The sequence below is a fragment of the Bolinopsis microptera genome, chromosome 10, assembly GCF_026151205.1.
Source record: "Bolinopsis microptera isolate Bmic1 chromosome 10, MBARI_Bmic_1.0, whole genome shotgun sequence".
NCBI classification, from domain to species: Eukaryota; Metazoa; Ctenophora; class Tentaculata; order Lobata; family Bolinopsidae; genus Bolinopsis; species Bolinopsis microptera.
Window position 1 is genome coordinate 197667 of NC_087081.1, and position 72089 is coordinate 269755.

General features: G+C 38.6%; 5 protein-coding genes and 1 long non-coding RNA gene across 9 annotated transcripts in view; 2 read left to right on the plus strand and 4 right to left on the minus strand.

Annotated features, from left to right (window-relative positions):
• The window catches only part of LOC134822110 (transcription factor ETV6-like), an 8997-nt gene extending 8223 nt beyond the window's left edge, over nt 1–774 (plus strand). For all 3 annotated transcript variants that reach the window (XM_063833007.1, XM_063833005.1, XM_063833006.1), the window contains exons 5-6: nt 1–151; nt 506–774. The exon at nt 1–151 is cut by the window's left edge and continues 31 nt beyond it. In XM_063833007.1, coding sequence (XP_063689077.1) covers nt 1–151; nt 506–619 — 265 coding nt within the window. In that variant the 3' untranslated portion in view covers nt 620–774. The remainder of the gene's footprint in view (nt 152–505) is intronic.
• Nucleotides 775–4905: 4131 nt separating this feature from the next.
• Nucleotides 4906–6911, minus strand: LOC134822120 (uncharacterized). Its single transcript, XR_010161130.1, has 3 exons — nt 6842–6911; nt 5861–6077; nt 4906–5753 (listed from the first exon to the last, which is right to left on the minus strand). It is a non-coding gene; the product is annotated as an uncharacterized LOC134822120 (long non-coding RNA).
• Nucleotides 6912–18371: 11460 nt separating this feature from the next.
• On the minus strand, nt 18372–45123 carry LOC134821925 (heterogeneous nuclear ribonucleoprotein U-like protein 1). 2 transcript variants are annotated; one of them, XM_063832753.1, is made up of 20 exons: nt 45104–45123; nt 30666–30739; nt 30288–30400; nt 26932–27077; nt 26585–26688; nt 26402–26475; nt 26172–26291; nt 25888–26048; nt 25568–25762; nt 24751–24864; nt 24248–24442; nt 23074–23172; nt 22773–22935; nt 22232–22343; nt 21946–22051; nt 21649–21791; nt 21335–21418; nt 20996–21063; nt 20693–20825; nt 18372–20105 (listed from the first exon to the last, which is right to left on the minus strand). In XM_063832753.1, the coding sequence occupies exons 2-20, from the start codon at nt 30733–30735 to the stop codon at nt 20041–20043; spliced, it is 2265 nt and encodes a 754-aa protein (XP_063688823.1). In that variant the 5' UTR covers nt 30736–30739; nt 45104–45123; the 3' UTR covers nt 18372–20040. The 2 variants fall into 2 exon arrangements, with proteins under 2 accessions (XP_063688823.1, XP_063688822.1); XM_063832752.1 differs by having other exon boundaries at nt 19953–20105; nt 21326–21418.
• LOC134822192 (DNA polymerase epsilon subunit 3-like) lies at nt 31397–32461 on the minus strand. The gene is made up of 3 exons (XM_063833104.1): nt 32337–32461; nt 31913–32057; nt 31397–31621 (listed from the first exon to the last, which is right to left on the minus strand). Exons 1-3 carry the CDS (start codon nt 32459–32461, stop codon nt 31397–31399), a joined length of 495 nt encoding a protein of 164 aa, XP_063689174.1.
• Nucleotides 32620–33721, minus strand: LOC134821926 (uncharacterized). The gene has a single exon (XM_063832754.1). The coding sequence runs from the start codon at nt 33713–33715 to the stop codon at nt 32858–32860; it is 858 nt and encodes a 285-aa protein (XP_063688824.1). The 5' UTR covers nt 33716–33721; the 3' UTR covers nt 32620–32857.
• A 23278-nt stretch (nt 45124–68401) lies between the features above and the next one.
• Nucleotides 68402–69385, plus strand: LOC134822193 (uncharacterized). Its single transcript, XM_063833105.1, has one exon. It carries the CDS (start codon nt 68402–68404, stop codon nt 69383–69385), a length of 984 nt encoding a protein of 327 aa, XP_063689175.1.
• Nucleotides 69386–72089: the final 2704 nt, after the last annotated feature.

Genomic DNA, 72089 nt, shown 5'->3' on the forward strand with positions numbered 1-72089 from the left:
GCTTTGGCTACGATGGTGCTCCAGGAAGTACGAGATACCAAACATAGATCCGCACATGTTTGGGTTCAACGGCAAGGCTATCTGCGTGATGACCAAGGCAATGTTCGAGTACAGAGTGCCGCAGGGGAGAGGGGCCCTAATCTTATACACGGTAACTAGGTGGTAACTAGGTGGTAACTAGGTGGTAACTAGGTGGTAACTAGGTGGTAACTAGGTGGTAACTATCTGCTTGATGACCAAGGCAATGTTCGAGTAGAGTACCGCAGGGAAGAGGGGCCCTAATCTTATACACGGTACCTTGCAATATTAGCTTTAAATATTGATATAAAACCCAGATATTATAAATCTTAGCGTGTTTAGAATAATGCCACATCAGTGTAATTGTATGGTCATGATTACATTTAAGATCGTATCCACGAATTTACTCTATAAAATTTAGATTGAAAATAGTCAGAAGTATTATTGTCATACTAATAGTCATAAGTAATGTTCAATGTTGTCTCAGGAGATAAAGAACAGGAAGAAGCACGCAGCAGTACAGAAGCAGGCAAACGAGCTCAGGCACCGGAGACGAGAGGAACGACAGAGACATCATGAGGAGCACCAGCCGTCCGGGTAGTGAGGAGGACATATTACGTGACATGAACAGTTCATTCGTTAGTTATGTCGAAAATGAGACACCGTTCTCTCAGAAACAGAACTTCATAAGATTTATATTCAACAGAAAACAACCGAATATATCCAGATGTAAATCCAAACTCCGAAACCATCTTCAAAATGTTGTTAATTTTTGGTTTGCTTTTCTTCAGTATTCACTATCATCAGCGCACCAAAAGTCAACCTTAGACAGGACCCTATGGGTCCTGTCTAAGGTTGACTTTTGGTGCGCTTTTATGACTATGCTTTTCGATCAACATGAAACGTTCGCGTCAACTCATAAAACAAAATCAAGTTTTTGGCTTGGCTTGAACTTGAGGTCCAGTAAAATTTAATTTCCGATCGTTTCCTATACTTAGTGTTATCCCGGCCAAATGCCCAGGTTAAAAAACATTGCTGATTACGTATTAATACAAAATGAGATGTGAACACATCTTCCAATTGTAAAATGGTGCCCCATTAGTTAAGGTTTTCCTGGTACAATCATGCTTCATTAAAATTTTCAAAAGTTCATTTTGATGGAATGAAACTCGTTCAAAGAATGGCTATATTTATTATTATTTTTGCTTGCTTAAGAATTATGTTAAAATTATGTTATTTTATATTGCTACTGCCATGTACTTTGATGTCTTTTAACAAAACATGTATTCACTTTTATATATATTTCAAATACTTAATCGAATCCACTACAGACCAAAACAGACCAACCAGTAACCGGACAGCTGATCAATTATACAGACTGTAAGTATCGTGATTCACTCCCTAGTGATCAGCTAACATATCTGCATTGGCTTCATGGCGGGTGGCGTTATGTTGTTATAAACCCCTCCGGGATAGAATAAGATTCTGATAATCCCGGCTCCCGCTAAATAGATTTTGATAATCCCGGCTCCCGCTGTTAGTTTTTTCCCGCTGAATGAATAACCCCGGCATAGTTTCTATAATCCCGCCCCGCTAATTTGGCTCAACAAGATTTGTTTTGTTTTGATATTCCATGAGAATTTCAACCGCGCACTGTCACGTGTTTTGATGACGTGTATCACGTGACTAACTACTACGACGCGCATTGGTAAAAAATGTCACGTGACCTATGGCTTAACGTAAGAACTATAAATACACTTGATCTACGTATCGGTCTAATTGCAGGCGCTGGCAAAACTCCAGCACACTGCTTACATTACTTAAACTCTTACATTAATTGGACCAGTTCCAGAACTTGTCTCGACGGTTACATTTGATTTTGTCCGGTTAATTTTGTCGTGTTTGATATAAGCCATGTATTATAGTCGTCTACTTTGATGAACTTCATGACACGATATCATTATTAGCTCCACCTTTTATCGCTTGCCAGGCTTAACTCGACGCCCCTTATCGATATTCATTCAACGTTCTGACTGAGGAATAATGTTTAGATATAACGCCAATTTCAAATGTCATAGTACCTTAGTTGTACTTGTATTACTATTTATTTGGTAGTCCCCAATTCCATTTCATATTTTCCATACTGATCTCATATAGCTAGAATTAAGAGTAAAATGTCAAATTTGTTGGTCCTAGCACTAACCCGGAGGGGTTTATAACACATAACACCGGCACGCTTAAGTTATATTAAAATAACCCCTCGTGCTAAAGCACGTCGGGGTTATTTTCATAATAATCCCTCGTGCTTCGCACTCGAAATTATTATAAATTTTTCCCGCGCGTCGCGGGAAAAATTGAAATATAATCCCTGCGCATGCCGGGGTTATGTGTGTTATGATCTTTTGCAGCAGTAACAGTTTTAATTCACCCAGCTGTCAGCGTAGCACGGTGAATTCTATAATTTGCTTCTTATTATAAATAAAACTGCTCTAGCAACGATGGCCAGTGGACTATAAGCAACAGTTGCGCCCCTTTGGATCCAGTTCCTACACATTAACAATCACTAATCCTTGACGTGATTTTAATTCATGTTCTAGATTCTGAAACCGACAGATTGCGCCCCAGGATCACTTAATATCATCTGACCTTGTTGAGGGATGTGATATCGAGTGCAGATAAGGTGCATACAACCTTCCACTAAGACGCTTGTTATCTGGCCGCAAAAATTATAAATGTGAGCAGTGAAAGGAAATTATTATTTGTTATCAGCAAGCTCCTGACCGTCACACGTGGTTCCCTCCTCGACACAGACGGATTTACTTACACCTTCATTTTGACTGTTTTGAAGAATTCATTGAGTGATACATATGAATGTGGTATTACTATTACAATGTTAGATTTGAGCGTGCTTCCATAAAAGCTTTTACGCTGGTGTTTGATCAGTTCTCACTCATGAACTAGAACCGTTTCCCCGGCCATCTGTGCCAAAGTGTTCAGCGTCGTACTCGTATAACTTGTAACTTTATATGTCATATGACTCTAAATCTATATGATTTGAAGCTCGCAAAATACAGGATAGTGACGTAATTACGACGTCACAAAATCTAACATCATGTAAGGACCTGTCTAGGGTGACTGCAGCTGACAAGTGCCTACTTTTAGACTTTATATGTAGCTTATGCTACTGAAGTTGTCCTTATTAGCATACTACACGTCACATTAGCTAGCACCCTATAAAGTGTGTTGCTATAATACCAGTTTCTAAATCAAAATATACTAAACATACTAAACTCCTATTTAAGATATTCCTTATTTTAGAAAAAAAAAAACGTTTTTGGGGAAGCAATTATAAACAGCTGTCAATCAAATAAAACCCGCGACACACGTCAAAAATCTGTAATTAATATTGAAAGATAGCAGACGCGACAAGCGTCAGTCATCATGATTACATAAGCATGCGTATGGGGCATTTTTAAATTAAAAATTTAGCGGGGCAACCATATAATGTGTCATCTTACGTGAAATTCTGATTAAACTCGCTGGTTGTGAAATTGCACTGCACTGTATACTAAATTTAATCGACTGCATCAAACAAAATAACCAACAAAAGAAAATTACAGACCCACAAACCTTTTCTTTCTTTCAAAACCATGTAAAATGTTGTATTTCATTGCTAGTGCTACTCTGCCGTTCCCTGAGAAAACGCATTAAGTCCATTTTTTCGAAATTTTGAGATATTGGTACCAGAATTTTCAAGATAAGATTATCTATAACTGCTAATGACAATGCTATGTTATTTGATTTCTTCAAACAAAATGTTTTAGAATTTGGTTTCATTTTGTTCTCTAATCTAAGTAATCTTGCTCCTTATACTTGTATACATGTTATAATGTACCGTAAAGTCACTGTATGTATAATTTGTGTGTCCGCATACAACTTTAAGTTTAACAGGTAGCGAAATAAATGAAGGGTTCATACAACTCTATGGCATACGGAGGGCGCGAAATGGAGTCTTCAGCTTCAAGGCCCAGCCGGGTGGTTTGAATTATTATTTTTATGACGGATATACGGTTAGTAATTGTAATGATAATATTACTGTTATGTGTTATATTGACTAGGAGGTTATAACTTCGCGGGTGGTGGACTTCAAGAGCACTATAACAGTGCAGTTCTAATTGCTTACTTAACTTTGTCAGCGTAGCACGGTAGACAACTATTGAATAAATGGTGCAATGTGTGAAAGTGGTGCCGAATATTTATTCTCGCCATAATCGATACTCCTTATATGGGCATCACGTGGGGAATGATCTAACCAGCCCAGTCTACGAGTCGAGCCTTACTTATTATATTGTCAGTAAATTTTGAATACACAATTATGGGATGTCTTCTTTGTCGGTGTTTGCTTTGTTGTGGCATCAAAATCGTTGCAAAGTACTAATAGTAGAGGCTGTTACGGGCAAATATCACGCTTTTTTGCTCGAGACCTGGGACTTCTTTCTTATATGATAGAATGGAGTGTACTGAACACTCTGACGGTATCGGGAACCTTCTAGAGCCTCCAGAAGCTGTGTTGTGAGCACTTTACTGCCAAAACTTCGGACATCTACAGACACCGGAATATCGACTAAAAATTTTTTCTGAGTTGTTCCCCTAATTTCTCTTAGGTTGCTTAAGCCCTAGAAAGTGTCAGATCGTCTAAATATTGCTCCATTCCGGTGTTAGAGACCTCGAAAATTTCGACCTCGTAGAACGTGTTGCGCGTCGTATATAGTGTTTACAATGGAAAAAGTGCACTTAAATCTGATTCGGTTGCGGCGCGTGACGTATCTAGCACGATATTTGCTTGAAAGCGCATCACTGCGCCAGAAACCTCGTGGTACCGTAACACTGTAGAAATAGATAATCACAAGAGACACAATAAACGTATCATCACTATGCAAAGTTAATGTTAAAATGATACAATAGCCCTGCTTTAACAGATTAATCCACATAAACACTATATTTCTACAGTCCGATCAGTAAATCGAACATGTTTTTGAAGATAAATCTTCTGATAGAATTCGTTTCTACATTGAAAGATTTCTTTTCTAATCTCCTTTAAGAGTGCTGCCTTTGTTAAAGTGTTATCATCTCTATCCGCATCTATTGTTGCGGCAAGATTAGATACGATCCTGCTGTCGAAACAAACTCGTCTTACCGATATTGTCTTTCTGAAAACTGATGTGATCAGATTAAACATTGCTGGAGTTTGCAGCGTTCTCAGATAAATTAGACGTCACATAGTCATTGTACTTAAGCTTCAGGTCAGACACGAGGTACAGTTCTGGTAAAACATTCTCCTGCTCCAGTTAAAAGGTCCGTATCAATACCTGCACTCATTAATGCAGCATTGGTGTTGGCGTGCGTGGACACGTGTCTTTCCATTTTAAAACCTGCCTTAGAGACAGGTTTTAAACTTACAGCTTCAGATAATTTACCCTTCAATTGTTTCACCCTCGAGTTGCTGTACCTCAAACGACATGTTTTGTGATATCTACCTAGCTTGCTATAGAGATATTTTCCGAGACTCTCAGGGTTAAGAACAGGGCACTTGTTCATGTGCGAATCAGGATTAACATCGATGTTGCACAGATCCTGACGATTTCTGTAGATGTCCACAGATAGTATGTTGCGAAATCGACGAAGAAACTATTATCTTTTCCTTGAATCAGACTATCCTTTTTCGTTTCTAACGTCTAGGGAAATTCGTATTGTTAAAGAAGAATAACCTCTCATACTCTTAAAATTAAATCGAGATAATATGTATAATAATTATATTTGCGAGCAAAAGTTTCACACAAACCTGTTCAACCTGGCATATGAAACACAAGTCTCAGTCCATTTCAAACAAATCAACATCTGGTCCACTTGATTTGGAACTAAATGAAGAAAGTCTCCACATTTTCTTAGTTCTATTCGAGGAGGGTGACAAAGGCGGGACTTTTTCCACTTGGATGGCAATAGCTTCTTCAATCTTCATCACAAGAGGATTCGTCAATTTCAGAAACAGCACTGTACACCTGCAAATACTTTATTACTTCCCACATTTATATCAACAGTATCATATCACATAAGTTTGAGATCGTACAAGTGTTATATCATTTTAAAAGTTTGCAAATCCGATAGAAATGGATTAAAAATTACTACTCGCTGTCTATTTACCTTTGAATAATAATGTTTTTCAGGAGGTGACCGGGACATGATTTCAGGCCTGACCGGGACCGGGATACAAAATGTGACTTGACCGGGACCGGGACCGGGATAGCTCAAAATTGAGATTATCAATTTACCGGGACCGGGACCGGGATGAAAAATGTGACTTGACCAGGACCGGGACCGGGATAGCTCAAAATTGCCAATCCCGGTACCGGGATTCCCGGTACCGGGAATTTCGGTCGATTACTGGTTAATTCATGATCATAATTTATTACTCAAACTTGTTAAGCAATTTTAAACATTGTTGTATTTGGCTCAGAGGATGTTTAAAGATGAAATTCACAATGAATGAAAGGAAAAACTTAAAATCACAGTGAATGAAATTATGTAAAAGATCCCGGTCAAAATCCCGGCAAATTTGAGTGATTGACCGGGACCAGGACCGGGACCGGGACCAAGAATCCCGAATTAACCGGGACCGGGACTGGGACCGGGATCATAAATAAATAAATCAGCATTTGACCGGGACCGGGACCGGGATAGCTCAAAATTGCCAATCCCGGTACCGGGAATCCCGGTCACCTCCTGATGTTTTTAAATGTTAGTAAAACAGGAGGAAACCACTCACCCTGTTATAGTTGTCTTTTACATAGTTAAGACACTGAATACACACAAAAAGAGGTTTGCTTTGGTGAGCACAACCCAGGATTGATCTTCTGCAGCAGGGCGAGGAATTCTCTAGACTGTTTTGTAATTCGTTCACTTTCAGAGCGGAAGAAAACTGTGTCATTAAAATCCTTTATGTCTATTCGGGTACAGATACAGCACTCTGAAAATTGATGAATGGTCACATTTTTGTATACCCTACGGCAAAGTCTTATGTATGTGGTAAAAGAATGATATTCTTTAAATATATAATAACATCTATAAACAAAAGAGCACCCAAAGAGGCTCAGCAAAGTGCTGGCCTATTTACGCTTACGAAGACTCATTCGTTCAATATGTCTCAAAGTAAATAAACTCCTCCATCCTACTCTATCTCTTGCTATGTTCACTAAGTTGGTAAAATCATCTTCATTTTTCAAATTAATTTGTCTCTTAAATAGGTCATTTTTCACAATAATATCATAGAAATTAGTCCTGTGTCTACCCACTCGTCCCTTTAGTGTTTGACATCCTAGTGAAGCAAATAACAGAGACTGGTAGGCAGGCGTGTCGTTGTCACTGCGTAGAACATGACCTAGCATTGTCCACCGTGCCTTTTCCACTCTCTCGGAAAGGGGCCTGGTCTGGGTACGAGCGTAGAGGGCCTTGTTAGATATTGAGCTAGGCCAATAGATGTGTAGGATGCGCTTGAGGTGCTTCCTCTGAACAACATCTACAGACTCTAGAACATGCTGAGGTACGGCCCAGCAGCAGCAGTTGTACAGGAGCACTGATACTACTAGTGAGTCGTAGAGTTTGATCTTTCTCTTCTCAGTTATCTGACTCCTCTCTGATCCCTGGCACCACAGCTTGTCAAATGACCAGAGGGCGGTGTTAGCTTTATTCATTCTATTAGTAACATCCTGCTCTGATCCAAGCTTAGTACCAAGAAGCGTCTCGTTTCTCACTCCTCTTTTCCTCTTAGTTCATTATCCCACTCGTCACATGCGCCAACTTCTTCTAAATACACTCTGGTAAACTTTGTCTGGGTTGTCTTTGTGTCGTCTCTGGAGCATCCTGCAGCTTCTAGTAGTCTGATTGTTGTACCTCTGCGGATGGTATTGAAGGCAGCTGACATGTCAATACTCACTTTGTTCCATTCAAACTCCTTCTTCATTACTACAGATATGAGCATGCTCTGTGCCCAAACTAGGTCGGCACAGCTCCTGCCAGCTTTGTAGGCAGCTTGGAACGGTCCGGTGAAGTTTTTTATTAAAGCCTAAACTTAACTTCTACCAATTCAAAATTGTTTACGTCGGTCTCCCCTCCTTGAGCCACTTTTCACATAGCTATTGAATATAAATCACTCTAGCACAAGCGATTTCAAACCCCCTCCCCTAGGCTGGATTAGGTTATTATATGTGAACTGTGCTCTAGTGCATGACTGACTTTACATAATGCAGAGCATGCAAAGTTTTGATGTTTCATAAACTTATGAATAAAGTTTTAAAATCGTGACATAAAAAGCAGTGGTCGCCCGGTGCCCCCTGGCCAAAATCACAACCCCCAGCCAAAAATTGGCAATTCTCCGGGGGTAAACACTGGCCCCGGCCAATTCTCAGTGGTCAGCCCCGGCCCCGGCTATATTGGGGCTCCCTGGCCCCGGTCAGAATCCTGCCCCCGGTCGACCACTGATACAAAAGCGAGAGATTTGTCCAAAAGCGAGAGAAAGTACTGAGAAAGCACTTATACGTCACCACCAGAGGGCCTAGAGAGGTTATCTTTGTCTGTTTAATTGAATATTGAGTATATAATATTAGATTTAAGATGAACATGATAGATATAACGTCCAAATTCTAAAGTTCCACCAAAATTGAGTCACATTAAACTTGGTTATACAACAATTTTAGTTCTTCATTATGGTAGGTGATTTGACATAATGAAGTGTAGACTAAATTATTATTCATAATAATTACCTGTCGGAGGGATTTAAGTGTTCCTTTGAACAGTCCTTTTCTGGAAGGTTGAGAGCTTTCCATACATCCAGAGAGCCAAATTGGATTTGTCCTTCTTTCGGGCATATGCAATCTTTGATATGATGCCTTGTACATTGTGAAATCCTGCAGTTATCATTATTCAATCTTACTATATATAAAGCGAGACGATATATATATATTTATTTATCCGTGCCATTTTACTGACACCACGGCATCAACTTTAACGCGAATTTCCGCAAAAACCGTAAAAGATATACAACTGAAACTTTTTTGACTGGGTCAAATGCTTTAATGGCCTTCAAATCAGCATGAAAAAATTAAAAATTGGCCAAGGAATAAGAATTTTAGTGCCCAAAATTTGGACTCCCAAGTGGTGTCAAAAACGCGAATTAAATAGGTAATAATTATTTTATTCTCTCGAGCCTTGACACCACTTTAGGGTAGACGGGTTCCTGCTAGTACTTATAGAGCCTTAGATAAGGGGTTAGGGGTCGTTCACATAATATTGTGTAATTGCAATATAGTAAGGTTACTGTACATTTCCAACCCTTTGTCATGTATATCACAACAGATGATGTTAAAAGCATAATAATATTATGATACAGTTTTACAGTTTTTTTTTACGTGTTGATAATCTAGCTCATATCTCTATTTTATCGCTACATTACAACTGCCATTTTGCTGGTACTGTGTTTTTACTTTATACAAGTACAAGTAATCGATGGAGGAAATGGATACTCTTCAAAGATTGTCAGTTTATTCTACCTAGCTACATTACTGAAGAGTATGAGGTCTATAACGGTTGCTACGAACTGTGACAATAAATCTGAGTTTTCAGTTGAAACGTTCAAAAAGCCAGTGAAGTCAGTTTCAGTAAAACATTTATAATTTGTATTCTGCGTATCAGACTACCGATAATCATGTAAGTACGTTTCTGGATAACAAGAAAGATATGGAGGAGTTGAAGAGCGATCTTATCCGATCGCAAAGTACTGTTATCAAGCTGCAGGCTGAACTTCTGGAAACTAAATCGAAGCAGTTGGAATCCATGCACTCCACCGTCAAGACCGCCGTTCAAGACACTGTCCAAGCTGAGATGAAGTCATACAGTCAAGCTGTGACTAAAAATGCACCTGTGCTTGCAGAAGAGAATTTAAAAAAGGTTGTACAGAATGGTGTATCGGAAGAGGATCGCAGTAGGAATGTGCTCATCTTTGGTTTGAAGGAGACTGATGAAGAGGAACTGTGCAATAAAGTTACCGTGATTTTTCAGCAGATTGAAGAAAAACCACGTTTTGAAGCTATCTGGGTTGGGAGAAAATCAGCCAACAAGACTAGACCAGTCAAAGTTTCGCTAGATAATACTAACTTACCGTTCATCAGATATTAGTAAATGCCAAAAAGCTGAGACTGTGTGAAGATCATAAGACTGTTTTCATCTTTCCAGATCGATCACCTGAAGATCGAGTTATCCATCAGCGGTTGGTCTTGGAAATGAAACAGATAGCCAAAGCAGGCATGGCTCCACCGTGTAGGTTCGGGTGGGTGCGCACCCACCCAAAGGGTGTTGCACCCACCCAAACGATTTGAAAATGTTCACACAAAAATTGTCAAATTTTGTATAAACTAAGGGTCAATTGACTTCTGTAATCAATTGAGACTGTTTTGGAGATATTAAAATATGTTTAGGAGAGTAAAATTCCAAAATTTTTCAGGGGGCTTCACCCCCCCCCCCCCCCCCCCCCCCCACCGTGCGCCAAGCTGCACCCACCCAAATATTTTGAGCTGGAGCCATGCCTGAGCCAAAGAAGACACAAAAAAACATAATTATATCAGAAGTGGTAATATTTGTAGTGAGGACAAGATGTTAGAGAGTGATACATAATAATGAGTGATATACGTCCATAAGTTCTTAATTTTGATTGTTGATATAAGCGTGATAAAAATAATTTATTTCATTTGTATTGGACGGGACATACACAAAGATGCTACGTATGGTGCTGGGTATCTCATGGAAGGACAAGGTGAGCAATATAACTTTGTATGGTAGTCTACCAAGGCTGTCAAACAAGTTACGAAGCAGGAGACTAAAAATGGAAGGACACTGCATCAGACATCCTGAGCTACTTGCCAGTGATTTAGTCTTATGGAAACCTATGCATGGTAAAGCACAGCAAGGCCGACCAAGACAAAGCTACTTGTCTGTGTTACTGAAGGAAATTGGGACAAACTCAAAAGAGGAACTGTGAACTCTGATGAGGGACAGGGATATATGGAGGGGGTTATCTGGCGTAGATCAGACTTAGTTCCGACAAAGTAGTAGTATTTCATTTCATTCCATTAATAACCTGCATAGTTGAAAAGTTGATTGATGTAGTTTCGATAAACAGGGCGTCGTTCAACTCCACTCATTTCGTTTCAAGCTGGAATGTAGTATTGTTTAGTGTATGTTTGTTCATGTACCTCTCATCATCAAAAGGTTTCAACTTATACAGCATCGATAACATCATCTAACAAAGCTTTTTGAACAGCTTAAGATTCAGTTAAAATTACATAATTCAGATACATTTTGTGAAATGATACATTGTCAGCCTGTATTTAATTAATTATAATAATTATGGTAATTTAGCTAAAAATCAAACCATTTTAGTTTTCATTGTTATCAAAATAATGCCGATCTAAATTCGTCTTAATCTGCAAGCTTCTTTCATCAAGAAGATTCTTGAAGTGATTTGCATGTACACAGAGTCTTAGCTGTCTTAGCTAGTTCTGGGTCCATAAACATGTCACCTTCTTTCTAATGGTGATTGTCAAGTTTGTTCAGCAACATAATTCAGAATTGCAGAAATTATTTGAATCTACTAGAGATGAAATGGCTTAAATAACAAGCAATAGATGTAACTAAACAATACATATTGTAGTTTGACTACTTCTTTGAAACAATCAAAGAATGGGGGAGCTAAGGGAATGATTGCTCAAAACGAATGTTATCTTCATGAATTCAATGCAGCATCTATACATTTATTCCAAATTAGTGATGGATGAGGGGGTTTAAGTCAGGCATTCCTGACATTTACTCTACTACTATTTATAAATTCAAAATCATGTTAAGAAGATAGCAGCAACTAATCTATATTATTTACAGTGCTCTATTTTATGTGTACTGAAGAGTGCCTTTACAATATTCCACTTTTTGGTGTAGATTTCCTCCATATCCAACAGGCAACACTGAATGAGTGATGGATGAGGGGGTTTAAGTCAGGTGTTCCTGACATGTATTCAAAATTGCATTGAGAAGATAGCAGTAACTAATCTATATTATTTACAGTGCTCTATTTATGTACTGAAGGGTACCTTTATAATATTTCAGTTTGTGGTAGGGTTCCTCCACATCCAACAGGTAACACGGAATGAGTGATGGATGAGGGGGTTTAAGTCAGGCATTCCTGTCAAAAGATCTATAATTAATCTTGTAAGGGTACCATACAGCAGTGGCGTAACGAAAGGCCCTGCTGACCCTGCTGTGCAGGGGGGCGCCGTCTTAGGGGGGCGCCAAATCGTCGTTTGAATGTGGGACAATTTCAAAAACTTAACTAAAGTACTAGCAAAACTGCGCGTTTTGCTCTAGATACACACTTTTTTAGAGATTTTACCGGCGTATTCTTTAAAATCACCTAATTTGTTCAATTTTAGGGAGGGGCACCAAAAGGGGAGGGGGTGCCAACAGGGGGGCGCTTTTTTCGGCAGGGGGGCGCCAACAGGCAACGTTACGCCACTGCCATACAGTAGACATTTTATTGTTGATTGTGAACCAAAAGTTAATTCATACCCACAATCGATAAATTATAAATCCAAATAGTCATATAAGCAATGCAATACTAAATTGGTGAAATTGTATTAACAAAAGGTAATCAGCCAAGTAAAGGTATCTCAACAATATAACATTGAAGTATTAGAAATGGCACTCTACTATTATAAAACACTTTACTGTGCTGTTTTAAACAATATTATATGAAATTAAGCCAGAGAAGGGATGAACTTCAGAAAAGGACAGAACACTACCGGTACAAAAAATTGAATGAGTTTCAGGGAAGGGTTACTAAAATTTTACGGTAGCGCTCGATTTTATTCAAAAAATTTCAAAGTGCTCAGCACCACGAAAAATATAATTTTTTTCCTCCGCTTTCAAAACTTTTTTTTACGCTGAAAAACTATCAAATAGTATTATTGGACAGTATTTAAACACTTATTGGGCAAAAATATTTCATTGTGGATGTATAAAGAGCCAAAAAAAATTTGCGCGCAAAAAAAATTTTTTTTTGAAGGTTTTTTTAAATTTTGACCGGGTTAACTCTTATGTGCGCTCATGAACTTAATATTAGCTAATGCGGCATATTCAAATGTATCAGAAATCGAAATATCTAAGCTTTTCCTTGAAATTAACCTATCGATAATCCTGAAAAACCTCAAAAAATGACCATTTTTAGGGCCAAAAATCGGTTTTTTTCAAATAAAACCAGGTTAACCCCATTTTCAACACTTTCCACTATCACCAATCGATTCAAGGGCCAAAAATACGTCTTTTAAGACATGTCTGATGACCCTGGTGTATCGAGCCGAAAATCCCCGTAACAGCTCTTACTATAAGGATAAAAACAATATCTATTATGCCGCTAACAAATTTGGTCAGCTCACCCTTGAAGATGATAAAATTAAAACTAAAAGCGACACCACGATAGGAGTTAAAGTTATGATGGATAATTGCAATTGTCCGAGCTTTTGATCACAGTATTCAGTTTTTCGGCCGGAAAAATTGAAAACAAGACTCAAGTCAAAGAGCTTTTAACGGGTGATACTCGTAAAATATCTGTTCCAGTCCAACTCGGCGCGCGTTCTGGTAGGTTGTAAACCTACAAATCATGTCATGTGTGGTATGGTTGCGAAAATAATTATTTGATGCGCGGCGCGGCCTTGCTCTAACCAGAGCCCTTTCGCTTGCAGTAGCGCGCGACCGCGTCACGCAGTACGCGTAGACACATGGCTATGTGGAGGCGCGGCCCAGTAGTGCATCGCTTCGCGCTATAATGCAAATGCTTGTATGGCTGAACAGAAAACTAGCTAACAAGTAATCTTAATGCAATTATGCTTGAACCTACACCGGGATTTTTTTCCATGTGGAAAAAAATGAACTGTAAATTGTTTTACAAAATTTGATTCGGATCCGCATTTGGACTTGGAGGATTTTGCCGCTTCGACGCGCCGCGCGAACTAGCATTCTTGCTTCGCATCCGTCGTCGATCGTTGCTTTGCTTCGCAGAGCAACGATCTCGACGGATTGACATCGTCAATCAAGATCCGCATTAATGTGCAATAATGAATAACAAATTTTATCATCATTTAATGTGCCTAAAGCTTAAAAATCGTTTTTATTATTTAAGCCGCAAAAATTTAGTGCATTCGATGTGTCAGAAACGAAAAAAATATAAAAAGGGTTTATAAATCCATTTGTAGGTTTACAACCTACCAGGACGCGCGCCGAGTTGGACTCGTCGACGGTATATAATATATGGAACAAATATTTTACGAGTATCACCCGTTAAAATTCCATGTACTATTGTACTGTCATGTTCGCTGTTATTAGAACATAGAAGCAAAGAATTAATAATATAAAGTCTCTCCTACTAAATCGCCCACCCAAATTTTAAGAAAATTCTTGCGAAAAGGCCCTAAAGGTATATATGAATATAATCTTATTGGGTGTATTTTGGACGCTGATTCCGAGTTACCCCCCCATGACGTAGGGTTGACGGATGTTACTCGTCTAAATTTCTGCGAAGTAACGCGCGCCGGGCCAAACCATTAACAATGGTCAAGACGTAGGGTAAAAATGCTTCCCTGGAAAGTTATGGGAAAAAACTGTTTTGGTCACGTGACACGCTAGTAAAAGTAAAACACGACATTGATTGTTTAGGGCTCGGGTTATATTAGGGTTATGGATATCATTGGGGTTCCGTTTATGGTTAGGGTTCAATAGGGTTGGGATTAGTATAGGGTTTATGTAAAACCGTTTTGTTCGGCTGCAAAACCATAAAAACCTTGTATCACGTGGTGACCCCCACGGTCGCTTCACTATAACGTATGAACAACAAAAACCAAAGTCACGCGATAATTTTTGGGCGAGCGAATTAGTAAAAGCCAGGCCATCTAGTTTACTTTTGTCATACGCTGTATGACCCGCCGCGCACGAGTGCGCGGCTCCCCCTGTATCGTCGAAACTCACTATAGTGAAGCGACCGTGGGGGTCACCACGTGATACAAGTCTACTTCTAGGACGTTCGGAAAATAGGGAGGGGGGGGTGGTTTTGGAATTTCGGACAAATCCGACCGGGGGTGAATAGGGAGGAGGTTTCTGAAAATCCGGAAATTTTGGCGGAATTAACGAAAAAGTCCCATTTATTTCAACTCTTTGAATTTTATTAACAATTTATTTTAGTTGGTTTTATTTGTACTCTTAAAAGTAACTGCAAGCTGGAAATCCGGACGTCCGGGGGAGGGTTGGTTTTGAAAATTCGGACACACCCGGACAGGGGGTGCAGCTGCAGGTGGTCTGAAAATTTGAGATTTTGGTGGACGTATTAAGTATATGGCCCCTAAGTCTAACACATATTTGGATATTTGCCAGGTTTTAGCTCGATTATCAAACTCAGGATACCAACATTGAACATATGGTCATTAGTCTAACAACCTCTGTTTTCTATTCTACTGACGGGTCCCCTATTATATATTCATGTAAAGAATGGTCTTTAAACGCCACTAGTGAATGAGTCGGCTGCATACAGACTAGGAACCGACCGGAAATCCGGCTGAATCCGGTTCCGGCCGGATATCCGGCTTCAAAATCCGGTTCCGGCTCCGGCTCCGGCTGGAAAAAAATTTGCCGGATTTTTGCCGGATTTCAATTTTTTTTACCAACAAAAAATCAAAAAAATATTTTCGGCTAATAATGAACAAGGTAGCCTGAATCGTGGAAAAAAGTGGTTTTCAGAAAAACTTTTAAAAATTTTTGACTTAGAAGTTTTTCGGTCCGAGTCGTTCTCGAGACGTACCTCCTGTATCGAGAGCTCCGATCCCGCTTCCGAGCTCGTGTTGCAAAGGGGAGGCCTGCCTTCCGAGATCGCATTACCGGGGGAAACCTTGAGTCCAGAATTGTGTATCGAGAGGTAGGTGGGGACTTCGAAAAACCGAAAAAATATTTTCGGCTAATAATGAACAGGGTAGCCTGAATCGTGGAAAAAAGTGGTTTTCAGAAAAACTTTAAAAAAATTTTGACTTAGAAGTTTTTCGGTCCGAGTCGTTCTCGAGATGTACCTCTTGTATCGAGAGCTCCTGCTTCCGAGCTCGTGTTGCAAAGGGGAGGCCTGCCTTCCAAGATCACATTACCGGGGGAAACCTCGAGTCCAGAATTGTGTATCGAGGGGTAGGTGGGGACTTCGAAAAACCGAAAAAATATTTTCGGCTAATAATGAACAGGGTAGCCTGAATCGTGGAAAAAAGTGGTTTTCAGAAAAAATTCGAAAAATTTTAACTTAGAAGTTTTCGGTCCGAGTCGTTCTCGAGACGTACCTCCTGTATCGAGAGCTCCCGCTTCCGAGCTCGTGTTGCAAAGGGGAGGCCTGCCTTCCAAGATCACATTACCGGGGGAAACCTCGAGTCCAGAATTGTGTATCGAGGGGTAGGTGGGGACTTCGAAAAACCGAAAAAATATTTTCGGCTAATAATGAACAGGGTAGCCTGAATCGTGGAAAAAAGTGGTTTTCAGAAAAAATTCGAAAAATTTTAACTTAGAAGTTTTCGGTCCGAGTCGTTCTCGAGACATACCTCCTGTATCGAGAGCTCCCGCTTCCGAGCTCGTGTTGCAAAGGGGAGGCCTGCCTTTCGAGATCACATTACCAGGGGAAACCTCGAGTCCATAATTGTGTATCGAGAGGTAGGTGGGGACTTCGAAAAACCGAAAAAATATTTTCGGCTAATAATGAACAGGGTAGCCTGAATCGTGGAAAAAAGTGGTTTTCAGAAAAACTTCGAAAAATTTTAACTTAGAAGTTTTCGGTCCGAGTCGTTCTCGAGACGTACCTCCTGTATCGAGAGCTCCCGCTTCCGAGCTCGTGTTGCAAAGGGGAGGCCTGCCTTCCGAGATCGCATTACCGGGAGAAACCTTGAGTCCAGAATACAGAATAGTGTATCGAGGGGTAGGTACGTGCGGACTTAGAAAAAACCGGAAAATATTTTGGGCCACCTCCCTGGGCTAGCCCCCGGCTATAATCGCAAAATTGGCAGTATTTAATCTTCTGATTATGAAATACGAAATATGAAGGTCACGTGTTCAGGGTCTGGGTAGCTACTTAATTAGCTCATTACCGCAATCATGTGACTCAGCTCTAGACACCAGACGGTGATTAGTACTGTACTAGACAGTGCCTGCTTACGAACAACCTTATTAAGCACCTCTGGTTGTAAGTCACGTGACCCAATGATACTTAGACTTGCATGAAAAAAGGGAATTCGCACAAACGCGCTCAATCAGGGGTCTGGCAGCATATGCCAATTAGATATCATTTCTGATTATTACTCGTCTAGTGTCGTGACTCGTGTCTACTCGTGTTACATTGTGTCTGCTACGTACTGCTTGTTTAAGCAATGTCTAGTAGTAGATAGGAAGATTTGGAAAAAAACTATATCTGTTGTCGAGTCGAGTAGTAGTAAATCTAAAACATCGTCCGTCTGGTTGTTCTACTCAGAAGAAAATGGGATCCCTTATGCAAGCTGCAAGAAGTGCTCGATGAAGATTAGGCGTGGAAAGGAAGGAAATTTTCCGGCAACATCCGGCAAAAACCGGCAAAATCCGGCAAAATCCGGCTGCCTTTTATTTCACTCTGAAACCACCGGTTCCGGTCCGGCAAAATCCGGCTTGCCGGATTTGAGATCCAAATCCGGCTGAATCCGGTCCGGCAGCCAAAACCCCGATCCGGTCGCCAGAGTTCAATTGTTAACTCTGGACGTTGGAACACTAGGAACGATTAAACAGGTTTACCATTGACATTTTTATTTAAAACGCACGATGCTAATGTTCTGGAAATGCCGGGTCCTAATGCTTGTCTCAGTAGTAATGTCGACAACAAAGAGCAACGATCTACAACATTTAGAGCTTATAGCGCAGCTTTAGGTAGGAAAGAAAATAAAATGTAGGGTCAAGGTTATAAAGAGGTTGCATGGTTATAAAGAGGTTGCAAGGTTATAAAGAGGTTGCAAGGTTATAAAGAGGTTGCAAGGTTATAAAGAGGTTGCAAGGTTATAAAGAGGTTGCAAGCACCAAAAATGCTCCAACACTTGAGGTGTTAGAAACTGGAAAATCTTGAAAAACCGATCTCTGCGTTAGGGTTGATTCTGCCAGGGCGGAATGTTGACAAATGTTCGGGTTCGATGTGTTGCACAATGCACACAAATAATTAAAACAACTTCTTGTCTTTGATCATAATGTTAATATAAAATTATAATTATAAAATAATTATAATTGAATTTATATTAAATTATGTAAAAAAGTAAACTTCATAGGGCTTGGAATAGTTCTCATAGCATATTAGCATATCGCATAGCTTTTTACAAAAATTAAAAATACTATATAACCATAAACAAGGAAATATTTTCAGCCCAACACAATATTAGCGCACAATGTATTAATCATCAATATTAGAAATGTTAGTTAACCAAAATAGCGCTGCCATTCATAAGCTGCAAAAACATAACAGAACGTTACATAATAATTATTGGAGCTCAGTACCAATGAACTTTAACTAATGACCAATTAGTACAATTAACCAATCAACAATCAGTTAAATCAAGCAGTTCTGGGATGCAGTAAGTTAACTCTGTCTGAAGATGAAACTGAAATTAAAGGTCGAATAAAACATCACTGAAATCTCAAATCTCATTTCATGATAGCTGTAATCACAACACCCACTTTGGCATTCCTATACTTAAAATGAGTTAGGTAAAATGAGTCAACTCCTTAACACGCCTGGCGCGCGTGGCGGACAGCAATAGTCCACTTGTATATAATCATCGAAGTGCCTCTCAACGAGTGAGAATCCCAAATTCAGTCGGTACATCAAGAGGCAAATCGGATATTGTAAATATCAGAGCTGAAAAGCCCGAAGGTGCGGCGTTTTTCAGCAGCCGCAAAATTAGCAATATACAATTACTAAACCATAAATACTAGCTGTAGCACATTTATCAACTTTTCCACATATTTCCACTATTTCCACATACATATTCAATATTCATTGAGCTTCAAAAGATAAAACGCAAACAATCACTTATCATGTCCAATTAATCGAGTTTTAGCATAACAACTTAACATCACGACGTTAAACCACGAGATATGACGTCACACCACGTGCAGTGATATGACGTCACACCACGTGATATGACGTCACACCACGTGATATGACGTCACACCACGTGATATGACGTCACACCACGTGATATGACGTCATAACATGCACCCTCACGTCGCAATACAACTTAAAATTGTGATATCAGTTAAAAGAAAAGATCTGGGTAGAAAGTAACACAATTAATTAACCGTAAAACAATCATAGCACAGGTCAAATAAAACGTTCACCGTGACTTCTCAAAATCGTTATTAAATAAAAATCTCAGTTGTTAGCTTCATCATCAGTTTCAATATCAGTCATTAAGACGCCATGCAGACATCAGCCGCGCTCAAACTCTACCAGTTACAAATTTAAGGGAGAGTATTTCATGGAATGGATAAAAATTTACCAAAAACTTAAATCAGAAGATTATTAAGTATATTAGCAGTTCAGAGATTTGTTTGTGTAAATTTTCCGAACTGCTCGTGAACAAAAGTGGCATCTGCTTTATTAATAAGCGTAGTTAAAATGGAAAAATAGTATAAAATCAAAAGAATTGAGCAATTTCATAATTGGACAGTTTTTTAAATGATAAATTTACTAGCACGTAACGGTTCTAAATGTAACAAAAAACTTGGAATTAATCAATTAATAAATCAATTAAATAATTAACTAATTAATTAATTAATTAAAGTAAGCAATTCCTAATTGAGGTGTAGGGATGGTAGAGTGAGCGGGAAGTAGGAAGTTGGCTAACGTCCAAACTGTTTAGGTTTTTGTAGGTTGTAGCCAGCAGGGTAGCGTAAACCGTGGGATCCTGAAAAGTTAGGAATGTGGCAGTTAAGTTAGGAATGTTCGTGTTATATTATCAAGGAAAATTCCTAGTTTTTCCGTTTTTTTCCCTAGAAAACACTTTTGTCTATGTTGAACATCATTCATGCTACCCTGATCATGCTATCATGATGAGCCGAAATTATTGTTCTGATATCCGGCCAAGCGCCTTCTAAGCTACGTACTATTATAGCCAGATATTCGATCAATTTCTAAATTTTAGAGTGGAATTGAGTGGAATTGAGTGGAATTTGAATGAAAATATTGTCAAATTGTTATTATTCTAGAGGGTAAAAAAGAAAATGTTGATTACGTAATCAACGACCAAACCCCCTCCCCCTCGGCTGATTACGTAATATGTACGATCTTCATTGAAGTAGTCAGTAAAACAAGGGCATGATACTATGTGTGGGGACTACGGACCTGCTACTACATTACACTAATAACCCATTTCAAATATGTGAACGGCAGGGTAGGGTTCGGGCAGGTATAAAACCCACTTTTTCAGTTAAACTAGATTTACACATGACAAAATCACGTGTTATCAAGACCACGTGAAATGACATTACGTACCAGAGAGGGTAGCGAAGTGGTCGGGAATGTTGCTCTGCTGAAGGAGAGGAGTGGAGTGGAGTCCGGAGGTGGAGTGAAGGGCTTGTGGCATCAGCTCGAGACCTGGCATCTGATAGTTCTGCGGCATCATCATCTGAAGGACAGCGTGTTATTTTAATTAATAATATCCCATTGTCTTTAACAAATCTTCAATTGAAGAACAATATTATAGCCGGAACCAAAATGCCGAAAAAGGCCGATTTTAAGTAGGCCTAGGCCGGCCCCCCCCTCCCCCCCCCCCCCCCCCCCCCCCTAGGCCATCACCTGCTGGAAGGGTGTGTTTTGCTGGAGGAGCTGGAATGCGAGTAACTGTTCCTGGTTTGTCATGTGCCCTGTGATAATTAGCCAATTAACCAATTGAATAGTTATATAATTTATTAATAGATTGAAAGAGAGGAATCTAATTATCACTATTCACAAGATCAGAATTTAAAATGACCTCCGCATCTTTGCAAACCTTGCAAACCTTGCAAGCCTTGCAAACCTTGTAACCCTTGCAAACCTTGCAAACCTTGTAACCTTGCAAACCTTGTAAACCTTGTAAACCTTGTAAACCTTGCAAACCTTGTGTAGTAATGCTACATTACTACTAACCTTGCAAACCTTGTGATATGAAGGGGCCTGGCTGGCTGCTCCCAAAATTGCTAGACAAAGTATTCTGATTGAAGTTGGGGGTTGACAAGGACGCTGAAATGTAGTCAGTCAGTGCTGAAATATAGTCGGTTGAGTTGACTTTCTGCTGATCAATAAGCATGAAATTCCACAGCTCAAATGACCATATCAATTGCTTTTGATTATTATATCAATAGTCAAAAATTAAAAGTAAAAGAGAAAGGAAATGGGCATGATAATAGAAAGTTGAAGTAAAACTAACCGAGAGAGTGAAAGTAAAAGCAGAGAGTGAAAGTGAAACTAACCGAGAGAGTTATAGTTGGAAGAGACAGGAGTTTGAGATCTAGTCTGGAACTGTAAGTTAGCCATGTTCATGGGTAGGGGTCTGTGTTGCTGTTGGCCCGTGTTGCCTGCACTGTAACGTGCATTACCCGTGTTTGTTAAGTACCTATCATGGAGCGTCCGTGAGATTTAAATTTAAATTTACAACTGTAACATAAGTTTTGAAATATGATGAAGAGTGCTTAACAACGACATGATAAGAACACATTACTAATTTCTAACTAAAGTATACTATAAATAGTTCTACTAGTTGAGCTCACCCAGGATGGGACGTAGTAAGGTGGTGGGATCCGAACATAGTGTGGTCGTTTATCTTACTCATTGGGATTATTCCCGGTCTACTGTTGTTATCTTTGTCGTTCATACCTGGGAATATTAATTAGAACACCTGGTGTGCACATAGTATTGAGTATTGAATATGATATTTAGCGAATACGGTAAGTAAAAGTGAAATTAAACTCACAGGAAAAGCGAAAGATTACTCACAGGAAAAGCGAAAGTGAAAGATTACTCACAGGAAAAGCGAAAGTGAAAGTGATTACTCACGTGGCATGTACATGTGACTGAAAGTGTCTTGAGTAGCCATTATTTGAGGAGGAGGAGGCGGCTGTATCTGCTCCTTTACGTAGTGCATGTTTTGTATCGGGTGCACTATTTGCTGCGGATTACAAGAAATATTACCTCGAATATATTAATACCTCACACTTTATCATTATGTAAAAATAATGTAATGAAAGGAATTTAATTTTACAAATATGCAGGAATTTGTCCCTAAACTCTACTTACCCTTAATTTCTCACGTCTTCCTTATCTACCGTTACATTCGCACATGACAAATCAAACATCTCCTCTTATTTCCTCACCTAAGGGTTTCTTACCTCCTCCTTAGCCTATTATATCTAACGCAAACCTTATAAGTACATACTACATACCCACGATAAACTGAGCACTTAACCAAACTACGATTATAACAATACAGTATAATGAACTAGTTATATACCTATAGTTGTATACAGTATAATGAATAGGAGAGGTACACCGTGTATTTGTTTGTATAATGAACTATATATTTAATAATTTCACAAACCTCAGGTTTACTCTGAATAGGATGAACTATTTGCTCAGGTTTATCGTCCTTAACGTCTTTGTTCTCAGCCGGTGCCACTTTTTCCTGTTCCTCTACTGGATGCTTCTTGTACGGTGCTCTGTTTACCTTTCTCATTATCTCTGCTTGGTCTGGCTCTTTCAACCTGAAAGTGGAATATTAAAGGAATCGTGGCTGTAGTTCTTATCGCACGTGGACGGATCTATACTTCGTTTTTACTGTGATAAGTAGTAATTAGTGCTGATTAATTACCTTATCAGAACTTATGTTTACTACGACCAACCTGATATTGTCAACACTTTTAGCAAGGTGGTCGATATTATCGTCTCTTTTTCCGTTAAACATGTCCGGTTGTTTGTACTCGTTCCTCCGCATCGGATACCTGAGCATCACCATAGTCACACTACTAGTTACCATAGTTACACTACATGTAACACCACGTGATAAATCACGTGTCACAATCCTTTTTAAGAATCTTGTAACAATGAAACCTATTCTATTGTAAAGCTATCGTTGCGTGTATAACAGCCGTGGTGTGGTGTAAAGGGTTATGATTTGATTACTTCAAGGGGCAGTTATCACGCAATTAGTGTAAACTAAAGATTGCAGCACCAGGAGTATAAACTGTAAGTGTAGTGGTGTAGTGTGTGTAGTGTACACTGACCTAGGTGCCTGTTGAATAAAACCAGGAGGTAAGTGTCTAGCTATATAGTGTGATTACTGACCTAGGTGGCTGCTGAATAAAACCAGGAGGTAAGTGTCTAGCTATATAGTGTGATTACTGACCTAGGTGGCTGCTGAATAAAACCAGGAGGTAAGTGTCTAGCTATATAGTGTGATTACTGACCTAGGTGGCTGCTGAATAAACCCAGGAGGTAAGTGTCTAGCTATATAGTGTGATTACTGACCTAGGTGGCTGCTGAATAAAACCAGGAGGTAAGTGTCTAGCTATATAGTGTGATTACTGACCTAGGTGGCTGCTGAATAAAACCAGGAGGTAAGTGTCTAGCTATATAGTGTGATTACTGACCTAGGTGGCTGCTGAATAAAACCAGGAGGTAAGTGTCTAGCTATATAGTGTGATTACTGACCTAGGTGGCTGCTGAATAAAACCAGGAGGTAAGTGTCTAGCTATATAGTGTGATTACTGACCTAGGTGGCTGCTGAATAAAACCAGGAGGTAAGTGTCTAGCTATATAGTGTGATTACTGACCTAGGTGGCTGCTGAATAAAACCAGGAGGTAAGTGTCTAGCTATATAGTGTGATTACTGACCTAGGTGCCTGCTGAATAAAACCAGGAGGTAAGTGTCTAGCTATATAGTGTGATTACTGACCTAGGTGGCTGCTGAATAAAACCAGGAGGTAAGTGTCTAGCTATATAGTGTGATTACTGACCTAGGTGGCTGCTGAATAAAACCAGGAGGTAAGTGTCTAGCTATATAGTGTGATTACTGACCTAGGTGGCTGCTGAATAAAACCAGGAGGTAAGTGTCTAGCTCCAGGGTGAAGCTGGTAGGAGGGCCTGAATCCCAGCCCAGGAAGTGAAACTCCTCCTTCAGCCCGCAGGATACCCGGTTTATTGTTCATCTCGCGGGAAGTTTTGTAAGAAGACATTATCGCTTCAGCTATTGTTCGATTCTGCTCAACATAACTGGGTAATTAATAATTACTAATTATTCAGTTACATAATTATGGGGATTAAATCAACTCGTCTTCAGCCAGAGTGACGCCCCTTCATAACGTTAATGGAGAAACATTGTAATTGATTTAACGAGAGAATTTGAAAGATTAATCATATCGTATGTTAATGTTCTTGTATAAATTATGACACACACGCCTTCCAGTTTCCATTACGTCATACCACGCCTCTCACGTGACATTGGGGGGGGGGGGGGTGTCACGTGACATTGGGGGGGGGGGGGGGGGGGGGGGGGGTGTCACGTGACATCTTCCTCTTACCGTATTTCAGAGAAGAGGCCCTCATCCTCGTGAGGAAGAGTAAAGTTCTTCTTCATCTCGTCTACAGCAGGCAGGGGAATGTGTTTGGGAGATACTTGTTCACGTTCCTTACACCTGTGATGTACGTGGTCAGGACAAAATGATGTGCTGACAAATTGAGGATGGATGTAAATACAGGGTGTTTCAAGACTCGTGTCCAAATTTGAAATTATAATTTTTCTGTTATGAAGGAGCAAATTAAATAATAGTTAATAGTTAATAGTACTATGTTTACAGTATGTACTGAAGGGGTATCCTAGGAAGTTTCTTGAACTTTTAACAGGTACCCCTCCTCATTTTACCCTCAATTAAGTTTCCTATCATTCGGCTGAATCGACCGAGGAGATCGCATAGATCCAATGTATCCTTAGCTACTCCCTAGACTAGGACGTGACACTGGGATTCGAACCCTGAACCTTCTGCGCAGAAGGCGGATGCTCTAACCACTAGGCCACCTAGTACATTAGATGAAATCGGTTATATGGGAAAGCTTGTTAGGTCTTAAATTTTAGTTATTTCTTGCAAAATTGTGTCAAAACCCATTTTTTCATTATTTTGCAATCTTTTGAAATTTTTCGAAGAAAATGTCAAAATTTGCCCTATCAAACGTGAAGAGAGTAGACATCGTCAAGCTTCTCTGTGTCAACGGAAGCAGTTGGACGGCTGCTAGGAGTGCACTTTCGAAGAAATACGGAAAATCAGGAAAATTCATGTAGTGGCTGCTAAAATCAGCCCATTCTACACAGTCTAATTTATGTAACATATTCATTATTCACACCTCTTAATAAGCTCGGTATCCGTAACTACGAGAACAGCAGCAATGGCCTTGTAGTTCTCGAATATTCTCAACTTCTGCCGGCGTGGAGCTGCATAGACGTTTGTCTGGTCGACAATGTAGTTGCGGGATTTGGTGCCAGCTAGTTTCAGCTGCTCTGTTGCAATGTCTGAGCACAACTTCACTACTCGGTTCCACCTGGAAAAGGGTTAAAAGGGAGATTAGAATGTGAAATATAACGTGGTATTTGTGCAGCGAAATATTGAACTTGAAAGTGTAGTGCTCAGTTAGAACATTTATTTGCCAAGGGACCCAATACTTACTTGAGTTTGTATCTTTTAACAGCGGCGTTCCTCAGGTGCCCCATGATCATATCCTGTCCCAAAAGATAATATCTCTTCTCTGGTTTCTCGCTCATCTGCTTCAGAGCATAAGTTGTTTTACCAGCACCGGGCAATCCTATCATCATTATCAGTTCTAAGTCCTGTACATAGATTTGTCAGAAATCTCGTCTTTGGTACGACCAGATAAAATAAAAAACGTTGAAAATACCTTGAATCTGTTTCTTATTAAGATAACACAACTCATTACGCAGGAAATAACAAACCGTTGGTTTGTTAGGAGGTCTAAGGGTAGCCACCAAGTTGTTAGGGTGGGTGTGAGAGATGAAGATGAACCCGTGGGGTGGTTTAAAAGCAGGGGGCTTCTGTCCAAAATTAACAAACACCTGAAAATGCTAGATTAGGATAAGGCCACTGGCTGTTGTGGTCAACAGAGAATTGAGAAACTGACAAGATACGTATCTTAAATGGTCTAAAGCCGAGAGTACCCTCTTACCTCGGTGTTTTTAACACATATGTGAGGCAGAAAGGGGCTTTCTTTGGCTCGCTTATCCAACTTGAATGCAGTCCCTGGGTGTTAATTATACATGAAAAGAAGAGAAAATGAATAATATTGAAGATGAGGGGAAGGTAAATTGTATTGAAAACATCAGAGCTAAAAGAAATCTAATCTACAGACCTAGGAACTCGTCATTTTTCTGGAAAGAAACAAGCCCACAATCAAGATCAAGATAACACGTGATGACGTCGTGTAAATGTAACCGTCCTCCGTAAACGTCAAACCTGAAATAAATTTACTTTGAAACTGCTAATGGATGTTTTGTTGATCAGGAAAAGCTGGTCGAACCGCATGAGATAATTTATACATATTCAAGTTCGAGCGAATATTATAAAATGCATAAAGACTGCCAGCTCAAGCATCAGATAATGTTAAAAATGGATTGATGACGGTTGGCAGGTAGAAGACTGGTTTTTTTAAATATCGACAGAACAAGTTTATCCAAAAAAGTGACTTAAAATACTTACTTTCCATCAAGACTCTTAAAACCAGCTCCATCGTAGCCATAAGAGTTAACATCTTCTCCCAGCAATAAGTTGGTTTGATCGTGTGACCACCCAACTCTTATGTTACAATCTGCTTTCACGTCACATCCTTCTAAATACTCGTTCAACTGAGGACATGAGTACATCAAAATAGGTCTCAGCTGTGATTAAAACTTAAGGGGGGGGGTTCAGCCTGAAATTTTTGTGAAACTTAATTCTGACATAGCCAGTTAACCAACAAACTAGGACCCGTAACCAAACTTTTGAAGGGGACCCGGACCCCAACCGCCTACCGATGCCCGTATTTGACCCCACTTTGGCCGAGCTAGTCCAAATCACCTTAACATGTCCAAAACCCAGATTTTAGGGTTTTTACGTGTAGCTAAAAAACCCTAAAACCATATGCCCATATTTTGGTATACGCACCAAATTTGATAGATTTTGGCCCATAAATTGGTCAAATATCAATATTTTTGAATGAAACCAACATTACATGAAAGGTAACCCTAAACTATACATTCTCTGAGATATATAGCTTAATATTTATAGAAATGTGGACATTTTACAAAGGTCCTGAGACAATTTCAAACCCATTCTGAAAAATGAAAAAGCCTTAGGCTTTTTGATGAGGTCAATCGCGAACTGAGATATGGGCAGTTTTCTTCATTTTAAATGGTCTTTTGGCGTTAATTTCCACATTTCTATGAAAATTAAGCTATATATAATCAAGAGGCTTGCATATGAATATATTGACATGGGTGCAGAGTTGAGCCTGTACGGAACCTAGAAGTTTCAGTTCCTTGTTTAACTTGCCGTACAGCAAGGACATTCACTACTTTAGCCCGGCGAGGCACATAGCTCACTCCACAACTCCGTGTCAAATGTTTCATATATACTAGCCAAGAACAGAGAATGTATAGTTGAGTCATTTTTTGTCCAATCTAAATGAAAATTCATATACGAGTTCAGGGGATATACTAGTTCAGGGGACCACTAGCTACACGTAAAAATCCTAAATCTGGGTTTTGGGCATGTTAAGGTGATTTGGCCTAGCTCGGCCAAAGGGGGCCAAATATGGTCGCGGCTGCACCGCGGGCACCGGAAGGCGGTTGGAGTCCGGGACCCCTCAAAAGCTTGGTTACGGGTCCTGGTTTGTTGGTCAACTGCTATGTCAGAATCAAGTTTCACAACAATTTCAGGCTGGAACCCCCCCACCCCCCTAAATCAGCTAATTAACTCCAAAAAATTGAAATTTTGCAGAGATTTTAATGCCCAATGTAACCAAAGGATGAGTCTGGTGTTTTACAATTTAGTAAAACTGTGCTTTTAATATAAGCGACTGTAATTCACTTAATATGCAACGGATCTTCGTAATCGATTCAACTTCATTTGAGCTTATTACTGAAATATCAAATTTTTTATTTGATAGGCAACAACTTACAACAATGATTAGTAGAACATTTAACTGCAAATTTCGTTGAAAATTCGTCGAAAGCGACGGTAATTAACGCGCACGAAATTGTGTGCTTCCACATTGCGAGGGAAATTAATTTTCGACGGTTAAAATGTCACTGCGCGTTACATTACACATTTTCTGTAGACCTTCATTTCTATATCCCATCGAGTGGGCCAACGCAGAATGTACTATAATCGATTCACGGGACTGGCGACTTGGTGACTGAAGCTGATTTATTGCAATTACGATTACCCTAGATGCAAGTAAGCACTATGATGTGATTTAAGATAGTGAATTAGGCAGGTGCAGACTACGGATTAGCTGCAACAATGGGACAGACTAGGTGGAAATTGTGTCGGGATTGCAGTTGCTACATTGATAACCCTTACTGGCCACTCCGGTTTGTATTGTCACAATACTTGGGTCTGTGTGGCTTCTGTTGTTATTTAATCTCAACAAAGTGGCGCTGTAATTATCCTCAAACACGCTAGAGTCATATAATGGGGTACAAGCTTTTAGAGGCTAGCTTTAAATGTTAACTAGTTCTACTGTATTGGCGTGAATTATCCCGATCAAACTTGTTTGAACTTATCTAAAGTTTAATATTCATGATCAATGGAACTGGAGATTTAAAACTTGGTAGTAACCCTGCAAAGTGGTCGGGAGTAAACTGTTGCTTGTATGTGTTAATACTTCCTTTTTATTCTTAAATTGATAAATTCAAACCGTTAGCACGTAGTTGTTGACAATGTTGAGTTAAACAAGTATATGTCAATACTACAGTTATGGACTGTAATATAATATGCAATATATGACACGAGTTGCAGTGAAATTGGTATTGGAAGAACCGTGACCGGTGACTCTATGATGAGATCGACACCTCTTTCACTAGCTTACTAGGGTCGTCCCATTCTTTCATTCGATATGCTATAATAATAATACCTCATTTAATCTTTTGCCAATATGAGCGCAATATAAATACTCTCCTTCATTTCAGTTCATCTCATTGGATAATATTAGACGTTTTCTTAATCTCGTTTGAATATTGAATATTTCAATGGTATGTTCGCCTATCTGAGTAGCAGTAATACTTAACTGTTCATGTTTTCCGTAGGCAAGTGTGTGTCTCAAAAAGGCATTAAAATTTAATTAGACAGTAAACGAAATTTAATTGTCTGTTGAAATTTCAAGTGAATATCGTGTTACATGAACATGCTTGTTAAGATTGAAAATACACACGTTCTAGCCAGCTGCTTTGTTGACCCCTTTTCATTTGTCTTAATTCTTAAATTTCTATTTTGATGAAATTCCATTCAACTTTTTAGAATAGAAATGTGGCTTTGAGTATCTGGTCCCTTAACGATTAAACAGTGCAATAAATATTTGAAGGTGCGGAATGTAAGAAATATGCTATCAGATATTTAAGCCCAAGTTTAATTCTCTAAGCCCTTCAGAAGCTGAGATACAAATTTGCCACTTATTATGAAGTATGGGTGTGGTCCCACAGGGTTGGGACTAGCGACACAACATGCGCACTTAAGTAAATTGAGTAACCTATTTAACCCGATTCAGTAGCAAAAAACTCTATTCACTGAAGTGCACACTCAATACCTCCCCGCTACTAGAAACTTTGATGTTTATCAACCTTAAACCTGTTTGTCGGCCTGTATTACAGTATTATTCTCACAGTTAATGTTTAATGTAACAATCGTATTGAAAAATGGCATACCTAATATATCAACGTAATATTCTATTGTTATCATATAGTTTACACGTCCACAGTATATATTTTTATATCTATAAATATTTATAAATGGTAGATTTATTTAGTAATTAACCTGATTTCAGCTGAGTAGATTTTAATTCTACTCAAAATGTTTACCTTATAATGATTGATGACGTGCACCTCGAAGAAGACCTTGCCGCGCAGGACACCATGCGTGGAGCGTACACCTGCCCACATGTACTGCCAGCCATTGTGCGATAATGAGTGACCTGAGGTGCAAAATAATCTCTTTTTAGTCTCTTTTAATAATCTCTAATAATGTTAAAATAAGAATATGAACCATTAGAATCTTTTCATAGAGATGATACAGAGCTACGCAATCTTTTAGCACCTGTCTAAACCGGTTATTTAGCAAAATATAATAATCAAAATAAAAGTTTTAAACTAAATGGGTAAAGGCAAAATGATAGGAGAATATCTAAATTAATCATTGTCTTAATTATTTTACAATTAATTATCTGATAGATTACTCACCGGCTAACCCATCAGCTCTTATGTTGAAGTTTAAATCAGCATTGTTATCGTCTAACAGCACGGGGTTCATCCTACTAAACAGAAAATATTATAAAGGAGTTAATCTTTAGGGTGCAGAGAGGATTCATCCTACTTAACAGAAAATATTATAAAGGAGTTAACTTCAGGGTTCAAATAGGGTTCAACCTACTAAACAGAAAATATTATAAAGGAGTTAACTTCAGGGTTCAGAGAGAATTCATCCTACTAAACAGAAAATATTATAAAGGAGTTAACTTCAGTTAGTAACGGGGGAAAATATCAGAGTAACTATGAACATATTTTACATTGATACTGCAAAGTTAATAACAAGCAGATATATTTGGATTTCTTACATTGGGAGGGGAAATATTTTTCATTATCACGTATTTTGTAAGTTTTATGCATACGAAAGAAAATCTTGAATAAACATCTTTGAAGTGTTAAATAATATATAGATTAGAATTCAATATTAAAAACAAAAATTTGTAAATTCTCATATCAATGAAAATTCGATTAAAAGAGGCTGAGCAATAAAATGCTGGCGACATATAATTCCCAAGCTGTTAGATAGTCTGTTAATATATAACTATTGTCAGCAACAGAGCTGTCTTTCAAATAATTTCCGTACGTGATTTAGGATTGTGTAAACTGTGGACTTAACATATAGTACTCTGACGTCATACCAGAAAACGATCACGTGTTTGTTTCCCTCATTCTATGACTTGAGGTGTATCTGAATCAGTCCCATTCTCCGTCACCATCTCCACTACTTCGCTCTCTCCGTTTTCAACGGTCTGCGCTAACTCACTCGTTACCAGTGATGCGCTCTCTTCTGCAACGTCCTTCAGCGCACGATCTGCAGCATCTTTTTCTTCTTTCTCTTTCTTTTTAGCAGCCTTGCGCTCTTTTACTTGGCCCTGTTCTTTTCTGTATGCCTGATAATTAAGAATATCAAACTTTGCCCAATACCAGGTGACGTGATCAGTATGGTCGACGTGACCGATTTAATTTATTATTCTCTCCCCCTAGCCCTATAACTTTAAGAGACCACTGATTGTTAAATATTTGTCTATAGTTCTGGCCGAATACCGTTTGGCAAAACTCAGGGTTAGAATAAATGACTAGATACCCAGTCTACTTGTAGAAACGATCATTAATTGTTTCATTCATTACCATGGAATTGCACTAAATTTGGTTGTAAAACAGATATTACAAGTTAAAAATACCTCCAAACTGTCTTTTAGTGGATCAAGAAAGGTCTCAAACTCCATTTCCTCCATGGCAGTGAAAACATCTGGAGCAGTCAGGGTCTTTCGTTTGCTCTTCTGTGCTACTGTGTTAGCACAACTAGTGGCATACAGCACAAATACACTGAAAAATTACCTCTGTTACTTGGTTTAATCGAATATTGATATGAAGAATGTAATGATTTTAATATATAAAAGAGTGAACAATTAACATTGATGTGATCGAAGTTTTGAACTAGCGATCAAGAAGTTCAATAGAAATAATTTTACAATTACACGTAATGGCCGTAATTTAATTTGCGGGAACAAAAGACCTTTCTGTTATAAACCGAGCCAAAATTTGAATGTCTCTCAAAGAATCCTCTCCTCAAAGTTGAAACTTATCAAAGCTGTATTTAGAAACCTGGCTGCCTTACTCAAGGCTAGTCTGGCTTCTTTGCTGATCATACACCCGTCTGGTAAAGCTTCCTTGGTGATCCTTGTTACTACCGCCATGGGCAGGTTCAGGTCTTCGGGTCGCTCTGCCATTGCTTTGAGAACAGTCAGTAAGAACTTTAAGAATCTAATTCAGATTGTTGTAATAGATCAGCATAAGAAATAAGGATTACAATCAGAAGTTTATGATTTTAATTTCTGATAGAACAACAGACAGAGCTATTTTTAGAAGAAGAAAAAATATGCCAGAATTCTTAAAAATAACACTTAACAGCAGAAATGGATTCAATGTTACATACATTTTGAACATTCTTGACAAAATAACGTGAGAGCAACAAAATTATCGATATTTCAATAAATTAAATCATCTCAGAAAGAAACCCTACCAAATTGACTGATCAATCAATAAACAATCTCAACATCTCAACATGTCACAACATGAAAAGCAGATAGAATTACACCCACTAAATAGAAATTATCTTCTACAACTCAGTCATCTAAAGCATCATCTGAACCTTCCTTTTTCTCACTGTCATCTGCTGAGTCGTTCTTCTGAACTTTCTTCTTGTACTTCTTAATACTACGCTCCCAAGAAGTCCTGTGCATTCTGTATAACTGCAGTGCACTACGTGCATCCTCAATTGAGTCATGAGCTCCTTCTTGAACAGAAATTTTTAAGATTTCACTGCAAAGCTTTTTAAGAGAAGGTGTGTTACCTTTGGATAGTGCCTTGAAAGGCTTATACTTTGCTGTGTCCCTTATCATGGGTTTTGGATGTGAAAACTCTAGGACTGTAAAATCATGCTTTATATCATGACCAATAACAACTTTATCTTTGACAATGTCTGCTACCTCAGCCTGAACCAATTTGAAAGGCACTCCTTTAGCAGTAATAATTTGTTTATTCAACCCAGTGATTAATGATCGATAGTCAGTCACATGTTCTCTAGGTAACACGATCTTATCATAAACAGTGTCTCCATAAACATTTACAATAGAAACCCTTGCAAGCTGATTGTCCGAGCCATCTTTACCAGAACCCACCATCTCACAGTCCAATGCTAATCGATGTGTAATGTTGTTTGAAATATCTGTGCTTGCTTGTGTTGTGAGAGGCTTGGTTTTCCTCTTCCTCTTGTCCAGACAGGGATTGCTATTCTCTTTTTCTGTAATATCTTTCACATGGGATGTCAGGTCATCCGGAATGTGGACATTACTTACCTTCTTTGCCCTCTTGGTAACCTTACCAGTCTTTTCAGTATCATGTTTTTCACAAAACTTCTTCCAATTAGTTGCACCAGGTGATTTTACATGACCGGAGGAGTTGTTTTTACGCCTTCTAGCCATTGGATTCTGAAACCAAAAAGAAGTTATGTTTTCAGTGACTAAAAAAGCAATTTATCATTGAAGAAAAGTACGATCTTTCTCCTTATAATGCATTGTGAAAACACAGTACATGTATGTCCGCATTGGACTCAATTTAAGAAGAAGCAAAATCGAGAGATTTTTTAATTGTATCAAGACCAACTTTTATTATCAAAGCTAAACCGTGACTTATAGTCCGTAGGACAGCATAATTGCACACTAAGTGTAATGTAAAATAATAATTATTAATGGGATAAATCTATAGTTTTTTTTAAATTAGAAAAAAAATTCAAACAGAATAAGTCAAATCTTATTTTTTCCCTGATAAATGTCATGGGTCAAACTTAGATTTCTTGAAAGTTTCGTCAAATTTAATTATTAACAGTGGGTGTGACACAGCACTTCATCTTTTTCGCTATTCTACCATAAAGTGAGAACGCTTTCGGCTAGGAACTTCAAAGTTTCTAGTAAACACATTTATTTGGCTTCATAATTGAAATAAGCTTCAAAATATTATCAGACTATACATGCAGCATACTATTGGAGTAAATTGTTCGACTTTATACTTGAGTACAAGTCAATTTGACTTTTGGGACATATAATCTTACAAAGGATCACGTTTAGGTTCTAAATTATTTTAGGATTGTTGACATTTGTAAGATTGACATGTTTATAATAATAATGCAGCATGAGTAACTGGTGGATAAGCCTTCGGTAAAAACGGATCCGGAAAAGTCAATGCGGCACTCGTGTTCTTGGTATTGTCGTCGGTATATTGTCCATTATCTACGTTATGCTTTCATAGTTTAAACAATAATGAGTTCTAAATATACAGCTTTAAACCGATTAAGTATGAATGAATGAAATACCTGACAATCCGCACTCCTATAATTCAAAAGCATGAGTAACTCGTAGTGATGTATGATTTCTAGAAACTTTAAATCAAATTTGGCGCTCACAGGTCCTCGTGATCATGTGATCGCAGCATGAGGTTCTGTAAATGCGCAGGGCACCTTCGAGCTTAAGGTCAAGTTCGGAGACAACCTGTACATTTTTTACTTTTTTAGAAGTGTGTGGTGGAGCCAGCTCAACACACACTGAAACTCCCTGATTATATGGCTGACAAGACATTTTTCAGGACTTTCTCTGAGTAAAAAAATAAAATTAAAAGGTTGAACGGTTGAGCAGATACAGGTGGTATTAAACAAACCCTTAAAAGGTGGAGATTTAAGGTGGAGACTGGCTCTGGTTGAAGAAACTTTTGATTAAGGTGGAAAAGGTTATTGGTAACACAAACTACATCAAATTTGCAATCTGATGGTGTTATCAATATTTTATTCAAGTGCTCAACCGAGGTGGAGAAATTAAATGCACTTTTCAAAACTGCTCAACCGGGGGTGGAGAAAGGTTTAGAGAGTTCTAGGTTAGCTAGAAAGTTGCGTCTCGGCCTTTTCTACTTCCCGTTAAATTTTGTTTTTTCCATTGACGCTCAACAGGGTGGAGATCTTTCATTAAGAAACAGTAAAAAGCCTGTCAAACATGCCTAAATTCATTGGTTTTATCACTAATTCTAATCTGCTCTGTTAACTGCTACTGTAGGGGATCATAAAACTGTTACCCCTTCTGTCTTAAAGCAAAGTGTTCTAGCAAATGAAAAAACTATCAAAGTTGTGAAAAGGTGCTCAACAAGGTGGAGAAATTGTTGATTAAACAGTAAAACATTAAAAAATGCATTAAAACTGGCCCCACCGGGTTGAGTTGAGCTTTGGCAGTTGATTTCTGGAAGAAATGACATTGGGTGACCCTTAAGCATGTATACAACTCATCAAACTAGCCATCAACCACTCAACCGCGGTGGAGAACCTTGACTTCTGAGGTCAAATTTACGCCCAAATTTGCCAAATTTGAGTCTCCACCTATGTTGAGTGTACTTTTCAGCAAGGATGCCGTGTAATATGAGTTGGTAGATGATTTAGAATCATTGGTATTGCAAATGGACTGCCACAGTCACTCTACAGCTCCTAAACTACAGAATAACAGATTTTGAACTGCATGTTATGCTGTCTCCACCTCGGTTGAGCCGATTCTGAGGATCCTATTCTATGAAATATGTTTGGTATAACCCATAATATTAAATATTAGGACTTTGGAGCAATTAAAAAGCATAAGAGGGTTAGTTCTAGGGTTATATTAGCTCATGTAGTCAGTGAGCTGCTCCACCTGTGTTGAGCAGACAAACCTGCTCAACCGGCACTTTTTGAGTACCCACCTGTCTTACGTAACTTTAAATTGTGAAATTTGGAGTAAATATTTTTTCATAAGTGATTTACAGCTCCTTTATTTTTGTAATTTTCAGGTGGCCACTGTCTCCACCAAGGTTGAGTTATTTAAATTTTGAACCCAGATATCATTATAGAAAGGTTAGGAGTATAATATCTGAAGAGCCTGTACCCCTTGGACTGTCAGAGGAATTATAATTAATTTTACCGTTTATGGCAGTGAAATGAGTGTAATTAGTGACTGATTTTATGTACAGGTTGTCTCCGAACTTGACCTTAAATTATTCACCTTACTGAGGCAGTCAACCAACGCGCGGCTTTATTTTTATGATATAATATGTTTTGATTGTTATTAATAAATACCAAAATTTAAATTTGTTTTCCTAAAATTTGTTTTCCTAAGTGCTTTCCCAAGATTTCAAGTTGGTTGTTCACAATTTAACCGAGTTATGACCCTTTTAAAATGTTGTAAATGCGTGATCCAGCACTTAATCAGTGATATATTCACTCCATCAATACCCTGATTGGTTGGAAACTCAGTTAAACAAAAATTTCAGTTAAACAAAAATTTCAATTTTATGCCATTTATTACAGAATAAACAATTTTACAATAAATCATTTGATATTTAAAGGAATCCTAATTCAAATAAAAAGGGCTTATGTTAAATAAAGTCGTTTTGAGATTTAATTGACCATTGTTAATGGTCTGACCCGGCGCGCGCTACTTCGTAGCACTTGCCATCGGGCCATTTCGAGAAGAAAGCGGCGCGCGCTACTTCGAAGAAATTTAGACGAGTAACATCCGTCAAGAGATTTAAATGCATAAAAACATATTTATGGAAACCTATTTATGGAAACTAACTTTAGTATAAACATTTGAATTTGATTTCTATATGTATCCTAAATGGAAAAATGACTTACCTACACTTTAAAATGTGAAAATGTTCCTGAAGCTTTTCAATTAATTGAGGTAATTGATCTAATTTTGACATAAATTTTGGCCCATTTAAAACAACATTCGATACATAAGCCCCTCTTAATTAATTGAAACCTCTTACATGTGAGAATCGGTACAGGGCGGTTCATAGATCCTTTTAACTTTCAAATTTATTTCTTTGAACATCAGATTCCAACAATTTGTTAGAGCATCTGTTGAAAGTAAAATATAATTTTTAAGTAAAATACAATTTTTATTTTCCACAGAAGAATCAATACATATTGAATTATAAATATCCGATAATTCCATTAATAATCATTAAAAGTTGCTTTTTCATTTGTAAAATCACGCGCGCGGCATCTTTTCTGCAGCTGCCTAACTTGTAGCCGCTAACATCAAAGCCGCCGCGCGCCCAAAGTGCTGGGTGCATTCTCATTGACAATTACACTTGGTCAAAGATATTTTGACCATTGTTCACGGTCTGGCCCGGCGCGCGCTACTTCGAAGAAAGTAAGACGAGTAACATCCGTCAAAGATATTTATATACAATTCCTAAATTAAATCAATAATCATGTTAATATGAGTATTCAACACTACTAGACAACAAATATTTGCCGGCTCATCGACGATTCAGTCGCCGAAACAAAAATCAAATGTTTGCTTTTTCGTTTCGGGAACTGTTTGAACTCAGTAATTACACTTATGTAGGAAGTACCTGACCCAAACAACCAAGTTTCGACGTCTTGACCCACTCAGGCCACTCCCAGGAACAATTCACAACTATTTGTAGGGGATTTAAAATCCCCTACAAAATTCAGGGAAACGTCTTAATACTGCTTCTCGGAATTGTTACGCGCAATTTAATAATTTGTAGACAAATTAGCGCGCCGCGAACCACGCGGAATATCAAGAAAACAACAAATTTCAAGAAAACAACAAATTTTTATTTAAATCAATTATAGCAACAATTTGAAAAACTTTAAAGCTCTTCTATTACCATGGAATATACTACGGGTATGGTGACTTGGGCTATTGAGTTGTTAAGTAGATTAAGATTAGTAAACCTGCACTTGCATTGTATATTTTATTAAAACTAGAAATTAGGCTTCACGGTAAAATGGAGAAGCAGGCTGATCTTGGAGAGAGCAGACCGTAAAGTTTACGCACCCACCAGGGCTACCTACCTACCCCAGTTGTTCTTTTTGGTTTATCAGCTTGTATTGTTATATTTATGGACCCCAAGTCACCACACTAAGAAGGCAGTATGGTAAAAACAAAGATAGCTAATAATCATAAAATAAATTAATGTAGAGGCTCTTACTGAGCATTGTCTGTCGCGACGTTAGGGACCCAGATCACCTTACTAGACGTATTTTAGACCGTAGAATCGATTGAAGTGGTTTCAAGATGATTGGATGATTGTTCTGGGGTAAATCGCAAAAAACCGATTTTGGGCCAAAAATAGGCCAAAAAAAAACCATGTTTTTTGATATTTTGAGCAAGTTAATTTTGTTGGCATGTCGGCAAAACTTGCATAAAGATAGCTAAAAGACAGCCGCACAAGATTGTATAAACAATAAAACAAATCCCTCTATTTGTTCTGAGGTAAAAATCCAAAAAAGTGGTAAAAATTTAGACTTCTATTTGCTTTAAGTTTGAATAATTTTTTGCAGTTGTATTAAATCAACCCAAAAACTAGTCACATGTGTTTGCCTAAATTTTTCCTTTCCGAGAAGTACCCACTTCAATACTAATCGAAGATATGAATATTGTCACTCCGCAAGCGTTTTTGCCAAATTTTCGACGCGCACTACGCGCAAAACGCATTTAGTTGTTATCAATTGGCACCCGCGCGTTCATCATAATTTCAAACAGCTATAACTCAGCGAGATTAAGTCCGTTCTAGCTCATATTTTACACACTAAATAGAAAATAATGTGCTCTTATTGCTGACAAAATATGGATATAATTACTTTATTTGCCTTAGAGTAATAGACTGTCCAAGTTTAAACGCGCATTGGTATAGCACGTGACTAATAAGGCCAAAATTTATACTTCTTAACATATTATCGATCCTTAGACATCATACTATTGTGTCCAATTAGCGGTTAGGTCTCCTAAACTCTTAGCAGAAACACGTCCTTTTTGCCCGTAAGAGCCTTACTACTATAAGTTAATATCATATTCTGTTTAAAACTGTAAAAGTCAGTTGATGTTGGATTTCCTAGTTACTGTAAAGGTTCAACGATTGGGAATATTTAATGTTGGTATTTGTATCTGCTGCAGCATCTATCGAAAATATCATTTGTTAGAAAATTTTCGCCAACTTCAATTGATATTGGGTCGGCAATTTGGTGAGTGAGTGATGAATGGTTTGGTGTGATGCGGTGAGGGGCGATGTGAAACGTTGTGGGTAAGTCCAGTGTTAATTATTGTTGATGGATTGAGATCCGGGATGATACTTTTAAGCGTAATTTAACCAACGATACAGAAGTAGTGAGGATTTCTTGTCATACGTGGACAAAGAAGAGCGCGGTTCCCCCTGTAGCGTCGAAGACGCTCCAGGGTGAAACGACCGTGGGGGGGTCGCAACGAGAAACGACCCGTGGGGGTCGCAAGACCGTGGCGGGGTCGGCAAGTGATTTGTAGGTTTACAACTACCAGGGCGCGGCGAGTTGACTCGTTCGACGAGATATTTACGAGTATCACCCGTTAAAAGTGATACAAAGGTTTTCCCCATTCTCATTTAGAATCCGTTGATGTATGCTATTCCACAATTTGGAGGCTTATTAAGAAAAAGTGTTGGTTTTTCTTGGGAGGAGTATGACATTGCTAGTATCACGTTTTTGATGAGTCTATGTACAATACAACGAGTAAGGAGTGCGAAATTTCATATAATTCGATATATCTCAGAATACAGTGGTATTTGTACAAGTTTTTGAACATTAAGCAATTTTAGTGATTCAAAATGGGCTTGGTGTGGCTCTTTTTCGAAAATAAGCAGCTCCTAACTCTGTTTTGTATAAGGTCTGGTCGTGCACAAGTGGCCTGTTTGTCGAGGTATGCATTTAGGGTCTCCAAAAAGGATTTCTTATACAACGTTTTGGATTTCTGAACAGTTATCGTTTGGTTGGTCTTTGTTAGAGGAGCTGAGCCCCCCAAACATTATACCGTACGCAAGATGTGATTCCAATAAGGCAGAGTATTTTTTTGGTAGAGTTTCCCTGGACTGAATGTTTAATCCTGTTAGTGCACCTGTAGTGGATCTAATTTTTTTGTCTTAGATATTCTATATGTGGTGCCCCAGTTAAGTGGGGGGGGCTTTTCATCAATACTACACAAGAAATTTGGTGTTTGCTAACCTTGGACAATTTTGTGTCCATTTATAAATATTCTTGTGATTTGTCATGTTCATTGGCATCGGCCTAACCCTGGCGCAGGTTTCATCAGATTCGTATGCAGGTAGAACATGTATGTAGCAGCCGCATTTAGACATATTTATATGTGAAGAGATACTTCTCATGATTTGCATACGAAACAAGAACTTTATTGGCCTTTTCAAGTATGTTGCTTCTTTGGACGTCCAGTGATAAAATATGGTGTCATCAGCATAGAGCACAACTTTGCACTCATCGCTTTGTAACAGTTTATTATGTCGTTCATATATAATCAGAAAATTAGAAGGGCCTAGTATGGAACTTGGGCGAACTCCATATTTTGACATTCCAAAGTCTCTGATGTAGTGTGAAGAGAAAGGAAACATTACTGTTGTCTATCGGATAAATAGTTTATAGAAGTTCCTTAGAGCTAGACCTCTAAACCCCATAATTTTCCAGTTTCCTCAGGAGGAATGCATGGTCAAGAGCAAACAGAGTATCAAAAAGCTTTGCTTAGGTCAATAAGATTCCTCAGAACATGATTTACCACTGGATGTGATGTTGTGATTGATGAACTGATTTGTGGAGTGATGTGAGTTGATTGGCCTTTTCGAAAACCAAATTGTTCATTACTGAGAATGTCATTAGCAGTGCAAAAGGTTAAAGCCGTTTGTATATTATTTTTTCAAAATATTTTACAAAAGATTGGCAATATTGACACAGGTCTATAATTTTCAATATTTTTCTTGATTATCTTTTTATGGATAATGAGGTACTTTGCCTATTTTGAATTATGGAAGGGAACGTGCCTTTTGAATACATGTATTATAACAAATTTGCTAATATGTTGGATAAGAGATGAGTCGGTTTCTTGATAACTGCTATTGGTATATCACTGGCTTTTCCAGTTAAACGTCTTCCTTGAATTATTTCAAGAATCTCCTCAGGGATGTGTTTCTTCTAGATGTTTGAAACTGTTGACTGATTTCGACATAAACTCAACAAAAGTGTTCGGATTGGTGGATAGTACAGTTGGTTCTCGGACAAAACCTTCTCATTTAAATTACTAGCAAAAGATGTTAATAGTAACTATTGAATTTGTTTGCAAAATGTCGCCTAAAATTACTCTAGTTCCATCTATAATGAAGTCTTCTTTTAGCTGGACTTCTTCTTTTATGCCACGAAGCTCGTTTAATTATTTGCCAGGTTTTTTTGGAGTTAAGGCTATTTTCTCAAACTAGTCAGCATAATACCTGTTTTGCAAGAGTTTTTATGGCAATTTTAAGATATTTTGAAGTAGTCCTTGTAAAACATTATGTCTTTTCCAGATCCCCATCTGGAATTAAACAATGTATTTGTTTTTTCCATTAAAATAAACGTCTGGCTTTTTTCTCCAAGAGGTTGATAAGGCCGTTTGTGATCCATGGATTTGTTATATTATTTCGTTTGGTGGTTGGTTTTTTGGTGAAGCCAATTTGCAAGATGTATCTTCCTTTTCTTGAAACCAGATCCATGAAGGATCAAAGAGTCACATCTGTAGTTAACTGTATCTATGTCGTTTTCAATTTCTTCACAGAGCTTATCAAGGTTTTGCATTACTATGTTAACAAATTATAATATATAGTTGTTTTTTCGGTGATTTATTCATGATTCCGAACTGTATCGAATTCATTACTTGAGGCAGAAAACTGGGCTGGTGATGTTGAAGACTCTCCTGAATTACTTCCAGATATAGTTGATGAGTTGAATGTCATTTTAGTGTGTATGTTATCAATGCCCACGTTATTGAGCAGTGGGGCTTTGGTGTTCGGAATGGATTTGTGGGCTGTGAACCCGTGACTTAAATAAACTTCTTCGAATATATCTTATCTGGGCCTGAAAATTGGTTTGTTGAACATTGAAGTACCCTAATATGTATGCTTTATTCTTTCAGTGCGAGTAAGTAAGAACTTCTATATTCTGTGCATTGAAGTTAGCAAGTGGATTGCTTGGTGAGCGGTATACAAACTCCAACTGTTAACTGGATCTGGAGCATTACTTATGTTACGAATAGGGACTCAATTGTCTGTACACAGATAACTTTTCAATCACACTAAGTTAAAGGAGTTGTGAATGTAGAGAGAACCTCCACTTCCTTTACTTTTTACTGTTGTGTCTTATTAGAAAACGAAAGCGTTTTTGGTTTAACAGAAGTATAGTCTTTATTTGGTACAGCGGAATATTACAGGGATCATTGTTTGTTTTGCTCAAACTATCCAGAAAATGTGTGGTCTATGCAGGTAATTTAAGGCCAAATTTGTCAAAGTTTTAGTACCATAGTACACATTTCCATCAATATTTCGAAAGTAGTGTGAGAATATGCGCTTTGATGTTGTTTGAGGAATCTTGCGTTATGAGGTTGTTGAAGTTTTTAAGTAGAATATGTGACAGTTCTCAAGAGTTTTTTGAGATAGTCCTATTGGCTCGTCATATATAGTCGTGACGGTTAATTGGTCAAGTAGTCGTTGTTTGGAGAATGAGGGCTTGATCAGAATGGATTATAACGAGTATATCATGATTGTGAATACAATTTGGCAGTAGTTTTTTCTCTAAAAAGTGGCAATGTTTTCCTGTGTTTTAAAACTCTTGTGACATGATGCAATCACACTTATTGGCAATTTATAAATGGTGTGGTTCCAGCACGAATTGGTTTGCTGCAGCCGATACAGTTCTCACATATATTTGTTCTATTTCATGGTTCGGAGCTCTTTGAAACGTGAATGAAACATCACAACTTTACTCCTAGCAATTCACTAATTGGCGCCCATTATGGATGCGCTGTATTTTAGCCACATTAGCCTAGACAACTTAAAGATACCAGTAGACCAAGATGGATGCATCACTTTTCACTTGAAACGACCGAAACTGGTCAGCTAGTTTACCATCTTCACAACAAAATTCATTAAAATCTAGGAGTTCCCACCATTGGGTTCATGTAACATATTGAAATATAGTTTGTGTAAAGAAATATAATTGCTTTCTCGTTCAACATGCCAAAAACTTAGTGGGTAGTACTGCATTACGGTAACCTTGGGGATATGGACATTTACGACATATCTCCTCACAATTTTACCTTGAGATCACTGGCGTCACTGCTCGATATTTGAGCTCCGTTTCTTAATATCATTTACTGCACAATGAATAAAATATTTCTGTAACCTTTCACCACAAACTTGGGTTAATCATATCAAAGTAAAACATTCTACCCTTTTCCCTGGCATTTCTATGACCGAAAACGTCCTTTCCACTACGACTTTCAAGAATCTGGTGTTGGAGTCTCCTATTATTATTGTTGCATTTTCGTTGTTAGATGTCACATAAACGAAATGTACACTATATCTTTTCTCACGTGCGGTTGGAGATTGTCTATTTGATGTTGCCAAACAGATGGATTGTACTCATAACAATATAGACCTTTTTCCAGTAGCTGATACAGTTTTGTTTCATGATCCTTCGATTTTACTGAATAGAAACATCACAGGTACTGCCGAGTGTTTAGTGAAGATGTAACTATCAATCATTAGTGAGGTCTTCGTTGTCCGAAGCTTCGGCCAGCTCTGATTTCTCGTCAAGGTAGCGGATTCATAACACTGATTAAATGACACTTTCAGGGAATTTTGGCCTGGATGAGGAAACAAGAACAGTTAGGGGGTTCAGGATGTTTTTGGATATATTTTGCAGCTTTCGTGGGATCACATGGAGTAGTTGTATGCAGCCCGCGTGTAAGCTTCGTTAGCTACACACCATGGTCCCTTTCTGAGTTTGCATAAAACTGTTCACTGAATGTGTCAAGGTATTCAGTGGTTTTCGAATGTTCTTGGGCAACAAAATTGGTGGGACTGACTTCAAAGTGACCAATGGAGGTGTCTATAGGATTTTGCAACTGTATGTAAGTCAATCTTAGGATCTGCGTTTTTTTCGATATTGATATAGGAAGGCCTGATTGGGAAAGAGGAAATGCGTGTTACGTGGTTACATGGAGTGACATATCTGCTGGTTTCATGTAACTGATCAATGGAGAGAGTCAGGGGTGTTAAGCTGGCAAACTGATTGATTTGAGAGTGTCATTGGGCACCTTATCTCTCTTAAGAATGCTTTTTGAATAGCTGAAGGGGATCAGGATGGGTCGCATTTCAGAAATGGGTCAGCAGCTACGGAAGATAGCGTAATAGATACTGTGCTTCCTCGATGGGGTATGTTCACCGATAGACCAACTTTTACCCCTATTACTGCACTTACTTGTTCTCTGACAGAGAAAGTAGGGACAGAAAGGCAGTTGCGGGTATATTTGTTAAGTATTGAACAGTTTTTGATGATTGTAGGGGTCAACGTTGCAAATTGGTCTACTTCATACTTGTCAAAAGTAAATACAAAAGTTCAGTTTGATATTGTCTACTTCAGTCGTAAGTTTTTTGAATGGGCCAAAAGAATTGTATCAAAAGGTGTTGAAGCATTGGTACAAAATGAAAACAAAATGCATACGTCTGCTTCACAGTCTCAGGGGTTCTGTTCTCTGCAACAGCTTCTGAGGATTCAGGTTGCAGCAGGGCAGTGATGTCTGATGTTTTAATCCTGGGACCCAAATCATGCCTTTCTTGTCATTTCCTTTGTTATCTTCCTGAAAAGACATAATTTGAGGTACCGCCCCACTGGTGTGATCGGTTAGACGGATTCCACATCTCAAAGTGTGATGGGGTTGAGGGCAAGTTCGAGATGAGACTGCTAGCGGTTTCGGGTCCTCAAATTATTTGTTATATAGTAGTGTTGAGTATTAAACTGTCGCTTTTAAGTAGTTTAAACTCTGATGACAAAATAAATTGATTGTGACTTTAATATTGAATAAAAAAAATACGGATAGGGCAATTGTGTAATAAAAACTGTGATAAACAATATGCTGTAAAACAAAATCGGTCAAAAAAGTTTAAGAAACGATGCCCCGCCCCATTTTCTGAAAAGTGATAATTTTGGGACTTTGGCGGGCTTTAACTTTCGTAGTAGGAACAGCCATTAGCCCCAAAACTTGGTACCAAACGACTCTAATTATGAGACCTTTCAATGATGTATAATATGTTGGGTTTTGAGACATTAAAAGGTTCACCGCAAGATGACGTTCTTAGTACAGGGTGGGCCAAAAGTCAGTGTGCAAACGTTGGGTCTTTTACCCTCCGCTGAGTTTTATATTTGAGAGCTGTTGCTTTGCAGATGGCATACTGTACTTACTGGTTCGAGGATTCCGTCGTCAAAATTTGAAAATTCGAATATTTTAGACTACGCCCATTCAATATTAAAACTCTATATTGTTTTCTCTGAACATGCTGAACGCCTAATTTTTTCAGAGACGGTAGATTATCAAATGTTGCATATGATCTGAAAACATGAGGCAAAACGGATTAGAAATGACGAAGTTAACAAGCATTTTGTGTATCTCGTTAACAAATTGACTGGGTGATTATGTGACACCGTGACACGACACCTTAATTGGGCACCCTTAACAATTCCCATAATGTTTAACGGGGTAGTTAACGAGGGTCACCTTATCACGTGATTAGGCTAAACCAATCACCTGATCACACGTAATGAACAAGCTTGTTATGCTTCATATCTCGGTCATCTGAGAAGCTAGACTCTAATTCTTTCAGGACAAACGTAATTCGAATGGCCAAAACAATTCAATAACATTTAGCTTGATCCGATTATCCAAACTATCAAAAAATGTGAAAATGAACCTCCATTTGAAAAAAATGAACGCGAATATTTTTCGAGTTGACAAATTCCTCGAACCAGTGGTGGTACTAATAAGTCATACCAGAAGGAAGTATTTCAATTGGGCACTCAGTGACTGAGCTATTAAGGCCAACGTTTGCACATGACTTTTGGCCCACCTGTACATACACATGATTATAGAGAGCGACAATGCCTAGCAGCACCAGACAGCGGCCGTGTACCTTTTTCGAGTCCCTGATGACTTTGTTAATAATCGGACCAACCTTTCTTTCTCGAAACATGTACAATGTATCCTACTGAATTCAATTATAGTATTAAGATAAAGCAACTGTGAATATATAGATCGCTAACGGAAATATGAATAGATTTATACCAAATTGTTATAGATTTGGGGTAAGAGTTGTCGTACGTCACCTCAAGATTCGGTTGACAGGGGGCTGAACAGGCCCAGAACCCAAATTGATGGGTCTGAGGTCAGGTGTTTATGAGCCTGAGGTCACGTGACTAATTTTTGTTTTATTGAAAATTCAATTAATAGTTAATGAATATATTAAATCTCAAGCGTTGTACATTTCAGCATGCAAAATTTACAATGACTATTTGATACTAAATGATAATTGTACTGCATATAATTTGGCTTAATGTTTTGGGCGACTGAACCCTAACGAGCGAAAAATAAACTTGATTAAATATAATAATTAATTCGGCTGAACCAACACATAGCTAGAGCCACATTAAACGTTGGGGCCGTCTACCAAATTTGACTGACAAACTTAACATGAATCAAAATATCATAAATACTTTATAAGGATTTTTTGTTCATTACAAATCGTCAACAACTGATAAAGAATAAGAAAAGAGACAAGCAGATAGGAAATGGAAGGACAGAATTGTAACCAAACAAAAACAAATTTCTGAGACTATAAGACTGATGAGCTAATTGGCCAGACAGTTCGGCAGCCCAGAGGTACTTGATCAGTTTGTCCTTAAAAGTAGAAATCCGCTCTGACAGACGAGGATTAAATTTACTGGAGACTCATTCCAATTCTAGATAGGTCTATGAAAAAAGCTATTTTCGGAAGGCATCCGAGCAGGGACAGAGGTACTATGTAAGTTGAAGTATCGGACATGACGTCACAGGCTCGTTCTCCGTTTCGCTCTTTGGACCAGGTGAGCTTGAAGCTTGTGAAAGTGGGTGTGTAAGTACAGCTGTACTTATTACATCCAAATTACCCCATTAGAAACGACGAATTTATTTTCTGACAGAAAGCTAGAAATATACCAAATACGACTTTGTTCATAAATTTATTTTGATGACCACTCTGACTAAAATTGCACGAGAAAATCGATTAAATCGGTTTCAGATATCAACCAATGCTTCCTTTATGCCTTTAAAATCCATTTTTATCGATACAATAAACATTTTTGATCTGTGGATTGATTAGTAACAGGTAAACAATGCACAGAAAAAACCACCGCACTTACATTGCATTCTTTTCGTGCACACTTTGAAACCTTTTAATTATTTTTTATAGGATAGATATTATGTTTTTATTTGTTTTGGTGTATAACTTTCATTTAACTGATTGGGATCTGACACATGTAATTTTGTAATGCTCTTAGCTAATTTTAATTCTTTTCTAATTCTAAAAATTTCTCTAACTGGTCTATTCGATGTGACACATAGTCATCGTGATGATATTTATACGTCATGCGTTCTGATCATCATCAGAATCAGGACAGGAGCGGCGATTGCTTTAAATCAACGGTTTACGTATTTTGTGAATTCGACGAGGGCCGCAGGAATTATGAGGGACTACAGATCCTGGTGGAACTAATCGATCCATAATATCACGACCGGCCCTATTATCTTGTCACTTGAGGTCTGCGAGTGCGTGAGGCTTTCCTTTTACACAAAACATTTACAATTTCGACGTACACATTGACACGATATATATTAGAAAGCAAACAGTGAAAAATTCAATGAAACACTAAGATTTATTTTACATTCCTTTCATAAATTAAAATAGAGCATTAAACCACGAATTAGTTAACTAGAGTAACAACTTGAGGAAATATTCTTTAGTGGTTGTATATAATTATTTTAAAAACTTTATTTGTTAGTATTTTTAATTATGGAAAGTGGTTGAATTTATGAGACAAGGTAGTTTCTCTATTGCTCGAAAAATTTCTACTATACAGTAGGCAATGGGCTGAGTGGCAGGAATCGACAGACCAAAACGCTTGGGGGCTAAAATGGCCCATTTACAAACCCCTTCAGACATGCAATGATCGTCATTTTACATGCTTAATTCGCTGAAACTGACCCTACTGCACCTTCTAACATTCTATAAAAAACTTTCTAAAATAGTATAAATATGCATAAACAAAAACACAAACAATTGTTTATAATCTTTATAATAAAATTTCTATAGAACTTTTAAATTTCTATTAACATATTAAACCAATTTTATAACTTCATTTTGCACCAGAGAAAGATGTGATCACAGAGGTAGTTTCGATGTTAATGTTCATGACAAGGTTTTTTATTGGGGGGGGGGTGCTGCAAGTTATGTTTTGCTAAGAAATTACCGCTTTTTCCAGCTTACAAAAAAATGAAATCTAGGCAAGGTCAATTGTCTAAAGTTTTTGATTTTGTCGAACGCTGTTTAAGGCTAAGTTCCAGTTCATTTGGTTTCCTTCCTTTTGAGTGTGGAGTGATGGTGATTTTATGGATGATTAGAGGTGATTGGGCTTATAACAGGCTGAATGTAGTTGCATGAGATTTTGTCGTACTGTATTCATATTGACCTGCTTGTATATGTAGCTGTTGATGGTTTAGGTGTGAGATGAGTGTCTCTTTGCCAAGTCTGCCAGATGTTTCAAAGAGGGAGTATTAGGATATAGGTGTTCTAATTTCTATATTTCACGACCATAAGATGTCATTATACAATGGTAGAAGTACAGATTATGCACATTCATGATTTCATGAGTGTTGAAGAGGGGTTTTGGTATGCTCCTTTCTGTAGAACCCTTGCCCAGGATTGATCCCCGTAGGGTCTGCCATCGTGCACTAGTTTTAAATTTATCCAAGTATCGCTTCTTTTATCTCCAAACAATTTGCGGGCACACCATTTCTGTGTTTGAATGAGGTTCAAGTTTTTTTGTTGAGATCTGGACACCCTCCAGACAGTTATACATATGCACGATAGCTTTCAAACAGAGTGTGATACAGATCTTTATGGAGTGATGTGGGACTGTTCTCTTTACATTCTATTTAGCATGCCAACAGCAGTGGCTAGTTTTTTTGCTAATTTCCTTCTATGTGCGTTCAGTTAAGGTTCTGCTCATCGATTGTTACACCTATGATTTAGTTTCATGTACTCTCTCCAAAGTATGCCATTGATATTGATTTCTTGATCAGAGGGTGTTTATCTTCATCTTTTGTTGGATCGAGAGTTTGAGAATCAAGGGTAACAGCTCTTGCCAGTGTTTATGGAAGTATTATTGGCAAGCATGTAGTGGTGTAACGGAAACTTAGGCCTTCATTGCTTTTTTGTATGCTAGGGTTTCTACTTTTTGCAGCGACGAAGATATTAGTGTCTCAAGCAATAGAACAAATTTAGAGTTCTTTTCAGATTTTTGTAAGATCGTTAAGTATATTAAGACGAAGGGGCCCTAAGCAGCTCCTTGTGGCATCAAAAAGCACAGGTTAGAGTATCAGATATTTCATTGAGCACACCAACATATTGTTTAAGGACGAAAGATAAACTTTCCAGGAGTTTGTCGTGCCGTCCTCTGGAGACTCGTATGTGTCTAATTTTTTGAGAAGTATTGAGTGTATATTGTATCAAATGCTTTTACTTAGGTCGATAAAGATTTCCTAAACAACATGATTACCGGCTTTGAGTGTTTGCTGAATGTGGTTGAATTGAGTAGTTGAGTGCATGTGATGTTGAATGACCTTTTCTCTGAACCAAACTGGCTATCGCCACAGTATTCCCTGACTTGAGAGAAAACCATAAAGCCGTGAGTAGATAACCTTTTCAAAAATTTTACCAAAAATTGGGAGAGTTAGAAATTGGACGATAATTTTGGAAGTGTTCTTCATTATCTTTTGTAGATGGGGCTATTTTACCTTCATAAGGATGGCGGGAAGCATCCTGTTGACATAAGATTGTTGTATTGTATGGAAAGGACTGGGAGAGAATGTGTGAGGCCTTTTTAATCACCACTGATGGGGAAAATCACTTAGCTTTTGCCATTTTGTAAATCGGAAATATTATGAGATATTTCACCCTCACGTGAGGTCTGATAGTACTCGAATTTGGGTTGTTTTTGAAAAAATTCAACAAATGAAAATATACGGCATGCGTGGCTTGAGCCGCGCCGCATAACATTTGGGGGATGAGTATAGGGGCTGGCGTTACGTTGTTATGATTAATGAATTGTTGCATTATAAATATTCAGGATTGACGATATAATATGATCTATAGTAAATTTTACAAGCTGGCTTTTGGATTTAGGTAAGATTATCATTTATTTATTAAAAACACGGATAGTTTTACATTTATTCCTATTTGTGTATAATAATCATAAAACAAATTTAATTGTTTTTCAAGATCATCCCATGCGGCCGGCTTTTGGCGGCCCAGTTATCTTGACTTATATCATAAAATTGAATTTTAAATAGAAATTTGAATATATTAATATTTAAAACTTTTCCAAACGGAGGCTTATAAATATTAATATATTATGATTGTAAAATAAAGGCTAAAATTTAAAATTTGTTTCACTAAAATTTGTTTCATTACTGAGGGGTACTAGAAAAACTGCCTTTTTCTCTAGAAAACCACTTTTTTCAAGATTTTATGGGTGTATTCTCTAAAATCCACATATTGTTGTTAATTGTTCACATTTTAGGGAGGGGCACCACACAGGGGGGGGGGGGGGGGGGGGGGGGGGGGGGGGGGGGGTTACCACCCACTGTATGATGACTGGATAGCCTCGAAAACGTCAAAAGAATGTAGTCCAGATGGAAATATGATCCTCACACAAAATTTTCAAACTATCGTCGATGTCTTGTCAAAGGTGTTAATAACAAAGTCAAAAAAGGAAATTTTAACTGTACTAAGTTTATGGATCATCAAGGAGACGCTGATGATGACGATAAGACAGCTGGGATCGTTATCACAGATTAGAGGAGGAAAATGCAAAAAAACCATTAAGGCCTTAATTCTGTGTCGACGGAGTACGCATACAGAACGTATTAGACCTCATAGCCAACACCTATTTTAATGAGTACTTTGCTCAATAGCGTCCGAAATTGAATGAACACAGATGATGGGGAAATGGAAATGAGCCACATCCTTATTTGTTGAATTTTTACCAAAAATAAACCAAATTCGATGTACTTAACAGACTGCCACTGAGATTGGAAATATCTCTATCATATCAGAGCTACAAAAATGGGCAAAGCTAGTGGATTTCCCCATCAGTGTTCTTAAAAGGTCCTCACACATTTCTCAGCCCAGTGCTTACATACCAATACAACAACCTTATGTCAACAGGGATGCCTTCGCATCTAAGATAGGTAAAATTGCCCATTCTAGCGGTATCAAACCGATACGAAGAAACTTAAAAAATTAATCGCAATTTCCTCTCTCCCAATTTTCGTGTAAAATATTTTGAAAGGTTATTACTCACGGCTTTATGTTTTCTTCTCGAGTCAGGAATACTGCCCACGATAGCCAGTTGGAGTTCGAAAGGGTCATCAACATTCACATGCACTCAACTACTCTATTCACACCATTCCAGAGTCACTCAAGCCGGTTAATCAAGTTTTTAGGAATTTTATCGACCTAAGTAAAGCATTTGATACAATAGCTCATCAATACTTCTCAAAAAATTAAACACATACGGATCAGAGGACGGCACACAAAACTCCTGGCCAGTTATCTTTCCGACGTAGACAATTAATGTTGGTGTGCTCAAAGTAATATCTGATACTTCTACCTGTGCTTTTTGGAGAGCCACAGGGAGCTGTTAGGGCCCCCTTCTGTTCTTAATCTTACATAAACGATCTTACAAACTCTGAAAAGAACTCTAATTTGTTCTATTTGTGATGACACAAATATTCTTTCGTCGCTGCAAAAAGGTAAAAACCTAGCATACAAAAAAAGCCAATGAAGCCTAAAATTCCGTACACCGCTACATGCTTGCCAATTAGACTTCACATAAACATGGCAAGAGCTGTTACCTTGAATTCTCACACTCTCGATCAACAAAGATGAAGATACACCCTCTGATCAAGAAATCAATATCAATGGCATACCCTTGGAGAGAGTCCATGAAACTAATTCTTAGGTGTAACAATCGATGAAGACCTAAACTGGAACGCACATAGAAGGAAATGCGCAAAACAACTGCCGTGCTGTTGATGCTACATAGAATTAAAGATAACATTCCCACATACCCCATAAAGATCTATATCACACTCTGTTTGAAAGCTATCTTGCATATGGTATAACTGTTGGGGAGGGGCATCTAACAAAAAACTTGAACCTTGTTCCAAAGCACAGAAAATGTGTGCCCGCATAATGTTTGGAGATAAAGAAGCATACTTGGTAATTTTTAAAACTAGTGCACGTGCAGACCCTTTCGGGGAGCAAATCTTGGGCAAGGAATTCTACAGAAAGGAGCATACAAAACCCCTCTTCAACACTCTGAAATCATGAATGTGCTTTAAACTGTACTTCTACCATTGTTATTAATGACATCTTCAAGGTCTTGAAATTTAGAACCCTATTCACTATACTCCCTCTTTGAAAACATTTTGGCAGACTTGGCAAATGGACCCTCATTCCCACCCTAACCATCAGACAGCTACATATTACAGAGCAGGGGGGAAAATATGGAATACAGTACGACAAAATCTCATGCTAACTTCATTTTACCTGTTATAACCCAATCACCTCAAATCATCCATAAGAATCACCATCCTCACACTCAAAAAGGAAGGGAACCAAAAGACTGGAACTTAGCCTTAAACAGCGTTCGACAAAATTCAAAAACTTTAAAATTGACCTTGCCTAGATTTACTTAAGCTTGAAAAAGCGGTAATATCTTAGCAAAATATAACTTGCAGCAGCCCCATTACCTTGCATGAACATAATATCGAAACTACCTCTGTGATCACATCTTTCTCTGGGTGCAAAATGAATTAATATATATAGGTTTATTAGTTTTATATTTAAATTTAAAAGTTTCTATAGAAAATTTATTATAAGGATTATAAACATTTTGTTTGTGTGTTTGGTTATGCATTTTTATACCCTATTTAGAAGAATTTTTATAGAATGTACAAGTGCAGTAGGTCAGTTCAGACGAATTAAGCATTAATGACATCATTGCCATGTCGAATGGTTTGTAATGGGCCTTGTTAGCCCCAGCGTTTTGTCCCTCATTCCTGCCACTCCCGCATAACCTATGTAAAGTGAAATTTTTCTAAGATAATAGAGAAAAATGACCTTGTCTCACTAAATTTTTAACCCCTTACCATAATTAAAAACTAACAACCAAATAAAGTTTTTAAATAATTATATACAATCACCAAAAAATTTCCTCAAGTTTACTTTAGCTAACTAGCAGAACCTGGTTCCGAACATCGAGAGCGCTGACCGACGCATTTGACCCAGGAGCAATTAAACGAACAATTGTCTCGAAGAATGTCCCATGCCAAACAGCCAACTCGTTCGGAGTTAGAACGAGAAATTGTTCCAAGAAAAGTGGAAAAAGCTCGACTGAAACCAAAAAGGCTTACTTTTCCTAACAACAGAAGTCAAAGCAGCTTTGGATTAGAACCATCCTGGTCTCTACCTATTCACGAAAAGAAAAACCCGATGTACCACATGGCTGAAGGACAAGCTCCCACAAACTTAATATCGAAACGGGCGATATGCTGGAAAAAACTCAAGCATCTTCTAGACAGAGTCTTGCCACTTCTGCTGCGCTCAGACAGAATCACCATAACCTCCTGAACGAGCTCACCGTTTTAGTGACATCATTAAAGAAGACCGAAGTCCATTTGCTTAAAGAATGTCCTGTCTACAAGGATTCAGACCATAAGAAACAGCTCAGAACCTCACAACATACTCACAAAATAGTCAATTCAGTAAATTATTTAATGAAGGAATACATTTTAGGAGAGACCAAAATTTGTTTAGAATCTATTTCTTGAAAAGATTTCCTAAAAGTAAGCTAATGACTTAGAAACCTTAATTTTCGTGCACACTTTCAAACCATTTAATTTCTTTATTTAAGATATTATGTTCTTTTTTAATGTTTGGTTGTATAACTTTCATTTAACTGATTGGGAAACTGCGACACATGTAATTTTATAATGATCTTTCTACATTTCTAATTCTAATTTTCTAAATTCTTTCAATCTTTCTAAATCTTTCCTGCCACTCAGCACTTGCCTACTGTAAAGTAGAAATTTTTCTGAGACAAAAGAGAAAACTGACCTTGTCTCAACTAAATGTAAAAAACCACTCCCATAATAAAAATACCTTAACAAATAAAGTTTTTGAATAATTATATACAACCCACAAAGACTATTTCCTCAAGTTTAACTTCTAGTTAACTAATTCGTGGTTTTAAGCTCATATTTTATTTTATGAAAGGAATGTAAAATAAAACTTTTTGTTTTCATGAAAACTTATTGTTTCATTGGCCATGGTGGGTTTGAAGTGTCTGGTAGCAGCAGCACTGGACCATGTTTATTATGTAATTTATTCGCTCCTCATATAAGATGTAATGATTAACAAAAGCACCATTTCCTCGTTCATATGCCTCACGTTTTGTTTTTGCCGACAACAAAATAATTGGTGTCATCAGCAAAGGTAACAAAAGATCCTAGTTTTAAGACTGTGTGCAAGATTTGCCCGTGAACGGTACATTTGGTTGTGCATGAACGTTCATTAACAAAACCGGTTGTCCGGTCATCCAACAGAATCAGAACATGCAGCGTATAATGCAGTCTTATGCACCTTCAAAGACTTTCATTACAAGAATTTTAACGAGAATAAGGCCTGTAGTCTCAACCGAAGACTTAATCGCCCTTTTTGTGCAACTAGGTACTACAAGTGCCAGCTCCAATCAGGTGGTATGCATCCGCTTGAGAAAGACAGGTTAAATAAAACACTAAGTGGGTATGCAAAGGCTTTGGCACAGTTTTGAGGACTCTCCAAGAATCCCATCAGGGGCCAGGGCCTTGTTTTGCATTAACTTTTAATATATCGCTTTTCATTTTGTCTCCTCTAATTTTAAAACAATTCTGTCCAACTGGTTTAAAAAATCAGAATCATAAATTGGCTATTCAAATTTCATGAAATTAGACTGAAAATAATTTTTTTTCTACAAGACCTCTTAAGTCTTAACTTAATAAGTCCTCAATGTGAACTATAAATACCACAAAACCATTAATAACGGGAGCAATCCCAGGACTTTACCAAAAGTAACCATGTTGACATCTTCAAAGAAGGTGATGCGCCATTGAAGTATTCCCAAAACTAAAGTTGATGATATTATAACCAAAAGAAGTGAACATCTCGTTTTGAAAAAACGACACGAAATTCAAAATTTTTCGAGTAAGAATTTTGCCCAAAGATAATTCGATTCATGATTTTTTGGGCAAAATTGTTACTTAATTACCTAAAAATTTCGGGTTTTACCAGTGCAGTAATCTAAGTCCTGCTTATTCTACTTCTCCTTTTTCTTCAGCCGATTAAAATGTTGCTGGCGCTAAACACAACGTAATATCAACTAAACCGATAAAATGCCGTTCTAACAATTTTTGCACGTGCACGTGCGTGTAACAACCCTCGTTACCATGGTTACTATGCAATCTTTTGCTTTTTACCTAATAATAATATGCACGTGGGCGGTCGTACATACATTCTACATACGGAAATAATTCTTTGAATTATAATAATGACTAGAAAGCCTGTGGTAACAGGGATGAAGCTAGTAGTAGTAGTATTCTTTGGTAGTCAGTTTTACTTTTTATCGCATCAAAAAATATCTGTCACAGCCGAAGATACAGCCGATTAACTGCCTAGATTAAAATGTAGCCCGCACTAATAAGCTAATATAAACACAACGTAATTACTACAAAGCCGATCAAAATCTTAGCACGTGCGCGTTTCAAAACCGTTACCATGGTTACTATATTTTTCACCTAATTTGCACGTGGGCGGTCGTACATACAGAAACAATTTTTTGAATTATAAGTAAGACTAGAAAACCCGTGGTCACAGGGAGGAAGCTAATAGTGTTTTTTGTTAATAAGTTTAAATCGCGTCAAAAAATATCCTACACAACCGAAGATACAGCCAATAAAAATATTGCTCGCACTAAACACTTAACGTAATATCAACAAAACAGGAGGTGTCGGATTGTGTGGGGTCTTTGTTCAAAAGGGTGTAGCTACCTGATGTCAAGTGATCATTCAATTTATTTATGTATTGTTCGTGGGTTAACAGTAACACCACAGTGGTGTTGCCCTTATCGGCTGGGAGAAATTTTAATTCTGATTTCTTAGATTTTAATGATTTGAGAGCAGTCCGTTGTTGCAGTACGTTGTTGGAGTACGTTGTTGGAGTGTAGCACAGTTTACCTACCATACTATAAGTTATATCTTGATGCAAGCTAGTAAGGTATCTTGATGCAAGAAAACTACAGTTAAATTCTTTTTTGGACTGCCTGATTAAACTTCAACAGTGACAAATTTTATTTTAATTTAAATTTATCACATATCATAGTAACAGACTGAAGTGTAGCACAGTTTACCTACCATACTATAAGTTATATCTTGATGCAAGCTAGTAAGGTATCTTGATGCAAGCAAACTACAGTGAAATTCTTTTTCGGACTTAAATTTAAATTTATCACAGTAGTTTAACTACACTTAAACTATAGTGAAACGGGGGTCACCACGTGATACAATGTATCCTGATACAAGTAAGCAGAAAAAAAAGAATGTTGAGACCAAATATTTTGAGCACAGCTGTCCTTATATAGCTGCTTCACTTCCAGTTCACCAACATTCAGTTCTCTTTAAGTTGAAGTTCTAATTTGTTTAAGACCATAGGACGATATTTCAACGAATCGTTTTTTCATGACTCTCGCCCAGACTGTATCAATTTAAGGCACCCGCTCTCTTCTTGGATTTACGATTATTATCGTGAAGAAAATTAGAGTCCGGTATCCAACAAATTTTAGATCTTTATTAACATGGTTTTTTAGACACCTAAATATGCCGATTTCCGGGTTTTTTCCAGCGTTAAATTTTAGCAGCCGGTTGCTTTTTTCCTTTTCTGCTTCAACAATATAATAGAATAGAATATTTTGATCTAACTTTTGAACGACTTCTGATACGACTGATTTCTCCTTAGAACACGGTGGTATATTTGCTTTATCAGGGCTTTAACATTCAGTTTTGTTCCTTTTACCAGGTTTCAGTCTCACATAACTCCGCATTTAATTTTTTTAAATCTTATTTTTATCTGGTATTGATTGATATTTGTAAAAAACGTTGAACTATTGAAGTATTGTCATATTCGTTTCCTTTTGTTTAAGCCTTAAAAAACACCAGACCCGCAGCAATGACGAAAGTATTCTGTTTTCTACTAGTGCTAGGACTGATCGCTCTGACTCAGTGTCGGACTCCAATAAGACGATCAGCTGAACCCCAACAGAACGGTGAACCATTTGTTGATTTTGGAAAACGATCAGCTGAACCCCAGCAGAACGGTGAACCATTTGTTGATTTTGGAAAACGATCAGCTGAACCCCAGCAGAACGGTGAACCATTTGTTGATTTTGGAAAACGATCAGCTGAACCCCAGCAGAACGGTGAACCATTTGTTGATTTTGGAAAACGATCAGCTGAACCCTCAGCAGAGATCGTCGCTGAGCACGCCGCTGAGGCTGCATTCTACGGATAAGTTCCTCAACCAATCTCCCGGACTGTTACAAGCGCAAGAGTTGTACAACGGTGTTGTCATGGTGACAACAGTGTTGTTGTCATAACGACGACAATATTGTCATAAAACCGACGACAGCGCTGTCAACTTTTGTTTGTTTTGGTTTTTACTCCTTTACGGACACGGACATCTCGTAATACCACTATATCGTCGTAGCGTTTCTCGGTAGCTCTTATGTAAAAACTTTAGATGATGGTTCTAGAATGTTCGATAATGTTCTAGAATGTTCGAGAATGTTCTAGAACTTCAGTAGATGACAGTGCAGATTGTGCTTGTTGTAGTTTGTAGCTTAATTAGACAGTTTGATGTTTTAAACAAGAAAATAATATGTTATGATGTACTGAAGTTCGCCCTGATTTCCCCTGATCTTGCATTAACTTTTAATATATCGCTTTTCATTTTGTCTCCTCTAATTTTAAAACAATTCTGTCCAACTGGTTTAAAAAATCAGAATCATAAATTGGTTATTCAAATTTCATGAAATTAGACTGAAAATAATTTTTTTCTACAAGACCTCTTAAGTCCTCAATGTGAACTATAATTATAAATACCACAAAACCATTAATAACGGGAGCAATCCCAGGACTTTACCAAAAGTAACCATGTTGACATCTTCAAAGAAGGTGATGCGCCATTGAAGCATTCCCAAGACTAAAGTTGATGATATTATAACCAAAAGAACTGAACATCTCGTTTTGAAAAAACGACACGAAATTCAAAATTTTTCGAGTAAGAATTTTGCCCAAAGATAATTCGATTCATGATTTTTTGGGCAAAATTGTTACTTAATTACCTAAAAATTTCGGGTTTAACCATTGCAGTAATCTAAGTCCTGCTCCTTCTGTTTATTCTACTTCTCCTTTTTCTTCAGCCGATTACAGATACATGGAAGATAGAGAAGTGTCGACTGTTGCAATCCTATCAAACATCTAAGGATGACCTGATTAAAGCAGTCCAGCCCCAAGTTCGTTCTGGTAGAGTTTGGAGGCCTGAGACAGAACTGGAAGAGGCCAGAAGAGATTTGGTCTGTGAATCGGTGCGAGGGATGGTGCAACCTCAAAAAAGAGTTGGCATCGGTTTTGGTGACTGGAAAAAACCTTGGGAGAGGATGGATGAGCGGGAAAGAGAGAGGGAGGTTATGCTGAGAGTGAAGGAGAACATTGAAAGAGAGAGGTAGGTGCAAGTAGGTTCTCTGGAGATGCAGAGCAGGTGGGGTGAGTGGAGAGAGCTCGTAATGAAGACGGATTTGAGCTGGCATACACTTAAGTATGGTGACTCACTTATTGGGTTCATGCTAAGTGCTGTGTACGGCACCCTCTTAACCCCCTCTATGGTTTCCAAGTGGAGTGAAGATGAGGATGGGAAGTGCAAGTTATGTGAGGAGAGGATGGGCACCATTCAGCACATTTTGGCTGGGTGTAAGGTGGCCCTTAGTCAAGGAAGGTATAGATGGCGGCACGACAAGGTTCTGAAGCAGATCTCTGAACAGGTTGTCTTCCATTGTGATCGCCGAGTGAACACTTATAAGAACAAGGCCGGCGATGGAAGGCAGTTCATTGATTTTGTTCCTGCTGGGAAAAGAAAAGCAGGTACAGACGACCGGAAGGAGAGTCGTGGTTTTGGGATCCTGAGTGGGTATCGGGATTGGATAGTGATGTCAGACCTTGAGGGGCAGCTTAAGTTTCCCAGTGAGATTGTGGAAACACGGCTGAGGCCGGACCTTGTGATATTCTCAAGGTCGGCAAAGACAGTTATTTGGTGGGAGCTAACAGTACCATCTGAAGAGCGGATCGCTGAATCGCACGAGTACAAGCTCGACCGATACAGCGGTCTGCAGGCTGAGATTCAGGCGAAAGGTTGGTGCTGTTATAATGCCGCAGTCGAAGTTGGAGCTAGGGGAGTGGTTGCGCAGAGTTTGGAGAGAGCTGCGAGGAGGATTGGTTTTAGGGGAAGAGAGCTGAAGAAGCTGGTACGGGACAGCGGGAAAGAGGCAGCCCACTGTTCCAGATGGATTTACTTGTTATCGAGAAAGAGGGAGTGGGAGTTCAGGAAGGTTGGAGCTTGAGAGTTCACTATAACATCTAGAGGTACCATAAACGTTATCTCGTCGCCAATTGCGAGCTCTAACGGGTCTCCTCAAGTGACTCTCGGATCAGATGGTGGTTCAAGGGTGGACTGCTGGGGCGCCTGACAGGAAACTGTATTGCGATTAAAGCCCCGAAACGGTGTCAGGTTGGTAACTGATGATTCTGATCCATGCTCCTGTGAGTTTGCTGTTGTATCTCAACTCGCTAAACTGAGGCATCTCCGCATCTTGGGTGAATATGCGTACATCTTCATACTAAACCCAGGTGTGGCATGTGTCAGTGAATACGGGCGAGCGGATGCAATAGCGAAGGTGGTGTGGCAAGGCCTAAAAGACACAGTCAGATAGTTGTCAGCTCGCTGACTGTAAGGGAGAAGGTATATCCGTATTTCGCTGCTACTGATGCAGTCCTTGGTCTGGCAATCAAGGCTTCTCTGTTTTTCGTCTAACTATGTACCGTTGGGCTTGTGGAACCCGTAGGGGGGACATACATAGGTTAGAATGGTTTTGTGCACCAAGAGGAGTGAGGGAATGAGGGTTGAAGAGAGAGAGCTAGAGAGTTGTTAGGGTGGTTAGGATCAGTAGGTGGAGTGTTTGGTTGGAGCGTTCTGTTTTTGCTGTATAGCATTTTAGTCACTCCGCAGTTTATTAACTGTGTCTCAACCCTTGCTGGCGCTAAACACAACGTAATATCAACTAAACCGATAAAATGCCGTTCTAACAATTTTTGCACGTGCACGTGCGTGTAACAACCCTCGTTACCATCGTTACTATGCAATCTTTTGCTTTTTACCTAATAATAATATGCACGTGGGCGGTCGTACATACATTCTACATACGGAAATAATTCTTTGAATTATAATAATGACTAGAAAGCCTGTGGTAACAGGGATGAAGCTAGTAGTAGTAGTATTCTTTGGTAGTCAGTTTTTATCGCATCAAAAAATATCTGTCACAGCCGAAGATACAGCCGATTAACTGCCTAGATTAAAATGTAGCCCGCACTAATAAGCTAATATAAACACAACGTAATTACTACAAAGCCGATCAAAATCTTTGCACGTGCGCGTTTCAACACCGTTACCATGGTTACTATGCAAATTCTTATTTTTCACCTAATTTGCACGTGGGCGGTCGTACATACAGAAACAATTTTTTGAATTATAAGTAAGAGACTAGAAAACCCGTGGTCACAGGGAGGAAGCTAATAGTGTTTTTTGTTAATAAGTTTAAATCGCGTCAAAAAATATCCTACACAACCGAAGATACTCATACAGCCAATAAAAATATTGCTCGCACTAAACACTTAACGTAATATCAACAAAACAGGAGGTCTAGGTGACGGATTGTGTGGGGTCTTTGTTCAAAAGGGTGTAGCTACCTGATGTCAAGTGATCATTAACTTTATTTATGTATTGTTCGTGGGTTAACAGTAACACCACAGTGGCGTTGCCCTTATCGGCTGGGAGAAATTTTAATTCAGATTTCTTAGATTTTAATGATTTGAGAGCAGTCCGTTGTTGCAGTACGTTGTTGGAGTACGTTGTTGGAGTGTAGCACAGTTTACCTACCATACTATAAGTTATATCTTGATGCAAGCTAGTAAGGTATCTTGATGCAAGCAAACTACAGTGAAATTCTTTTTCGGACTTAAATTTAAATTTATCACAGTAGTTTAACTACACTTAAACTATAGTGAAACGGGGGTCACCACGTGATACAATGTATCCTGATACAAGTAAGCAGAAAAAAAGGAATGTTGAGACCAAATATTTTGAGCACAGCTGTCCTTATATAGCTGCTTCACTTCCAGTTCACCAACATTCAGTTCTCTTTGAGTTGAAGTTCTAATTTGTTTAAGACCATGGGACGATATTTCAACGAATCGTTATTTTTTTCATGACTCTCGCCCAGACTGTATCAATTTAAGGCACCCGCTCCCTTCTTGGATTTACGATTATTATCGTGAAGAAAATTAGAGTCCGGTATCCAACAAATTTTAGATCTCTATTAACATGGTTTTTTAGACACCTAAATATGCCGATTTCCGGGTTTTTTCCAGCGTTAAATTTTAGCAGCTGGTTGCTTTTTTCCTTTTCTGCTTCAACAATATAAATATAATAGAATAGAATATTTTGATCTAACTTTTGAACGACTTCTGATACGAATGATTTCTCCTTAGAACACGGTGGTATATTTGCTTTATCAGGGCTTTAACTTTCAGTTTTGTTCCTTTTACCAGGTTTCAGTCTCACGTAACTCCGCATTTAATTTTTTTTAAATCTCATTTTTATCTGATATCGATTGATATTTGTAAAAAACGTTGAACTATTTAAGTATTGTCATATTCATTACATCCTATTGTTTTAGCCTTAAAAAACACCAGACCCGCAGCAATGACGAAAGTATTCTGTTTTCTACTAGTGCTAGGACTGATCGCTCTGACTCAGTGTCAGCCTCCAATAAGACGATCAGCTGAACCCCAACAGAACGGTGAACCATTTGTTGATTTTGGTAAACGATCAGCTGAACCCCAGCAGAACGGTGAACCATTTGTTGATTTTGGAAAACGATCAGCTGAACCCCAGCAGAACGGTGAACCATTTGTTGATTTTGGAAAACGATCAGCTGAACCCCAGCAGAACGGTGAACCATTTGTTGATTTTGGAAAACGATCAGCTGAACCCCAGCAGAACGGTGAACCATTTGTTGATTTTGGAAAACGATCAGCTGAACCCCAGCAGAACGGTGAACCATTTGTTGATTTTGGAAAACGATCAGCTGAACCCCAGCAGAACGGTGAACCATTTGTTGATTTTGGAAAACGATCAGCTGAACCCCAGCAGAACGGTGAACCATTTGTTGATTTTGGAAAACGATCAGCTGAACCCCAGCAGAACGGTGAACCATTTGTTGATTTTGGAAAACGATCAGCTGAACCCCAGCAGAACGGTGAACCATTTGTTGATTTTGGAAAACGATCAGCTGAACCCCAGCAGAACGGTGAACCATTTGTTGATTTTGGAAAACGATCAGCTGAACCCCAGCAGAACGGTGAACCATTTGTTGATTTTGGAAAACGATCAGCTGAACCCCAACAGAACGGTGAACCATTTGTTGATTTTGGAAAACGATCAGCTGAACCCCAACAGAACGGTGAACCATTTGTTGATTTTGGAAAACGATCAGCTGAACCCCAGCAGAACGGTGAACCATTTGTTGATTTTGGAAAACGATCAGCTGAACCCTCAGCAGAGATCGTCGCTGAGCACGCCGCTGAGAGTGCATTCTACGGATAAGTTCCTCAACCAATCCCCCGGACTGTTACAAGCACAAGAGTTGTACAACGGTGTTGTCATGGTGACAACAGTGTTGTTGTCATAACGACGACAATATTGTCATAAAACCGACGACAGCGCTGTCAACTTTTGTGTGTTTTGGTTTTTACTCCTTTACGGACACGGACATCTCGTAACCACTATATCGTCGTAGCGTTTCTCGGTAGCTCTTATGTAAAAACTTTAGATGATGGTTCTAGAATGTTCGATAATGTTCTAGAATGTTCGAGAATGTTCTAGAACTTCAGTAGATGACAGTGCAGATTGTGCTTGTTGTGGTTTGTAGCTTAATTAGACAGTTTGATGTTTTAAACAAGAAAATAATATGTTTTAGAGTTATGATGTACTGAAGTTCGCCCTGATTTCCCCTGATCTTGCATTAACTTTTAATATATCGCTTTTCATTTTGTCTCCTCTAATTTTAAAACAATTCTGTCCAACTGGTTTAAAAATCAGAATGGGATCAGAATCATAAATTGGTTATTCAAATTTCATGAAATTAGACTGAAAATAATACCTGGGTACAGGAACACATGGGGAAGCCAGTGGAACATCGTTGGGAATTCTAAGGAACATAACCTTAAAGGTAAGGCTATTTAAGATGTAAAGACTTAATAAATATGGTCTCTATAAAGTGTACCTGGACATTGTTGAGTAGAACAAGCTTCTGTAACCACTCCACCCTGATCCCCACCACAATCAGCTCCACCAAGTGCAGGGACAGGATCAGTGCAAGTTCTGGTTTTGTACCGTGTTCCTCCACCACATGTTACTGTGCACACTGACCAGTCTGTCCACCCGGTCCACCCACCATTAACTAAATCGGTTACTGTTACAATAATGTAACTGAAATACAACCACTTAATCGGTTACTGTTACAATAATGTTACTGAAATACAACCACGATTTGGTATGATATGGAAGCATGTATAGTAGGGTGACCTGGAATTAACTGAATTTGTAGACTGATTTTCGACGAATGTGCTAGATTTAAACTTACCCCTTACTGCGAAGATTATCACAAGAGTTATAGCTGCAATTTTAACTGCTACTAGAATCAACCAAAACGTCCAACCTGAAAAATTTTATTGTGAAACTCGATGCTGATCGTTTCATATGGTACTAAACTCCGAATTTATTTATAAGACAAAAATGTTAAGATTAGGACATTCGGTCAATAATAGTAATACGAACCAGCTAAAGTACGTATAGGACATTTAAAGATTGAATGATAATCTGCAGCTAATTCTTGGAACCCTCTTTCTTCACCAACGGTAGAAGATACAACAGTCTCACGACCATTAGCTTCAGCATCATGAACATCTTCAATTTTATTAAAGCGATCAAACATGATAACAATTGTTGAGACCACACATAGTCATAGTACGAGTGTTCGAAAGAAAAGAATTGAAACAAAGAAAAAATCGAAGATAATTATCCATTTTTGATTTTAGATACACAATCTCGGTGATATCGTGCTTGTATTATAGTTGTATTATATTATGCTTGTGAATGTTAGCACTTGTAAATCTTTTAACTCTGGATAAAACAGTAATTCTCTCGGGGAGATGATTCACTTAAAGAAATTAGTTGCTTGGAGATCAAAGGCTTAAAACACTTTAAATTGGGTATGTATAATTTAAATTTATATGGTATAAAAAATGATATGTATAAAGTCTACAATGGGAAGAAGGGTAAAAACGTGTTCAATAAAAAAGTAAACAATTTAATAAATTTCCATATAATTATATATATATAGTCTCAAGTCTATTGTGGGTGGCTATTTGTAAAGTCTCAAGTGGTACACGTAAGTATCACGGTGGTTGATTAAATTATGAAAAGTGAAAACGACGGACAAAAACAAATGACTGTTATTAACAACGCTGCAGAGAATAAGCTTATAGTATGACAACAAACCTGATAATGTACGAGGTGGACATTTTAAAATAGAGCGACACCACCCAGTCTCTTCAGCAACTTTAGTTTGCTGACCATCGTCTACTGTTACTGTTACATTTTCATTAGGTTGTCCATCATTGTCGGACAAATCAGGCGGTGGTTCACCGTTTAGTGCATTAGAACCTGGAGCTTCGAGTTGTTGAAAATCATCAGCTGCAACATTCACAATCACATTTTGCGATTCACATTCGTTATTCGGAGTGACCTCCATAGCACTTGTAATACAAGTGCTGTATTCAAGTGTTGTATTTGTTGCGGAAAACGATTTGCTCAGCTGCACTGCCTGAAGAACAGTTCATAAGTAAGCTGTCCTAATTAAACCAATTAGCAAAATAGTTCAACTAACAATATAGTGCTCAATTAACAAAACAATCACAACTGGCAACAGCAGACTTTACCTTAATGTTAATGATGATAAACAATGCAAATACCCAGCGCAATAATGTGTAAGTAAACTGTGTATAAATTCTCCCTCACAGAGATTCTCCGTGTAACAATATGATCGGTTTCGTACGTGACCCAGTATAAGTGTAACTCTACACTCAGAAGTAAGAATGTTTAGTTAAGTAATCATATAAAGAAAAGTACTAGGAACTTGTTTTGAACGAGTGTGCTGTTTGTGGACATATAAGAATATATATATTAATGCTTTTCATGCAAACAAGTTAAAACAAATTCTTTATGTCGTGCATCCTGGGTTTGGACAGGATATGCCCGCTTAAAATACTTCCATCGCGTTACATTACATAATTCTCAAAAAATGTAATAGATTTGTAGTATTGTAATTAGTTTATATATATTATATTCGTCACTTCTGATCGCGACAATACAAACAGTTTAAAACCAACAATTTTGACAAAGCCACAACTCAGCTTCCCAACAACCGATTTGCAGAATTCAAAAAGGGAGATTTTTAAAAGAAATTGCTGAATTTTGGTTGCTCGGTAAGAATTTTGCCAATTTCTGCTCTTGCGCATACATGCATGCATTGCCACTGCACATTGGCAGACCCCGAAATAAGGGGTTTTGTCGCGATCCTTTGAATTTGACAATATTTATGACGGAGCACATTTTTATTGTAACCTCATGGTGAATTTAGGTCCAACTTAATATTGAAATCAACCCAACTTTGAAACGAGATTTCTTTGCAGTTCAAAAACTATTTTCAGCGAAATTTGGAGGGAAGCAAGACCAATTGAAAATAATGTATTCGTTATCTTATTATATTAATATATAATAATAAAGCGAGACGATAGTTATCCGTGCCATTTTACTGACACCACGGCATCAACTTTAACGCGACTTTCCGCAAAAACTGTAAAAGATATACAACTGAAACTTTTTTGACTGGGTCAAATGCTTTAATGGCCTCCAAATCAGCATGAACAAATAAAAAATTGGGTATATGACACAAGGGCGGAAGACGCGTGGGCGGAGGTCGCGTAGGCGGAAGACTTGAGGGCGGAGGACGCAAGGGCGGAAGTTTCCTAAAAGGTTGGACACGAGGGCGGAGGTCGCGAGGGCGGAGGTCGATCCCATGATTTGGGCGGAAGACTCGTAAAACGATCACATGTCCTAAATGCTCGACTGGTAATACTACAAAACCGGAAACATCACACAACGTACTTCAAATTGTATAAATTATATAAGTTATATTCAATCAAAGTTATATTCAATCATTTTAGTGGTACTGATTTCGAATTCTTTGTAACTTTACAAACAAAATACACAGGGTTATACTTATAGAGAACGCTTAACGGTAATATAAATCACAATGTAATCAATCAATTTTGTCAAACCCGAATAGAATAATATCACAATAACATAAACATTTCACATAGCACAACATCATCCTCGTACGAATGGTAGTTCTGAACTATGCTGAAGATTCTTCTATCCTTGTCGCTATTGGCCTTCCTCCTCTTAGGCTGCTGCTTCTTCAAGCGAATTCGCTAAGGTCTTCTTGTCTGTCGAGGACTGTTCCATCTGGACTAGGAGATTCTGACGTTGTGACTCAAGTTGTTCGTTTCACTGTGCAATCTTTTCGTGTGAAAACTGTTGATCATATCCCAGAAGCCCTTGTGTCATGTGACTCAAACTATCGAATCGAGTCACGTGATACATAACTTCGACTCACGTCATGAATCACCATGGTCATGATCTCATATAACACAACGGTATGTGAGGACATCACAACATCACGAGCGATCTGGGATCTGATCTGGCATCTGTAAACTGATCTGGGATATGATCAACTGTTTTCACACGAAGAGATTGCACAGTGAAACGAACAACTTGAGTCACAACGTAGACGACTCGAGAGACAACTAGTATATTTAAGACCGATGTTGGGAATAGAAGTATCTTATTATTTAGTTCCAGCTACATCTCAACTACTACAATAACAACCATGTACGATGAGGATACAGTAAAGATTATCAGAGGAAGGACTCCTACCAGTCAGAATCTCCTACACGGTGGTTTCCGCTACTCTAAGGATGGAAAGCTTACCACCGATGGACGCCAAGCCTGGAGATGTGTGAGGAAGAAAGACTGTTGCCGTGGTCGTCTGTATACCCTGAACGAATCCTTGGTGAAAGTGACACAGATACATAACCACGACGCTGATATCGCTGACTGTGAATTGAAAGAAGTCCTCGCTAAAGTCCAGGATCTGGCTGCTACGACGATGACTACTAACCACAACATCGTTTGCTCCGTTACTGGTCCCATGTCTCAGGATGCACGTGCCCGCCTCCCCAACGAACAAGCGGTGAAGAAGAGGGCACAGAGAGCCCGCTGATACGGAAACCCTAGACCTAGAGCGCCTACATCCCTCGCAACTGGAAGAGGACGACTGCAGATCCCTCTCCGGTGAACCTATGCTTCAATACGACAACAACCTGGACGATCGACGTGTCATCATCTTCGCAACAAAAAACAACCTGACAGCCCTAGAGCAGAGCAGCAGCTGGTATATCGACGCAACCTTCTCATCCTCACCGCAGCGGTTCTATCAGTTACTGACTGTCCACGCGGAGATGGTGAACTTCACGGAGGATTCAACCTGGTGCTTCCCTTGCGTCTACATTCTCCTGACCCACAAGGACACTCCCATCTACATGGAAGCGTTCGGCGCCCTCAAAAACCTTGGTTCCTTTTCTCCAGACCGAATCATGGTGGACTTTGAGCTCGCCCTGAGGAACGCCCTATCGTCTACATTCGAGTCAGCCCAAGTGGATGGGTGCTTCTTTCATATCTGCCAGGCTGTCATGAGAGCTGTCGGGAGGCTTGGATACAAGGAGGAGTATGAAAAAGTCCTGACAGATCCCTCATCTGGCCAGAAGAACTACACCCCTACACGAATCTGGATACGGAGACTGATGCTCCTAGCCTTTATCCCCACCGAGGACGTCATCGAAGCGTTTTTCAGAATCCTGGATGATATACCGATAGGCCTCGACATTGACGATCTCCTGGCATACTTCCAGACCACTTGGATCCAGGGACTAACGACTGCCTCCGGCACCGGACGAGCTAAATTCCCTCCGTCCACGTGGAATGCCTATGAACGCAGCCACTTCAACATGAACCGGACAAACAACGTGGTGGAGTCCTGGAACAAGAAGTTCTCTGCTCTAGTCGGACACGCAAACCCGACCATCTACAATTTCATTGCAGCAGTCCAGATGGAACAGTCCTCGACAGACAAGAAGATCTTAGCGAATTCGCTTGGAGAGCAGCCGCCTAAGAGGAAGAAGGCCAACAGCGACAAGGATAGAAGAAACCTCAGCATAGTTCAGAACTACCATTCGTACGAGGATGATGTTTTAACCTATATTGATTTGCTAAAGAGTGCTATGTGAAATGTTTATGTTATTGCATGATATTATTCTATTCGGGTTTTGACAAAATTGATTGATTACATTGTGATTTATATTACCTTTAAGCGTTCTCTATAACCCTGTGTATTTTGTTTTTAAAGTTACAAAGAATTCGAAATCAGTACCACTAAAATGATTGAATATAACTTATATAATTTATACAATTTGAAGTACGTTGTGTGATGTTTCAGGTTTTGTAGTATTACCAGTCGAGCATTTAGGACATGTGATCGTTTTACGAGACTTCCGCCCAAATCATGGGATCGACCTCCGCCCTCGCGACCTCCGCCCTCGTGTCCAACCTTTTAGGAAACTTCCGCCCTTGCGTCCTCCGCCCTCAAGTCTTCCGCCTACGCGACCTCCGCCCACGCGTCTTCCGCCCTCCTGACTGGTTCCCAAAAAATTGGCCAAGGAATAGTGATTTTAGAGCCCAAAATTTGGACCCCAAGTGGTGTCAAAAACGCGAATTAAATAGGTAATAATTATTTTAGTCTCTTGAGTCTTGACACCACTTTAGGGTTATACGGGTTCCTGCTAGTATTTATAATATAAACTGATAACATCCATCTCACAGTCACAGTCAGAGACGCGATGATTTTTCCATATTTATAGGTCGAATATTGTGCACCCCTTTATTTATAATTATATATAATAATTAGGAAGTTGGTATAATTTCTCCGTTCTCGGGTTTGCTAAATCACCAATCAGTTTACACTAGAACTTCGAGATGTTTCTACTTTAGTCAGTTAGTTGATGATTCATGATGGTATGAAACCAAATGGAGGTACTGGAAGTCAAAATGCCAAAGAAAATTGAAAAATCATATTGTCGAATTTTCTGTTCCATTTTCAGTTTTTGAAGATGAAATTTCCAGGATCGAAATTTTATAGTTTTAATGGACGGACTTGCAAGACCTCTTTGTCTTGCATGTCCCAGGAACGATCATATAGTTTAAAGTTTATGGCAGGATCACTGCCGAAAGCTGCATCCTGTCCAAAATTCTGTTAGCAGATGAGTATTAATGGCGAACATTTTGCCGTATAAGGCGAACATTTTTTGAAGATTTTGCTTGTGCAAAAGGGCTAGCGCCTAGCTGATCAATTTGGAACTAGAGATCATTTTCAAACACAGTTTTAAGAACGATTAAAATAATACGGTTCAGTTTTAATACTTTCAACACTACTATATAACAAATAAAAAAATAAAAAAAATTTAGGCATGTACAATGGCATGACAGGCTAGGAAGTACAGCCGATCTCCTGGTATGCGGGTGCGCTGGGGTTCCTGAAGTTCGCCTCCTGAGTTAGGCTCCTCTCGCCCAGTGCTTGCACTGGGCAACAACACCTTAAACACGATGTAAGTTTCTCTTTTACTTCTTTCTCAATGATAGCTTATTTTGAATGTGAATTTTTACATCTCTGATATTGCCCCTCTTATCCTTACTCTAGCTATATTTTCACTGGCAAATTTAACTTTACTCCCGACCAGCAGTTTCATTACACATTTTCTCGTGCCATTTTCCTTCCAGGTCGTGTTTAGTGTTGTGGGAGGTTGCCTACTCTGAGGTGTTACGGATGGTTCCCTGGCAAACTTTGCTGCCAGACTCGACAATCTCTGACAACAATGATAAACCTTCAAGAGATTTTCGACTATGTCAAAGCTGCCTCAGTTGAGGATCTACGTCATATCCTTAACTCTGTTCAAAACGAGCTGCCAAAGCGTGAGGGAAAGGTGGACAATTTTGTGTTACATATAGAGGACTTCTGCGATGATGAGGTTCTCCGTGATGCGGTATGGGTTGAATGTGAGTCCCTGCAGAAACTGAACACCGAGGGAAGACACAAGGCAACAACAGCTTGGTTGTGCTCACAGGATGCACCCTATATTTACACTGACACAAATCCAGTGCACCCACCACAGGATATCAGTGGTTTCCCTAATATCAAAAGACTCCTGAGTCTTGTAAACTTGAGTACGGAGATAACTGGACCTCTGGACTCATGTCTGGTCATCAAGTATGGAAACAACCAAGCGAGTACTTCAATACACAATGACGGTGAGGAACTAATGGACCAGGAGAAATCGATTTGCTCTTTCTCACTGGGATGTGAACGGACGCTTGAGTTTTACGAGGGCACAACTGGGAAACCTAATTGTGTCAAGACGATAAGGATGAAGAACAACAGTCTTGTTGTAATGCGGCCTGGGACACAGCAGAATCTGAGGCATGCTGTGCGAGCAGAGCCGGCCACAAAGGGAGAGCCTCTAAAGAAATCGGAGCAAGTAAGATACTCCCTGTCATTTCGAGCTATTGTGAAATCTGGTGGCCAAGTCAGCTCTCAGAATATCAGCACAGAGACTAGTACACCAGCTTCTGGCACCAAAGCCCAAGTACCTGCGCAAAGAGTCACGTTGGTTGCTGGAGACTCTTATGCTCAAAGATTGGACTCCGCAAAGCTGGGAAAAGGGAAAGTCACAGTCGTAAATGTTGCAGAAGGCGGAGCAAAAATGGACAAAGTCCAGAAACAGTTGGAGGACTACTGCACGGCACATCCTGATGTCCACGTTGAGAAGCTTCTGATCAGCGTAGGCACAAACGATATTAGGCGTGTGGGGGATATTGGTATTTTGAGGGGACCAGTAAAGCAACTTTTTGGTAAGATAGGCCTATTATTTCCCAACTGTA

Bases quoted from the DNA above. Each gene is read 5' to 3' on its own strand.
- LOC134821925 (XM_063832752.1), bottom strand. From the start codon at position 30,735: ATGAACCCCGTGCTGTTAGACGATAACAATGCTGATTTAAACTTCAAC. The intron at 26,689-26,931 runs GTAAGTATTTTA...AATTTATTTCAG, and splicing joins TTTAAGAGTCTTGATGGAAA to GTTTGACGTTTACGGAGGAC. The intron at 21,419-21,648 runs GTTAGTTTCACT...ACTACATTTCAG, and splicing joins TTCCAACTATAACTCTCTCG to CGTCCTTGTCAACCCCCAAC.
- LOC134822192 (XM_063833104.1), bottom strand. From the start codon at position 32,461: ATGGCAGAGCGACCCGAAGACCTGAACCTGCCCATGGCGGTAGTAACA. The intron at 32,058-32,336 runs GTTTCTAAATAC...GTAATTTTTCAG, and splicing joins GCCTTGAGTAAGGCAGCCAG to TGTATTTGTGCTGTATGCCA. The intron at 31,622-31,912 runs GTATTTTTAACT...CTTAATTATCAG, and splicing joins CACTAAAAGACAGTTTGGAG to GCATACAGAAAAGAACAGGG.
- LOC134821926 (XM_063832754.1), bottom strand. From the start codon at position 33,715: ATGGCTAGAAGGCGTAAAAACAACTCCTCCGGTCATGTAAAATCACCT.
- LOC134822193 (XM_063833105.1), top strand. From the start codon at position 68,402: ATGCTTCAATACGACAACAACCTGGACGATCGACGTGTCATCATCTTC.